Source organism: Lissotriton helveticus, chromosome 7 (genome assembly GCF_964261635.1).
Source record: "Lissotriton helveticus chromosome 7, aLisHel1.1, whole genome shotgun sequence".
In the NCBI taxonomy this organism is placed as follows: Eukaryota; Metazoa; Chordata; class Amphibia; order Caudata; family Salamandridae; genus Lissotriton; species Lissotriton helveticus.
Genome location: NC_136068.1, coordinates 1,138,724,530 through 1,138,796,618, shown reverse-complemented (window position 1 = coordinate 1,138,796,618; position 72,089 = coordinate 1,138,724,530).

Below are 72,089 nucleotides of genomic sequence, written 5' to 3'. Positions count from 1 at the left end.
GCAACACAAACAGAAATATGCCAGTCCACCGTAGACAACATGAACGCAGTCAGAGTGTCGAGGAGGGCAATGGAGGAGGCCAAGAGGTACGGGCATGATATGAAAAGCCAAACCAAGCAGAAACCCCCTGCCAAAAGGAAGGTAGCCACAGTGACTGGAGGTGGAAGATCTGCGCCACAGGAGGAGCTAGAGGAAATGGCGGCCATAGTCATCAGTGTGGAGATGGTGCAAGGAGTTGGGAGTCCGGACACAGCTGTGTATGACCTGACACATCAACAGGGTGAGTAAAAAATAGGGACTGGGGGACGGGGGGAGATGGGCACAATGGCACACATGCACAATGATGTGTAGCACATTGCACACCCACACTGACCTTGGATCATGTCCCTGATCCCCTTGGCACACTGCAGCACACATCCAAATACCAAAGTCGGCCCCTTCCACCATGTGCCCAAATGGTCCCACCACACACATCACCAATCTCACAACCAACACATGCACACGTGCGAAACACAGCAAAGAAACGTATTTGTGAGTAAGCATGGGCGTAAAATCCATTCCGCTCGCGGATTTTGCGGATTTTCTGTAAATTCGCAATCCGCGAACTCTCGCGAACTTACCGAAAATTCGTAAATCCGTGCGAAGCGGATTTTTTTGCTTGGTCGCACTTGCCAACTAGAATACTATACAATTTCGCTGGAGTAAACACTCGCGAAAACGTAGATGCGGCGGGCAGCGACAATCTCGCAATTGCGAGATTGCAAAATTTGCAATTTCGCACAAGAAATCAACCAGCAGGCAGCATAAACCTTGAAAATTATGATTTTTATTAGAATAACTCCTCAGGTTGACATTTGCCTGCACTTTTTATTTTGCAAGGAGTCCATTTTGGGGGGGGGGGTGGGAGGAAGGAAGTGCCCCACAGTCTCCAACTTCCTGTTCCTGTCCAGCAGGCTCCTCTCAGTGCTTTCTTCATGTGCTGGTCACTTTGATTTGGATCTTGACCTGGAAGCACTCAGCAGGTGCAAAAGTTCAAACTCATCATTAGTAACCATTCCCTGTAGTGCTTCCTGAGGGGCCCCTCCAGAGTTCAGTTGCTTACTTGCAACTATTCTAAGACCCTGCTCTGACCCTCACAGCAGGCTCAGAGAATAGCTACAAGTATACAACAAAGGTCCTGTTAAAAAAATTACACTGCAACAGAAAGCAATTACAGATAAGGAAGCAGGTGCCAGGGATCTTGACCTGGAAGGATTACTTTTTGTGGATGCAGCTGGATATTTGGATTTTTGCAAAACTGAAAGCACTCAGCAGGTGCAAAAGTTCAATCTTATCATTAGTAACCATTCCCTGTAGTGCTTCCTGAGGGGCCCCTCCAGAGTTCAGTTGCCTACTTGCAACTATTCTATGACCCTGCTCTGACCCTCACAGCAGGCTCAGAGAAAGCAATTACAGATAAGGAAGCAGGTTCCAGCCAGGAAGTTCAAATTCAGTAACACATTAATCAGCCCCTAATTCATTTATGTCAGTTGAGGCAGGGCAGGTGTGCTTTTCCACCCATAATCTACAGTGATGAACTAGAGGGTGGCATGGGTGAGCCAGAGGGTGGCATGGGTGAGCCAGAGGGTGGCAGTGGTGAAACAGAGGGTGGCAGTGGTGAAACAGAGGGTGCTGTGATGAACCAGATGTAGAAACAACATGTTCGCGACCGTTGCTACCCGAAAAGTAAGTTCGCGTTTGCGAACTGGTACAAAATCCTCGCGAACTGGCAGAAATCCTTGCGAACACAAAAAAAAAATTCGCGAGAGTTCGCGGATTTTGCGGATTGCGAATCCGTAAATACGCAATTTCGCGGATTGCCAATTCGCAAAATCCGCCCATGCTTATTTGTGAGCTACACCGACAATGCAAGTGACACTACATGACGATCAGCATGACTGCAGTACAATCATCATGACATTGTGCACGCCTCAACACTGATGTGGCTGAGTGCGGACTACATCCGTAAAGGAGCATGTCACACTCTGACACATCCACGTGCACAAACAACCTCTGACGTCAACAATATATCTGCAGACAAACAATGCACACGAGTAGAAAAAACGTTCAAGAGAACAAATGACCCAAGTCTGCAACATCACAGCACCGTAAAAGCACAAAAGTCAAAGGCACACCTCCTCAGAGGGATAAGGTGCTGCAAAATCAGTGCTGCAGGGGCAAATCCCCCACAAAGCAGCATACACACATAGCAATAACAGCACATCCACATTAACGACAATGTGGGGCAAAGGGCAACACTTACACTGCACAACAGAGGACACAACTGGTTCTGCTTGTGCATTAAAACTGCTCACTCACACCTGACTTAGCAGGAAACTGTGAGATGGAAATGTACATGTACAACCTCACATCCATGATGTAGTCCACATGTCCACTGTCCCGCACCAAATTGTCCGCTCCTCCAAAACAGTCACAATGTACATTATCATGTAGTCTGTATGTAAATGTGAACAATGCGACAATATACATGTCAACAGAATGTCAAAATGCATCTCCCCTTCCCATTGCAGAGGGACAAACAACGCCTCCAGCAGAGCAGAATATACAACCCATCACTGATACTGAAGAGGACCTCCACACCCTCAACACAGACGCCCTACAACAGTTCATGGACATCTTAGGCAAACCACCTCCAGGAGCAGGGCTGCCCAGCTCCATCAAGGAGACCCCACCCCCTGCAGAGACCACACAGCTGGGCTGGCTCCCAGCACCCCACTGAAGCACACATCACATTCCAAGGCCAAGTGTCAGACTGACAGAAGGAGGTGGCCGAACAGGTGCGGGTAAAGTCCGACCTCATGGAAGCTGAACTGGATCACATACATGGGTGTCTAAGTCCCATCAGGGACCACTTACACACCCCAACGGAGACCCACACTGCGACAGAGACACATGCATCAGCACATTTCCTGTACTGAATCACGCCCAGAGCCCTGGGATAATCATTCACACCCACGCGCTGGACTTCTGTACACCGCACCAGTCCACTCCTCTTACGTACTGAGTGGGAGACGACAGAGCTACATGTCCAAGTTCTTACCTGCTGCCTGCAGTGATATGTTTGCATCCGCTGTACACAGTACAATGTAATTTTGTAAGGCCCGGGGCCCTCATGCATACATTATGGCCACACGGACACACTCATATAGTTTGTGGTACTGGCTTCGGGCACGTGCGCCCGACACCTTTATTACCAGGGTCACATGTACAGTGACGCCTGTGCTGGATGTGTATGGGGTGAGTTTAAGCCAGCCCGCATGGAGTGGTAGGTGCTGCCAACAACTCGAACAGTGATCACAAATAAAGCGGAAACATAAAACACAACATAACAGAAACAACTGCGAAGCATCATGGTGGTAGCCGGGGCCAGTCCAGAGGTCACCCAATATGCAATCCGAAGGGTCAGTGAGTTGCAGTGCACTGAGTTAGTGGCACCTGAAGACCTGAGCTGGGTATCAAGCTGATGATGGCACCCCTGACAGGTTTGAGCAACTCTGATGGTCTGGCAGTAAGACTCTTCTGACTCTGGCACTTGTTTTTTTGAGGTGGACCTGGAAGTGGTGGCATGTGCATCGTGTGGTGATGTGACGTCCGTGCAGGTCAGGACTCGATTTGATGAGTGAGCCCAGGTGGACCGCAGTTGAGGCCGGAGGCAGTGGACAGCGCAAGGCCAAAGACACATGGTGTTGATGACCCCCAGTCCATCGACTCAGAGGCCATCCAATATTCTATCAGACAGGGTCCAAGACTTGAGCTGCGCAGAGTTAATGGCCCTGGATGCACAGCGGCCGGCACAGGAACACCGCCACGGGACAGTGACTTGGGGTGCACTGAGGTAGTGCCACGTGAGCTGAGCAGGTCTTCGTTGATGTTGAAGGTGAATGTAGCAGAGTGCTGCGGGGGACAGTGGAAGATGTCCTCCAGGGCATGATGCAGAGGGCAGAACCTGGCCGGAAGCGACAAATGGAGGCGTGGAATGCTATAGCCTTGTTTCTGCCACCAAGTCAGTAGCACCTACATGATGATGAAGACAACCCCCAGTCCATAGACTCAGACGCCACCTAAGTTCAGTGTCCATAAATGTCGGGGCACAGACTTAGTGGCACCTGAGCTGCAAGGGGATGCAGTCTGCGATGAGGCTTGTACAATGATATTAACTCTGTCATAAATAAATCAGGGCTCAGTTCCAAATGTATGGCCTACTCGACCACAGTGTGGGCCGAAGGCAGTAGTGAGCAATAGACCACAGACACGTGTGGTTGAAATGCTACACACAGACTTGGTGGCACCACATCGAAGGGAGTACAGTGATATCAAACGTCCCATGAACATATGAACTCGGCCATCAGGATATCAAGACTCAGTTCCAAATGTGTGACCTCCTTGACTGTAGCATAGGCCAGAGGCAGCGGTGGAATAGGTCAACGAGAAAAGAGTACTGCGGGCCTGTGTCGCGGAGTTCATGATAGTCTGAGGAGGCTGCCAAGATCATGGGCCTCGGGCTTGGAGCTTGCACCGGCAGGTGGTGGGCCCTTTTTGATACAAGTCAGTGTTGGCAGGTGAGCAGTGAGGCCTGGGTGTGCAGGTGCGGGCAAGACGGGTTTGGGGACCAGTGGCCCGGGGTGCAGCAGGCGCACAGGATTGCAAGCAACACCGCTCACGGCGACGGCGTCGGCCTCGTGGTGGGGTGAGAGGTGCCACCATGGCAGACATGTTGGGTATTCCGGAAGAGAACCATTCCCAGAGCTACGTGCTTTTCATTCACACCCCTACGCTAGCCTGGCGTAAGCCGGGCCAGCACACTCCGCTCACGCTTACAGGGGGGATTTAACAAGCTATATTTATGCGATATTCCCCACTGGCTGAGGTAACATGGTTGCGTCCACTGTCCACTACATTCCAAACAGCAGCAGTGTATGTCGACGTTGACATGTCTGTGGTCTGCATACTGCAGTCTGTCCACCACATCCATGCCACACTTGGCATTGTGTACATTTTCATTAATGAGTCACTTGCCTCCTTCGCGCATGCCTGCTTCACACCTCTCCCCACAATCAGCTTTTGTGTTGCTGAGGTGCCATGTCGTTGATGGCTCATGTACATGGCTATCCCAGGGTACCACAGTAAGTTATGCTGTTGTGTCTGGTAGGTGGGCATGTTGATTAACATGTTGTATGTGAGTTTGTAATGTGTGCATTCCAAAAGTTGTGCTTTGCATGATTGTGGAGTTCGGGTGCGTGGTGTGTTCCTTTGGTACTTACCAACGAGCAGAGCATTTCCGTAGGTGCCATCCCGGGGAGCGCCGGTTGATGCTGGACTGTTGGAAGATGTAGGAATCATGCAAACTGCCTCGTTAGTTGGTGAAGACATTGGTGTACAGTCCCCGGTGGTCCACTATTGCCTGCACATTGATGGAATGCGTGTGCTTTCTGTTGCGGTAATTGTATACAGTCTCAGCAGGTTGCACATGTAGGACATGTGTGCAGCAATTGCCCCTAACACGTGCGGGAAGCCAGCTATGACGAAGGAGCCTTACTTGGTCTCCAGCTGTTCCTGTGCAGTGTGGGGGAAGTGAAGTTGCTGGGGTATCAAGCTGATGATGGCATCCAAGACAGTTGTGGTGAACTTTCATGGGGCTGGCTGTGAGACTCCTCTGACTCTGGCAGTTGTTGTTTGGAAGGTACCTTAGGCCAACAGGTGCAGCACAGTCAGCAGCTTTGTCTGCGGAGGGGAGTTGGTTGTCTGCTGTGTGGGTACCGTCAGCCGTGGGGCAATGATGTTTAGGATGCGGGGATGGTTGTCGTTTTGAGCCTGTAGTGGGTAATAACATCCTCTTTTGTTGGGTCTGTGGGGCTGGTGCGCTTTCTGAAGGTCCTCTGTCCTGGTCTGTACTGCCTCTGTGGTAGTCTGGGGGGAGGGTTCGGGGGGATGTGGAGGACCTGGGTGTGGTGACGGTGGGTGTTGTGGCCCTCTTGGGGCTCCGAGCTGCATGATCAGTAGCTCCATGGCATCTGGCTGTTCTTCAGGTTTGGCTCCGGCCTCTGCTCCCATTTCTGGTGCAGGTTGTGGTCTGACTTTACACCAGGTCAGAGCAGGTGTTAATTTCCTGCTGCTAATGGCCTTATCGTCTGTTTTGGGATCTTATTGCCGATCTAGCTGGTTGTTGAGAATGTTGCGGAGTGGTGTTGTCGCTGCTTTTTGCATGGGAACGCCTACTCTGCATATCATTAGCGATAGTTGCCCGGGTCATCTGTGGCAATGTTTTTGGCGACTGCTATTGCCAGTAAACAGGTGATATGGGCTGTTAGCACCAGCTTGTGAATGGGGCGATAAAATTATCACCACTTTGGGTGCAATAAAGTGCAGATAACTCAGAGATAAATCCTTGAGAATATGCCCCTAAGAGTCATGCAGCTCTGGAGTGGAAATAAAGTAGTAAACAGATCTTCCCATGTCACAGTTTAGAGTTATGATATGCTGGTCGCTTAAATTGTACATTCAAACTCCATGATGCAGGATGGAAGACTGCTATTTGACCCGAAGAAACAAAAGCAAAAGGGCACACAATGGGCTACTCAAGTCTTTTTCAGAGTCTTTGTGATACAGCATACACCTCTGTCAGAACCTCTGCATATAAGGTCAGAGTGCCAGAGGTCGAACACCAATACAATGTGGAGAAGTGAAAGAGTATACTCCCTTGGAAGAGTTGCCCCTAAGCTAGTCATAACTTGTAGATGTTGGCTGTAGATAAAGGTCATAATACCTTACACACTTTTATTGAATTCTCCGCTTATGAGGCAAGACCTTCTGAGTGTACTGTACATGTGTGTGTATGAAAATTCATGAGGGCACATCTTACAAGTTGAATGCTCTTTCATGCTTGTTCTGGTGCTTCAAGTAAGAGCAAGTGTCAAATTGTCATTGTTAAAGTATTTAGGTAAAGTGCAGGTTCCTCTTAAAGCTGCATGGGAACTCCTAAAACATTAGGTAAGAAAATCCTCAGATGTAAGAGTAGTATTGCTCCCAAGGAACAATTAATACCAACCTGCTCAACTGTTCTGAACCAAAGGACCACGAAAATGCTGCTTTCCCGGAAAGTGACTATGGACCAGATGTACAAAGGTGTGATTTTGCGATTCTCAAATAACACATTTTTGCGATTCACTATTTGGGAATTGCAAACACCCAAGTAATAATGTGTCTTTGACACATTTTGTGATTCCCAGTGGGTCTCAAATAGACATACTTCATTCATTATTTTTTTAAATGCAGCCCATTTTTCTTAAAGGACTACAGGTTGCATTTAAAAAAAGAAAAGAAAAGTTTTCTATTAATTTTGTAAGAGTACGCAGTGGTCGTTAAGACCACTGCCTGCTCTTCTAAAGTTTTTACTACCATTCACAAAGAAGAAGGAGCCCACAAAGAGGAAGCGATCCCTTCGGGATGAACTCACGCCAGCAACTGCATTCTCCATGCTATACTGCCATGACCAAAAAGTACTTACCCTACGGCATTTTGAGATGGGCAGCTAATCAACACGCTCCATGCCATGCTGCCTCTACAAGTACTATATATACATTTTAAAAGGAGACTTACATTAGATGTGCACTTACTTGAACGCCTCTTACCAAAGTTTTGCTGAGAGATGAAGAACATGGCTTTAGTCTAATAGTTTAGCAAAAGCAGACTTTGGAGAAGGCCTTAACATGAGAATTGAGAGTGACTTTAGCAATGAGTAGGGCCCCCAGGTTATATTTTTATCTTTTTCCCTGGTACCAGATTTATAACAATAATGTTAGACGAAAAGGATGGACTACCTTTGATACTGAAAACTTTTAGCTCTGAATTGTCCAAACTGAGCTGCAGAATATTATACAATTTGACTCCTAGCAATGGTTGGTGTCATGAGAACATCTAATGTAGATCAGCATATCATTTGCATATGATTTAATGGCCACTATACAGTTCATTTGCTTAGAGTGTACTTTGATGTTTGAGTTGTGGCACACCTTTAACAAGGTGAACTGTGAGCAAATAGGGACCATGCACCCTATACCATCTGATGCTCTGCCCTGTGGCAACTGGACACTCGCTGCTGCTTTGAGGTCAACACATTGGTGATGGACCAAGAGGTTATTTGAAGCAGCCACCTCATCCTTCAAAGTGCAGGTGGGACCCAACCTAACCTTAAGGCATGGTAGAGGTCCCCATACAGGGAGGTGCTGTGAGTGACTTCACCTACCTGCAGGAAGATGTCTAATGGGGCCCTGGCATTTGACCGGGTCCCCCTTAGGGGCAAACGGACTGTGTGCCACCCCTTTGTGGCGCACAATCAGTACGCTTCCTGATGTCCTTGTTGCCTCTATACCCACTTCAATAGTATTAGGCAGGCACTGAGGCAAAGTGTTTTCCTAATTAGTATGGAGCCATGCCCCTATGCTAATTAGGGACTCTCCCTTAAGATAGTGACAGGCTCTAAAGGAGGCAAGATGTCTTAATTGATGAAGAGAGCTATTGTAAGACTGTGGCACAGCCACTCACATGAAGTTCAGGTTGTCTGCATGAGTGATGAACTATCCCCTCTCCTCCTAGAACACCTATCTGTACTACTGAACTCACTATAGGAGTCCCGACAGGTGTCCTAAAAGACAAGGGGAACGGGACTAGAAAAAGAGAAAGAACACTGCTACTCCACACAGCCTGGTCCAGCCCAGCACAATCAAGGGGATCTGTTTACAAAGTAGGGTCACCTTTTTGAGGACTTGCATTTCTCTATAAAATAAGAAATGCAACAGATGAGTCCAGAGACACTTTTGGGCCACCCAGGCGCACTCAACACAGAACATTCATAATGTGCGAGTTATGTTAATCACCTGGTTCTTAAGAGGAGGTGAGATACTCTCTTAGCCTTTGTCTGTAGGGTACAGGAGAACACAATCCAAATAATAGTTCTCTAAGAACAATGCTGCCAAAAAGGAGTCACTGGCTTTGATCATGTGTCATCTACAGCCGGGTAAACAAATGGAACCTAGACACGTCGTTTCGTTTGCACAAAACACCCATAAACAAATATTCAGGAAGAGGCCCAAAGGGCTACATAAGCCAGTGTCCATACAATATGATGATCAGCGAGGAAACAGGGTCCTTCCATTCACAAGGCGCGGGATCAAGTTCACAATATTTGTCTTAATATCAAAGTTTTATGCAAATAGAGTAGAAACAAAACTTTCAGAAGTTGGAAATGAGTGAAACATAAAATGACCCCAGGCGCCTAGCTGAATACAAATATGAAATGAGTTCAAACATGAAATGACTCCAAGCGCTAAGCATAATACAGATATGAAATTAGTTCAAACATAAAATGACTCCAAGCGCTAAGCGTAATGCAAATTTGAAATGATTTCAAACATAAAATAACCCCAAGCGCTAAGCGCAAAACAAATATGTAAATGCCATAGTCTTAAATCAAAAGTCACTTGTGCCATATACCAGATGACCAATTCACATGGCAAATATGCAAGGACGAGTCTTCCGATACCAATAGAAAATGTCAAAGTCACACAGCCTTTGACTTCACACGCAGCCTTAAAGCGCGCTGCACTTAGCTGTCCGATGCTTGCTGCAGTAGCGGACCACCGCATGCTTCTGTCCAATGGTGAAGAAGGAAATGATGAAGCGGTGATAGAAGCAGTCTCCAGCTGAAGCAGGAACCAGGAGATTGAGCCAAGCATTGACAGGTGTGAGGCTTGGGCTTTTATAGCCGATTCAGTTACCCACACATGGCTAGCGACGCCCATAAGCATTGCAGGTGCCTTAACCACCTGCATAAGCATGGCAGGTGCACATGTCCAATAATGTGACACTGTTGCCAGCACCCTAAAACAAGAATCATTGGCAAAGCAAGCAATGGCACCAACAAATACAGTAAAAAGAAACAAATATTGGCAGTGGCCAGAAAAGGAAAAAATCAAACAACTTAGTGGATAGAAACTTGAGCAAGCAGGGACTCCTGAGGGTGCCGACATACCAGACAGGACGTGAAGCTACTGACAGCTCCCACACTATAGGGGGTGGGGCTTTGTGGGATTGCGAAGGTGAAAGAGACACACAAGACGAGGAGCATGGACCTCAGAGGCGGATTCCCAAGAGTTGTCATCGGGACCATAGCACTTGCAGGCCAGCAAATAGTGCAACACTCCTCAGATGCGTTTGGAATCCAGAACTTTCGCCACCTTAAATTCCAACTGTCCATTCACTTGAATTGGGGGGGGTGGAGGAGCTGAGCTAGTGGTAGGGGAATAGGGACAAAGCAGGGATACATGAAATACAGGGTGCACCTTGTAATCCTCAGGTAACTCAAAATGGCCAAAGTGTTCACTACCTTACGGATGTAAAGTGACCAAGAGAGCGGAGAAGTCGTTTTTTTGATCCTGCCAAATGTACATTTTTGGAAGACAGCCAAGCACGATCCCCACTATGATAGTCAGGAGCAGGTCTTCTATGTTTATCTGCTTGTGCTTTACATGCCTCCTGATACTGAGCTATATGCTGTTGTACCTGTTAGTGGTTATCTAACAATTGTGTGTTGTGTTTCTGCACTTACAGGACTTTTCCTGCTTTGGTAGGGTCAAGAATAGGGAGCATTCGAGGATGATGACCAGCCAAACAATAAAATGGGGAAACCCCATTAGCTGTGTGTCTACTGTTATTGTAGACAAATTCAACCAGTGGCAAGACCTTATCCCACTCACAAGACCATGTGGAGACCACACACGAAGCATTTGTTCGAAGGATTGGTTTGTGCTCTCCATTTGACAATCCGTCTGTGGATGATACCTAGAGGACAAACGGACCTCTATCCCCAGAGAGGAACATAAACCCTGCCAGAAGCACGAGAGGGATTGGGGTCCATGGTCAGACACGATAGAAGAAAGTAACCCATGAAGACGCAATATGTGTTGTATAAACAAAGTCACTAGAGCACTAGCTGTGGGAAGGGTTTTCATGTGAATAAAATGTGTGATTTTTGTCAGGTAATATACCACAACCCAAATGAAGGGGGCCCATTGGAGGAGGGTAGGTCCGTGATAAAATACATAGTTATGGTTTACCGTGATGTAGACGGACCTGGGTGAGGTTGTAAAAGACCTGCTGGAGGTGTGTGTGTGTTTTTGCTTGAATACAAGTAGGACAGTCTTGAATGTATCTCTTAACATCCTGTATTAACGTAGGTCACCAAAACGAACATTGACATAGGTCAATTGTCTTCTTTTCCCCTAAGTGCCCTGGCAGAGCAGAGTCATGTCCCCAGGGTAACACTGTTTCCTGCAAGTCTAGGGTGGGAACAAACAGTTGATCGCCATGATACAAGAAGCCCTGGCGTTCAAGCACACCAGAGGGATAAGGAGTGATACCTTTTACCTGAGCAAATTTCTCATAAAATTCTTGAGAGGAACAGACTGCTATAATTCTATATGCTGGTATGATAGGTTGCATCTTGTTTTGATCAGAATCGGATGAGGAGAAATTGAAACGTGAAAGTGTGTCTGCTTTTTGTTGTGTATTGCCCGTTCTATATATAATAACAAAATCAAATTCTTTAAAGAAGAGCAACCAGCGAAGCTGTCGCGGAGTCAAGGCTTTAATGTTTTAGATGAATTTAAGGTTAGGGTGATCAGTATGGATGGTTATAGTTAGGCCTGGGCAGTAACTTCCATTCAGCGGAGAACGCGGAATTGCCCAAAATTCCGTGATCTGCGGCTTCGCAGAATTTTTTGCTTGTTCGCGCTTTAAAAATGCATGTTCGCAAGATATTTCCCCCCAAGCACGCAAACAGCGTTGGCGAACAGGGAAAAAAGCATCGTGAATGGGAGGAACAAGCAATTCCACGTGTTTGTAGAACTTTTGCTTGCTTGAGAAGATTTTTTACAGTTTCGCGGAGCTTTGCGTAGCGCGACTACACACATTCTGCCCACCCCTAGTTATGGTATGTCTTGCTCCCAAGAGATAATGATGCCATTCTAGGAAGGCGAGATTTATGGCAAGCAGCTCCCTTTCTGCCACTGTATTATTCCGCTCGGCTGGTAACAATATTTAAAAAAAAATAGGCAACAGGGTGAAAACATCCTGTTTCAGGGTCTTGTTGCGACAGGACACCTGCCACAGCAATTTGAGAGGCATCAGCCTCCACAAAAGAAGGTTGAGATGGATATGGATGTCGAAGTAAAGGAGCTTCAGTGAAGACCTTTTAAAGTTGCTGAAAGGCTTCATTAGCTGGTGAATCCCAGCAAAAATTAACCCCTTTTTTCAGTAATCGGATGATTGGTGACACCACCAAAGAAAACTGGGATATGAAGCGCTGGTAGAAATTTGCAACCCTAAAAATTGCTGTATCTCTTTCACAGATATTGGGGCCTTTCATCGTAAAAAGGCTTGCACCTTGGAGGTGTCCATGGCAATCCCATCTGGGGAGATGACATACCCCAAAAATTCAATGTTTGTGGCATAAAAAATGCATTTCTCTGCCTTGGCGAAAAGTTGGTGTTCTCTGAGTTTTTGAAGGACCGCCAGTACATACACCATGTGTTTTTCTGAAGATGACGTATTGATCAAACTATCGTCAATGTAAACTATGACCAATCGTCAAGGAATTTCTGCAGCACTTCATTGATAAAACATACAATACTGAAACCTTGTACTGATGATAACATGTCTTTGTTGCATATTGTGTAGTCTAGACAGGAGCAGGTTTGTCCATCAATTCTAAACAGGTTTGGTGGAATATCTTGATGCAACAAACCATTCAGTACTGTGAAGCCCATGCTGTTAATTTGAGATTAGGAAATCTCATAGTGTGCAATGTTGGCAGCCCCTCGGTCTAATTTGGTTGATAATGTTCAGAAAGGTTCCAAAGGAGATCTCATCTAGGTCCTCCTGATGATCTTGAAACAGGTTGGTGTTGAAGTGCCCGGTTATCATACAATCAGCTTGGGGATGATCCCTAATTAGATTGCACAAGGTCAGGAACAAACAGTTTAGTTTCGACCTCTTCTTTATACTCAGGCTGATGTAAATGTTGACCAACAGGAGAGAACAATGTGATCTCCAGTTGTTTATTTTGATTCCTTGCAGCCAGCTCTCTTGAATTGTTATTGGGTCGATGTTCCCTTGTAATTATACTGAAGCATATATGGACAGGACACTCTTTGCTCTCCCGAACCTGTACTCTCTCTGGACTGGTTTCCAGTGCTCAATGAATCCCATGATCAGATTGCTCTGCTTAGCCATGAATACTGCAGAACTATTATTTCATGACCTTTTAAGAAATCTGTTAGATCAAAAGACTGTAATTTCTGCAGGAGACTGTAACTATTCCATGACCAGAGTGTTACGGCAAGTGTCAAGGAGCATGTGGTTGCCTGCAGACCTATTCAATTGGAGATTTTATGTGCCAGGACTGAGGGCAACCGATTCCAATGGTCTCCTAAGGGGTGAAGTGTTGCTGCTCTAGATTCGCTACTTGTTGTGACTGTATGCCCTAGGGTGTTTTTCAAAAAGAGTGCGGTTTTTTTCTGAGGGCCTTAGATACCCGGGCTTTTGCCATAGCCATTTGTTTTAAAGGGGCTGATCTTAATGCCCCATGGATGTAATGCCTCAGATCTCAGGAGAATTAACTATATGGAGACTGGTGGGACGAAAGTCGCAACTGTAGTTTCTAGTGTTTGAGAACCCCTTGGGGAGTAAAATTCAATTGATGCAATGTTGCGTGGGTTCAGGCCACTTAATTAAAGGGCAGGCTTCAATACCTGTAATATTTTCCCTATGTTTAAGAAGTCATGGGGTCCCTGTGAGTGATTTTCTGGGGTAAACAACAATTTGGTATCTGAAAATTGCAAGATTGCTTGTTGTTGAGAACAAAATGTCCTGGGTAGGTATTTGGTTGACTGGACAAACTTGAGAGAGCTCCCTGTGTGACAGAGAGGACGGTCTCTCTAATGAGGGCTGGATGAGAGTAAGTATGAGAGGGTTGCAAAGGCCTTGTTATCACAACACGGATGAGTCCTTCTTGAACTGAGCAGGGTCACAACTGGCCAGGGCAGGGGACCTGGATTAGTCGGCAGATGGACCAAGATTTCTCAACAGTCTGTGAGTGCTCGGACCCATATGGGAAGACGTTGATGTTACTGCTTCTGAGCGTGCGCCAAGTCAGCTGGGAGACTGATCAGACCCATTACCAGGAGGACTAGTTAAGGCTACATGAGGGTTGGTGCGTTCTTGACCTCAGTGAGGGACAGAGTTGGTTGTGTAGTGACGTATGGGGGCACTTTCGGTATTGTTGGGCAAGACTGCCCCTTTTCTTGCGAGTGGTGATAGAGATGGAGCTTTGTCTTGTTTGGTATTTTGTGGAGTCTTTTCCTCTCCCTCTTACTGAGAGGACATGGCTGCTGGAGTCCATCAGAACCGATGTTTCCAGAGGCAGCCTGATTCTCTGGACTTGACCTTATTGATAGCAGATGTGTACTTATGGGCACACCTATACATGGACTAGTGTTAGCAATGTTAATAGTCGCAGATGAGCCTGTCACCGGCTGTGGGACTTCCAGTTCCAGACTGTAGCTGATGGACACAATGTGCTGTGTATGATTTGAGTTTTACAAGCTGCATGGGTTTACAAGGGACTTAAGTTCTTTAGGGCATTGTCAGGGGCTGTCAATTAACTCCATGATTTCCAGCAAGATGCTGCCTATGATAGGAGAGCAACCACAAACCATCTGCTTTTAGTTTGTAGTGGATTGTGGTCTGAAAATCAGTTTGCTTAAGTTGTTGAGTGTTGTCAATTCCTGCCAAGAAGACAGCCAGTGAATTCAAGAAGATCAAATTGAAGGTCCAATTTGTGGGAGTGGTAATTTAGTGTGGATACATTTGATTGAAATGTGTACAGTAGTTGAGTCCAGATTTCCATGGGGAGGGCAGTGTTAATTTCTGGGGCCATTTTGCTTTTCATAGATGGTCTATGAATTGGGTTTCTAAGATGAAGTAACACTTCCAGGAGGGATTGGTTGTTTAGATCCATGCCACTGGATCTAAAGTCAGTGCTTCCTGAGCCCTCCGGGATAATTGGTTTTGGTGGTGAAAGCGGAATTATATTCGTGGATGGTGCTGGGGTCCACTGTGCTGCTGGAGGCCTAAAGGGACAGCCTACTCCTTTGTACAAGGTTGAATCAGGTCAAGAATTGATTGGGGATCTAGCACCTCACAATTAGGGGAAGATATAAATGTTTTGTGTGACAACTCATGAAGGTGGACTACTCTGGGAGATTCCACGAGTTTGCCACATAATCCAACAACTACTGGGAGGCTGAAGGGTAATGCTGCCACCAGTGGAGATGGTTTGTGGTCTGTCCATTGATTGCAGGCCATTGGGTTTGAGTTTGTGTTGGGGTTCTTGGGTAATACAATTTCTGCTTTGGCATCATCGGCCACTGATCTAAGAATTACCTTGTCCTTGGTGGGTCCCCTTGGCTGGACATGGTGCACTATAGCCTGAAATTGTATTTGCATGGGCCAATCCATCATCTGTGCTGGACTACCTGAAGCAGCAGGTTCGCCCTTGCTTCTTGTTGGAGCTCCTAGGCTGTCAACAGCAGGGGGCTTTTTTAAGAAGTCCAATAAGGTTGTGACCAGGGGCCAGAGGCCCCAGCTGATCTTCTTGTGTCCAATAAGGCCTCCGGGGGGGGGGGAGGGTCAATGATTCGGGGTGCTTGCAGACCCTGGTGGCGAGACTTAGAACAGGGGCCTGAAAAGATTTTGGTGGTGTAATGCATTGTAGTCTTGGCTCTTGGGTTGAAGATTGTGGTAAACCTGTGGAGAACCTGCACTGCCTTTCTTGTTCTTCCTGTGCCTTGAGGGTACTGCTGGTTCCTTTTGCATGCCCACCCGAGCACCAACACACAGAGAGCATCTCAGGAGAGAGTCTCCACTATACTGCCTCACCTCCCCTTGATGTTGGTGCTGCGGGGTAGGGTCATGAGCACGCAGTGTTAGGAGGGCCTGGGGGTACTAGATATTCTTATCCAATAGAGGCAGGTTTAGCAATACATTATTAAAAAGTCTAAAAACATTTGAACTATTTAAAGGAAGGATGACATAGTTTAAAGCTGTCCAGGTGCTCACTTTCTTATCCTAGACATCTCAAATGACATCACTGATGACATCATCCAGTGAATGTGTGTTTCTCTGAAAAATAAATATTTTTTTATATATGTACATCTCAAGGTCGATGGAAGAATAAATGGGTATATAAGTGTCTGAACTGATTATTTTTTTGTGTAAAATTGATTGTATAACTGACTTATTAAGTGTATCTTAGTGAATACATGTAGTAATGAGTAATGTTTAAATATTTAAATATCTGTATCAGTGTTTTACTTTGTGTATAAGTGGCTGCATGGCTTGGTGAGTGTCTATATAGGTTATTAGTTGTTTTTTTGAGTATCAGTATGAGTGTCTGAGTGTCTGTATGGTTCGGTGGGGGATATTACTTAGCGCATAGATGCATGAATGACTCAGTGTTTGTATGTGTTTTGAAGACAGCATGTGTACAGGACTGAATAGGTGGATGAGTGTGTGTATGGGTGTGTTACTGAGTGAATAACTGTCTCAATAGTGTATTTATGAGTAAGTACATATGCTTTAATCTAGTATATGTGAGCGTTTCTTTCTTTTTTTTTGATGTATTGTAAGCGTTGATGTATGTAAGTGAGTATATGTGAGAGTGAGAGTTTGGAAGAGTTCCTGTATAAATAAGTATGTGTTTCTATAAGTGATTGTTTAAGAGAGTAAGTTTGTGTATGTTTCTGTAAAAATAAGTGTAGTGGTTTGTGTATAGCTGTATATGCAAGTAAATGGACGTTTGATAGTTTATTTGCATGTGTGAGTATGTGTGTGAGTAATTCCATGGATGAGTGTCGGTGTGTAACAGGATGTATAGGTGTATGACTACATATGATGAGTGATTACATGTATGAGTGACTATATAGAAGTGTTGGTGAATGAGTGGCTGTGTATGTAGATGGTGGAAATACTGTATAGGTTGTTGTAAGTGGTATTAGTATCTCCATTTTTTTGAAAATGTTAGTTTCTGTTTTAGAATGTGTGTATCAACGGTTATATTACGCTGAGAGCAGGTCTGCCACTCTGTCACAAGGATGATGTAATCAGTGATATCATTTGAGATGTCATCAGTGATGTCATGAGTGATGTCACTGACCATGTCATGAGTGATGTAATATGTGACATCATCAGCTGTGCATTGCAGGCGCGCAAATTATAGTTAGCTGAACTAACTATAACGGGGGAATTTCAAACGTTTTGTATGAGTGAAATGTCCAGCCAACTATAACATGTGTGAAACCTATGTTTTTCTCAGTGAATTTCTAAGGTTTTTTAAATGCTAATTCCTAACTATATCGTCTGTGAAACCTATGGTTTTTTCAGTGAATTTGCAAGGTTTTTTAAATGCTAATTCCTAACTATGACGTGTGTGAAACCTGTGGTTTTTTCAGTGAATTTCAAAGGTTTTGTAAATGATAATTCTTAAATGCATTAATTATTATATTTCTTTCTTTTTATACTAATTTCCTACATTTTTATTATAAATATTGATACTTATTTTATTTTTAAAATTATATTTCATATTCTTAATGTAAAATAATAACACAACTAAATTCAAAAATATTTCTTTTATTAATAACTTTTTTTTAAATACATAATAATTCAATTCTATCAAATTACTTTTTAATTCTTTTTTATTCAGTATTTGTACCGTACCCGTACAGTGATCACACCATCCATTGTACAATAAATCGTCCTCTGCACGTACGCGTGCACACGTTACAGATACGCTTTGACGTTACACTCTCCTTGCAGAATTGTAATCATTCAGCCACTACCCAAGTACTCATTGTGAAAGTGTGCCTTAGGGCATGAACTGCTTCAAACACCTATAGACTATGCATCCAGTGTTCTATGCACCGACAAACTTGTCTTTTATACCTTCAATTACCCAATCTGTATTCTTACACTTCAAGTAAACACTATCATACTTCTGTTTCAGTATTGTAGTGACCATACAGCACTATGTTTTTATCTATACACTGTTCTAAAAGAATCCATTTACTATATTAAAACACTAATCAGCAGATGTACAATAAGTGCTACATCCACAGGGATATGCCACTTTTTTGTATACTGTAACATTACCTCCTTGTAGCGCAGGTCTTTTTAATGTGATGTACCTTCCAGATGCGTCACATTGTAAATACCACATATCATGGCACATCTTTTACACCACCAGTGCGTCACAAAAGTGACGCAACAGCTGTCTAAAAGAGACACTAGAGGTTGTAAATCAACCCCAATCACATACAAATTCATCCAGGCAGTTTCACCAGCATTGCAAATTGAAGCATAGACTTGTAACATATTTATGTGCATATGTTACATTCAAGTGTTTCGGACGTACTACAGTATACTATAGGTAAACAGCTTATAGATTTATGCTGTAGCACTTCCTTATAGTTCTGCACTTTCACATTCACCATACTCTAGTAATGTATTCATTCATTCATTTATAAACTTCACATTCATTCTGAGAAACTTTTATACACAAACATAGAAATATAGTTCTTTCTTTGACCAGTGAAGGTAGTTCTAAAAAGAACAGTTTTTTTCTGTTTTTAGTTTTCAATTTTTTTTGTGTTTTCTCAACAAGTTTTTTTGGAAACCAAAAAAATTGAACTTTAACTCAAAAAGTATCCAACACGAACAAAAGAATAAAAAAAAAACTAATCTCGAGGACAGCGATGTTCCTGCATCCTGCGTTTCATCAGGTCAATTGACTCTTCCCCATAACACAAAAGTTTATCGCAATAAATGCATAAAATACTTTTGGAGAATTAACCTTTTTTTCCCCTTCTGGAAAAGTAAAAAACTTCCAAATTACAGCTTCTTTCCTCTTCTTTGGAGGTTCTTCAGGAATGAAATCTCCATCTGAAGAATGGCTGGAAGATAAGTCCATTGCTGATGTTATGGTGGTCTTCCTTTTATTTTACAGGGTTCTCAGAAGAAATGCTTCTTCTTAGAAAGTCAAACTAAATGATTAAAATGGGACGGAACTTTCAACATTTGCAATAGCAACTATTATGAACCAATCAAATCTCTTCTTTTAAAGTCACATGGCTTTCCGTACGCTTACGCTGAACTGCATGTGCTCTTAGGAAGCGAGTACGCATGACGTTCCACCGCGATTTCTATAATCGCTTTTAAAAGTAATGTACGATTATCCAAACTTAAAAAAAACTATTTTCATAACTACTCTAGATAATGTACTCTATTAGTATGTTAATTAAATATATAAATATATCTTTTTAAACAATTAAAAACATTTGCGCCTTTCGAGTACGGTCCGCCGTACATGACGTCACACGGAAACTTTGATGCGACGCGTAACGTCCAAGCGTATTCGTAGCGTATGCGAGGGTACGCTCTCAGAATGATTACCAGTACAAACTATGATGCGATCACTTTCTCACTGTCAAATCAGAGCACAGGGCACGCTACGAGAATGGTTACAAGTGGTCACTCTTTGGAGATCCGATACTGGCCCTGCATCTGCGCGCATGAAAACCCCGCCCATGTCTCTCTCTGTTGTTAATTATTGGTCCACACACTCACACTTGCACATGCGTGGTACACGGATTGGTGTCACTACAACGCATGCTTTTACCACGCATGCCTTTACAACGCGGTTTTTACCACGCAGTCCATTACAACGCATAATGCTTTTAAGCGCTGGATAGTGAATTATTTAATTTACTATTCCAACTCCAGTCCCCGTGGATAGCAGGGAAGGTGTTGGATAGTATATTAAATACATTCCCTATCCTAGAGCGCCCCCCAGCGCATTGCGTTGTAATGGTTTGCGTGGTAAAAGTTGCGATGTAATGGTAGTGCGTTGTAAAAAATTCGTTGTAACCGTGCTACACCGTGGTACACGCCTGCCCACACTTTCCTAGATATCACCACGTAGCTTTCTTGCTATTACTAAGCCTGGAAACCAATACATTAGCCAATAGGAGGTCCCCCAGGGCCGTCATTCTTCTAGACCACCAAAACACCACCAATGACGGCCCTGGACTTAGTTTGGTCCACCCCGCGGTTCCCATATAAAGCGGATACTAACATAGGCACGCTCTCTTTTGCTTGCACTGCCCTGACGGACAGACTCTCATCGTTGTCGATTGTACTACGAAATGTTTGCTCGAGAGCAGAAGGACTCTTGACACTCGACGTGGTGTCACTGCTGCAGCCGTCCAGCGAGGCCCCCATAGCCGCAGTGTCGGTGTCGCACGCGCCCAACCACCCAGGCCCAGCCAAATCCCCAGCCTTTGAAGACAAGACTAGAGAGAACAGAAGCAAAGGTAGGAGAAGCCGTTAGCATCACCCTCCGCTGTAAATTGTACCTGCATCATAGTATTTTTTTTTTTTTACTGTCAAGTGACCCTCCAAGCTCTGTTTTCCTTCTGCGTCACAGGGCCGTCCTAAGCCCTTTTTAACTAAATTGTGTTTCAGCAAATTTCTATGTCGTGTTTGAACTGTGCCCCGTGTTTTAGCCTGTATTGGTCCAATTTGTGCATTCATATTGGTATGTTTTTTACTACGTCACGTGCCCCTCCCAGCCGTTTTTGCTTTACTTTCCTGTGGCACATGCTCTCTGCTTCCTCGTATTTGCTCCCTCCTACTCATCGCGTGACTTTTTATGTTTATTCCTCCCTCACCTGCCCTTCCCAGGCTTCTATTCTTATTGATTATATATCATTTATCATAATTAACCTGTTTACTGCGACTGTTATTTTGGCGCAGTGTGGGCGTTCTGAAGAGTGGGCTAGGCCCCGTCGGACGTTGAACGTTTGCAGCACCAGCCAGGTACTTCTCCGAACATTCAACTGCCGACGGCACCATCAATGGTTAAATAAATTGTGCGTGCATGAATTTCTGTGACGTATTTTTGAATTGTGCCCCGAGTTTTAGCCTGTATTGGTCCAATGTGTGAATTCATATTGGTATTTATTTACGTCACGTGCCCCTCCCAGCAGTTTTGCTTCACTTTTCTGCGGCACATGCTCTGTGCTTCATCGTATTTGATCTCTCCTACTCCTCCCGTGACTTTTTGTTTATTGCTACCTCACGTGGCCTTCCCAGGCCTCTATTCTTATTGATCATATATGGTTTATCATAATTAAGGCGTTTATTGCGACCATTCTTTCAGCGCAGTATGCAGGTTCTGAACAGTGGGCTAGGCCCCGTCGGACGTTGAACGTTTGCAGCACCAACCAGGTACTGCTCCGAACGTTCAGCGGCCGACGGCACCACCAATGGTTAAATAAATTGTGAGTGCATGAATTTCTGTGTCGGATTTTTGAAGTGTGCCCAGAGTTTTAGCCTGTATTGGTCCAATTTGTGCATTCATATTGGTATTTTTTTACTACGTCACGTGCCCCTCCCAGTCGTTTTGCTTTACTTTTGTAAGGCACATGCTCTCTGCTTCATCGTATTTGTTCCCTCCTGTTGGAACCGGAGGTCTCTGGTTGGCACAGGTATGCACTTGTGACAAGCAGGGACCCTCACTTCCAGTCAGGGCAAGGGAACTACTCCTTCGAATAACCCCTGCTCACCCTCTAGGTAGTGTGACGCGAGCAGACAAGGCTAATCCTCAGGGCGATAGTAAGTTAAGCATTTATGATCACAAACAGCAAACCCACTGACCCACCACAAATGGACACCAGTCTTATAGTTGTATCAAAAATACGTATACTTTATATAAAAGATATATTCAAGCAGGATTATCACAAGACCAAATAACGTTTAGCGATTGGAGGCCACCAGATTACAATAGGCAAGGTTAGTCTTTGAATGTTCGTTGTTCAGCGAGGTACGATGACAGGGAAATAAGAACGTTGCGGACCCTGGATCCTATATAAACTCGAGACGGAGTTCCAATGTACCTTGCTTGTGGAAGTCCGAGGCGTTTCAGTCGAGGCTACTGGTGAGGGCGGACTCAGGACGAGGCCAACGGTTCTCCAGAGGATCTCTCCGGCTCGGTGCCCCCTCGAGGTGCGAGGCGGGGGAGCAGGACTGTGGAGGGTTGTGGCGATCCGGGGTCGATGCAGCTCACGAGGCGAGGCGCCGTTCAGGCCTGCCGGACGTACTACTTCTTAGCACGCCGGGTCGTACTCGTGGATCTGTGAGGGGCGTCACGTTCTATGGCAGACGGATGCAGCACCAGGCTTCCGGTACCACGGTATGGGGAGGCCTTTCTTGAGGTGCGGCACGGGTCTCCGTATGCAGGAGGGCAAAGCGAGACAGTCGGGTACGTTACGACGTACGGACCGTCCGACGCTATGGAATGCGCTCCATGCAGATTCCGGCGGGAGAAGATGAGAGGTGCCCAACGCGCTCCGTTAGCGGCGAGGTGACAGGAGAGCGGGGGCCCGGCACTGAAGATGAGAAAGACTCAGGGATGAGCGGGGCTCTCTACGGCGGGGCGACCAGGCTCTGAGCTGTCACGACCTGGGAGGGGGCGAAGGCACCCAAGTCACAACTCTGGCGAGGGAATAAGAACCAAGGCCCAACAGCAGACGGGCACAAGCAGATAGAACCCAATGGTCCCGGGGTTCCGTTCAGGGGGCAAGCTCTCGATCAAGCCCTTGGAGATCGTTTCAGGCACAAGTCTACAAAGTCCTCTCAGGTCTTTTCCTCTCCGTTCTCAGCAAGGCACCACTGCAGGCCAGTCTTACAGGATACAGACTGGTTTCCGTCCTTCAGCTTCTCTTGGTCCTTCTAGTCAGGCAGAGGTTCGTCGTGGTCAAAACTGGATCTGATTTGTAAGGAGCGGAGCTCCTATATTTATACTGCGTTTCTTTTGTCTTTGCAGGCCAGGGGGCCTGAGCCTGGTTTAACCCAGTTTTGGAGTACTCTGTTTACTGGAAGCTGCCGTATTCTTTCAGGGTGCAGGGCAGGGACATCCGCAGGAGGTGGAGCCAGTATTGTGGTGGTGGAGCACAACCCTATTCAGAGTCAAGGACTACTCCGCCCACCCATCCTGGAGTAAGCACCCTATTCACCACCTGGAGCCCCCGACTGTCCCCGGTAATCTCTCAGCCCTATCACTCATACAAACCAGACAACAGATACACATCCTGGCAGAGGCGGGCTAATTAGTTAGGCGACCAAAGGCTAACTTTCTAAAAGTAGCATTTGCAAACACAGGATATTAAAATAAACCTCACTAAAGGAAGTATTTTATTATTCTCAGCTCAGTCATACTAAACTCGATGTGCTACCGTGTTCCCTGAGCCTGCCGGGACTATAGTGTGTAATAGTTCCGACAGCTCATCTTGGCCTAAGAGAACCGGTAGCCTTCCATAGTGAAGAATGAAAAGGGCGGTAATTCACTACGAGGACATGCCACTCTCTAGGCTTGTCCTACCTTACGCTTCAATGCACACTGCCCATAGTCCTACCATGGGGGTGACTGATATGAGGGTTATGGAAGGTTCAGGGACTGGCAAGTGTGGGCACTTGTGTAGTCAGCATGACAGTACGGGACTGTACGCGGGGTTGCAATGGCGGACCCGAGTCATATCTTACGAAGCCGCTTCTGTGGGTGGCGCAACCAGCGTTGCAGGTCCACTCGCAGCATTTGTATCTACAAGCCCCGGCACTCCTCGTGCACTTTACTGGGGACTGATAGTAAACCAAATAAGCCAATCGGGGAAATCAATTATACATACACTTTACATTGGGAGCACTTGCACTGCGGCACGGGTTGGCCATGGCGCAGTGCCCTGAGCATCAAACACCTGCAAAAGATCTGAGGCACATCAGCAAAAAGTGGAAGGGAGACTCACGCCAAGGTGCCAGGTCTAACACCTCCAAATAGTCCTCTAACTTTTTATATTTACTGCTACCTCACATGGCCTTCCCAGGTCTCCATTCTTATTGTTCATATATGGTTAATCATAATATTTCCTTCCGCGTCACAGGGCCGTCCTACGCCTTTTTTAACTAAATTGTGTTTCAGCGAATTTCTATGTCGTGTTTGAACTGTGCCCCGTGTTTTAGCCAATATTGGTCCAATTCGTGCATTCATATTGCTATTTCTTTACTACGTCACGTGCCCCTCCCAGCCGTTTTTGCTTTACTTTCATGCGGCACATGCTCTCTGCTTCATCGTATTTGCTCCCTCCTACTCGTCGCGTGTTTTTTAATGTTTATTCCTCCCTCACGTGCCCTTCCCAGGCATCTATTCTTATTGATCATGTATCGTTTATCATAATTAACCCCTTTACTGCGACCGTTATTTCGGCACAGTGTGGGAGTTCTAAAGAGTGGGCTAGGCCCCATCGGACATTGAACGTTTGCAGCACCAGCCAGGGACTGCTCCGAACGTTCAGCGGCCGACGGCACCATCAATGGTTAAATAAATTGTGCGTGCATTAATTTCTGTGACGTATTTTTGAATTGTGCCCCGAGTTTTAGCCTGTATTGGTCCAATTTGTGCATTCATTTTGGTATTTTTTTACTACGTCACGTGCCCCTACCAGCCGTTTTGCTTTACTTTTGTAAGGCACATGCTCTGTGCTTCATCGTATTTGCTCCCTCCTACTCGTCGCGTGTCTTTTTATGTTTATTGCTACCTCACGTGGCCTTCCCAGGCCTCTATTCTTATTGATCATATATCGTTTATCATAATTAACACGTTTACTGTGATCATTCTTTCGGCGCAGTGTACGGGTTCTGAAGAGTGGCCTAGGTCCTGTCGGACGTTGAACGTTTGCAGCACCAGCCAGGTACTGCTCCGAACATTCAGCGGCCGACGGCACCATCAATGGTTAAATAAAATGTGCGCTGCTATTAGAGACAAAGGTCCTTAGCTTTCCAAAATCAGACAAACAAATAAAATATAGGCCATAATAGCGAACTATATTCGTCACTGCCCAGCCGGACAGGACATTTATTTTCAGCAATGTAAGTCTTGTAGTTCTAAAAATAATAGCAAGGCACAATCCTGTACCAAAACTGAGAAGAACACACAAGAGGTTCAGAAAGAAAATCAAAAGAGTTTAAAACAGGCAAAAGAATGAGCATAAATTGGCCACTTTTCAATCAGTGTCACATTAAAGTTATGCCAAACAAGTGCCAGACACAACAGGATTCAACATAATAGTTAGGTTGTGAAGGCACTCTACATAGTCGACGTTTCGATCCCTTGTGCTCAGTTATATGGGACCATCATCAGAACTGACATATTTACAGCATTTGCCTGTCAGATTAAAATATTACAATTGAATAACTGCCTGTAAAAGTAAGGGGAGGGAAAGGGAGAAAAAAGCAAATAGCTTAGAAAATAACCATAGAAAAAATAAAATAATGACAAGTAAAGAATGATCAGTAGTCCTGAAAGTCTTAGTGCGCTTATGGTGTCCTTGACATGTACTCGGATTCGACTTATTAGTGCTTTATACAATGTGTTACATTTGTGGGAAGAAGGGCAATAACCAGCCGATGTGTCTGTAACCAGTGAAAACTTTTTAGTGCATCGACCTTTCACACCTAATAAGAAAAGTCTCATACCGTACATTTAGGCTAGAAAATCAATTTAGAAAATGAATTACGTGGCGCTTGTTTAGATTAAAGTAAATTCGCGATCATGCACTTGCAACCGTGTTTTAGTCACTCACTGTGCACCGGTTATTACGGGGTGTCTTTGAGGGGCCTGACGGGCAGACTAAATAGGTTGTAGACTTACCCTGAATTACGGTTACAGGAGCCCTAATTGGTGAGGGCGGTCGGGTGTTAGGCGCCCGCCTGTTGTAACTGTCTCTAATCCTGGATCTGAAAAGACCTATACTCATACATAATATATTGCAAACTAAGTTTTCAATTGTTAGCATTGCTGTTACGATGTCCTAATGCACATCTTTTTTTACATTTACAGTCTGTTGAAAATAATTGTTGTCTGCAACCAAGGTACTTCAACACCTACGTCCAAAAGTTAATGGTAAATACCGTCAATGAGTGTAAATAGATAACATTATAATTATTAAAAGTCCTTAGAGTCTTTAGAACGCATTAACTCTCCAGTTCACATTTGCTAATACAGGGAATATGTAACTCTCACTCAAATAACTGAGGCATTTGCAAGGGTCTTTTTAGTGCAGGGATGTGGAGTTCCTATAGCCCGATGCTCAAGACATATTGTTTGGGGTCAAGCGCAACACGTTTTTATGTGTATTTTGTTCTTGGGACAAGTAGGTCCAACCCCCTGCAGAACACACCCTTTGGCTACCAGTTTACTGTACCACATTATGGATCAAGGAACGGCCCTGTCTGTAGTTAAGGTAACATTTTTGTTCATATGTTGATGATGTTCAAACTTGTATTCATAGTTTATTAATTGAAAGCTTTATTATTAGGTTGAACGCTTTAAGTAAATGCTGTGAGCTCTGACTGCACTACTGACAGTGGTTCCAGTATAAAAATGTGTATACAGGTTTTCAAAGTATAGCAATACGAGGCTATGGATAATGCTCCCAGAATGCTCTCTGATTTGATGAAAATATTTGCAGAACTTTGAAAGCAATATTAATTATTCTTTACCTTGAGCTGCAACAGCATCTTCAGCAAACAGTCCATACTCACATATTGATCTTTAATTTAGTGAACTTAAATTTCTATGCATTTATTGCGATCAACTTTTATGTTACGTGAAACAGTTTATCAACCTCATCAAAAAAAAGAAACGGAACCATCACTGTCCTCAACATTAGTCATTAGACATTTATCAAGCTTTTTTGTTGTAAGAAGTACCCCGTCCAAAGGCAGTAAGAAATTTGCACACTTGCTACCTATCTTGTGTCCTTTCTATCACACAGTATATGTACTTTGTCCACTTGCATTGGTTGCTTAGATGTGCTACCCATTTCTCAAGTTCCCACTGCAGAATCCGATGCACAGTCTGTGTAATGGACTGGAAATCCAAACATCCACTTCCCTCACAAGGCAGTGGGTACTTTGCGCATCTGTAGCTTTTCTTATTTTTCACCTTTTTTATCTTCCACTCAATCAACACTTAATCTACACGGACACACACCTACTTGCTGCCTTCCTTGGCTGGGGTTATCAATTCTTGAATTTCATATTCTAATTCAAAGTCATGGCCCTTTATCGAGCCTTTTTGTTCTAACTACTTCCCCGCTAAATGCAAGGGTTAATTTACACACTTGCAGCCTTACTTATTTTTTACATTATTCATCTTCCGCTCAATCAACACATCATCTACACATACCTACTTGCTGCCTTTCTTGACTACGGTTATCAACTGTTCTTCTATTTCATTTTTGTATTCAAAGTGCAGGCCCTTTATCAAGCTTTTTTGTTGTAAGAACTACCCTGTCCGAAGGCTCTGGGAAATTTGCACACTTGCTGCCTATCTTGGCTGGAGTTGTCAATTATTGTTCAATTTGATAATCTGATTCAAAGTCAAGGCCCTTTATCAAGCCTTTTTCATATAGATACTACCCCAGCATAAGCAAATGGAAAATTTGCACACTTGCAGCCTTTCTTGGCTGGGCTTATCAATTATTCGTGAATTTCATATTCTGATTAAAAACACAAAGCCCTTTATCAAGCCTTTTTGTTGCAACAACTACCCCGTCCAAAGGAAGTAACACATTTACACACTTGCTGCTTTTCTTGGCTTGGGTTATCAATTACTCTTGAATTTCATACTTTTATTAAAAATCAAGGACCTTTATCGAGCCTTTTCGTTGTAGCTAATACCCAGACCAAAGGAAGTAGCAAATTCTCACACTTGCTTCTTTTCTTGGCTGAAATTTTGTATTATTCTTCAAATAAGTCAAAGTTCAGACCCTTTATTAAACCTTCTTGGTAACTACTACCTGTGAATGCCAGTGGGTAATTTAAACACTTGCGTCCTTTCCACCGCACAGTATGTGCACTTTGTGCACTTGCTTAACTCCTTAGATGAAATACCCGTTTCTCAGGCTCCCACTGCGGATTCCGACTCACAGTCTGTAATGCACTAGAAAACCAAATACCCATTTCCTTTACAAGACAGTGGGTTCTTTCCGCATCTGCTACCTTTCTTCCTTTTCACCTTATTCTCCATCCACTACCTCAAACACACCTACCTGCTAACTTTCTTGCAGCATATGCCAAGTATTATTCTAATTCAAACTACAGTCCCTAAAATGGGCCTGGTGTTGTAATGTTTCAGCCCTACCACCCACAGTGGTTACTTAATGCACTCACATTGCTTCCTTCTATGTGGTAGCCATTTATTAGCATCCCACGGCAACATTTGATGCCCTATCTGTATAATGAGGTGGAAATCCAAAGATCCACTTCCCTGACAAGTCAGTGGATAGTTTGCACGTCTGCAGCCTTTTTAATTATTCACGTTTTTTAACTTCCACTCAATTAACACATCATCTACACATACCAAACACCAACTTGCTACCGTTTTTGTCTGGGGTTATCAATTATTCGTGAATTTCATATTCTGATACAAACTTGTGGCCCTTTTTTTAACCTTTTTCTTGTACCTATGACCCCAGCGGAAGGCAGTGGGAAATTTGCACACTAACTGCCTTTCTTGGCTGGGGTTACCAATTATTGTTCAATTTCATTTTCTGATTCAAAGTCAAGGCCCTTTATCAAGCCTTTTTGTTGTAGCTAATACCCTGGCCAAAGACAGTAGGATATTTTCACACTTGCTGCTTTTCTTTACTGTTCTTCACAATTATTTTAAAAGTAGCTACAAGCTTAGGAACAATATTTTCTTTTGGAAACAAATTTCAAAGTAATCATCTCTGAAAAACGTCTTTGCCATGTTCAGTCATTTTTTCCAATTTTTATTTCTTGTAGAATAGTTCCATATTCAACATCATTTCCTTGTTGCACATTTGTAATAAGTTCCTTATATTCAAAATATGACCAAATGTTAACATTTTCAATGCTACATTACATCGTTTACTTATACTACCTGTGGAACATGACAACAAATTTGAATACCACAAGCTATCTGGAGAACCTTGTTGTGAAGACACTTGAAGAAAATTAAACTTCTCATTATTAATGACCTAAGCATTGTATCAAACTTAATGCTCTACTTTATGCATTTAAGAATGCAACAAATTCTTGAAACAAAGTATGACATATTACTCTCGATTTATTTAAAGCAGAAACAATTGTACTATGTCCTCTGATTCTTTTAACGGCACAGAATAGCATTCATGGATGTTTGTGTCGAGCAGTACCTTCAATCTACATTGCAGACAGCAGGGTTCACAATTTCAAATCAGCTTTGGATGCAAATTTCTCTTCAGTATCTGTGCTGACAACGGCTTTCAATCATTTCTGCACTGAGTACAGTTAACAACTACATACCAAGACCACCAGCACTACAGAAAACATTCAATACAATCTTGATTTATTTCAAACAGAGACAATTGCACAATGTCCTCAAATTTTTCTTAAAGTTTGAACAGTCGGAAATTCAGCCTTCATTTCTTTAATCTAGAGATGTTTCTACTGTATGTCTTCACGTTTTCTTTAAATAACTGACAAAAAGCATTTGTCTCTCTCTGTGTCAACAACTGCCTTCAAGCTACATTGCGCAAGGTACGTACAAGCTCAGCGCCAAAGATACTACTTACTCACTCCACCATAAATACTCACCAAGAGTGAACACTTTTATGTTATAGTGAAACATACTATTCCTTTTAAATGAAATTGATGCAGATTTCAATCGACAAAAGACATTACTTCAATTACTGTTCCTCCCCCCCAATCATGTATCATCAGAGGGTACGTTCAACTTCAGCGCCAAAGGTATTACTAACTCAGTGCACCAGAAATCATCAACACACAACCGTATTGAATAACATGACTTATTTACAAAAAAAATATATCCTACTTTTTGGAGATATAGTTCAACTTACTTCTGTGAATGAACAACCAACATTGATTAAAAAAAACGTGATTTTAAAGACTTTGCTACCAATGCGTCCTGCTTGGACCACCACGCATAATGGCAGCCTCCACAGAACTTTGGTCCTTCAGGTGCCACTAACTCATTCCACCACTTATCATCACTGCATTCACACACACTGAATTACCAATATTGTGCAGCTATAATCAATGCCACATAGTCATGAATTCTTGGTATCCGCTAACTCCTACCATCACCATATGCCCGTATTCAGCCACAATTTAACTGATTCTTCATTCATTACGTATAAAGTACAGTACCAAATAAAGTTTTCTCCCTCAAACCTACACAAAATCGCCAATTGCCCTTACTAAGCCAGAATGCACAACACCAAAAAAATTACTATCAGTAGGTCCTGCCGGGACCACACATCTTCGCAAGCTCCACAAACCTTATTGTTTCACGTACCACTAACTCAATGGAAACTAAACTAAGTATAACACCTATTTCATATCCTGATTCAAACTCAAGACCATTTATCGATCCTTTTTGTTGTAGCTACTACCCCGATCGAAGGCAATGGGAAATTTAAACACTTCCTGCCTTTCTTCGCTGTGGTTATCAATTACTCTTGAATTTCATATTTCAATTCAAACTCATGTCCCTTGATGAAGCCTTTTTCATGTAGATACTGCACTGGCAGAAGGCAGTGGGAAATGTGCGCACTTGCTGCGTTTCTTCGCAGGGGTTATGAAATATTTTTCAATTTCATATTCCTATTCAAAATGCAGGCCCTTTATCAAGCCCTTTTTGTTCTATCATCTACCCTGGACAAAGGCAGTGGGAAATTTGTACACTTGCAGCCTTGATTAGCTGGGGTTATCAATTATTCTTCAAGTAATTCAACTTCAAAGTCCAAGCCCTTTTTTGAAACTTCTTGGTAACTACTACCCATTGAATGGTAGTGGATAATTTCCACACTTGCGTCCTTTCTTGCATCCTTTCTACCACACATTGTGTGTACTTTGTGCACTTCCTTAACTCCTTAGATGAGATACCCGTTTCTCAGGCTCCCACAGCGGAATCCGATGCCCTGTCTGTATAATGAACAGGAAAACCAAACACCCACTTCCCTTACAAGGCAGTTGGTACTTTGCACGTCTGCAACTTTTCTTATTTTTAACCTTTTTCATCTTCCACTCAATCAACACATCATCTAGACATATACACACACCTTCTTGCTGCTTTTTCTGCCTGGGGTTATCAATTATTCTTCAATTTCATAATCTGATTCAAAGTGAAGGCCCTTTATCGAGCCTTTTTGTTGTAGCTACTACCCCGGCCGAAGGCAGTAGAAAATTTGCACACTTGCTGCATTCCTTGGCTGAGGCTACCAATTCTGCGCTCAGTAGAGTTGACAACTAGATACCAACAGCGCCAACACTACAGAAAACATTCAATACAATCTTGATTTATTTAAAACAGGGACAATTTCACAATGTCGAAATTCAGCCTTCATTTATTTAGTTTAGAAATGTTTCTACTGTATGTCTTTAGACTTTGTTTAAATAAGTGAAAAAAAACATTTGTCTATGTCTGTTAACAACTGCCTTCAATCTACACTGCAAAGGGAACGTACAAGCTCAGCTCCAAAGATACTACTTACTCAGTGCACCATAAATCATCACAAAGAAGACTGAACAATTTTATGTCACAGTGAGACATACTGTCCCTTTTAAATGGAATTGATGCAGAATTCAATCGACAAAAGACATTACTTCAATTACTGTACCCCCGACTACACATCATCACTGGATACGTTCAAGCTCAGCGCCAAAGATTACTAACTCAGTGCACCAGAAATCATCACAACGTGACTGTATTGAATGACATGACTTATTTAGAAAAAAATATATCATACTTTTTGGAGATATACTTCAACTTACTTTTGTGAATGGACAACCAATATTTATTAGAAAACTTGATTATAAAGACTTTGCTACCAATGTGTCCTGCTTGGACCACTCATCATCGCAAACTCCACAGAACTTTGTTGCTTTAGATGCACACTTCCTGCCTTTCTTACCTGCGATTATCAATTATTCTTCAATTTCATATTCTGATTGAACATCAAGGCCCTTTATCGAACCTTTTTGTCATAGCTACTACCCCTGCCGAAGGTTAATACTCCAAAAGTAATCTGTAAAATTTGCCAAACAACTCTTTCAAAGGCTGATCCACACACAAAATACTTCTTTACACAGCCAACATAGTGCGACACATGAATTTGCACCCCAACAACTTTGCTTGAGTTACAACACAAAGATTGAAGGGCAACCCACTTGCTGCTGCTCCAAGCACATCAACTACTACAACAGCATCTTCAGCAAGCAGTCCAAACTCTCATATTAATCTTGATTTTGGTAAACTTAAATTTCTATGCATGTATTGCGATGAACTTTTGTGTTACGGGAAATAGTCTATCAACGTCATCAAAAATAAGAAACAGGAGCATCCATTTTGTAAAAGAATGTCACAAATAGCATTCATCTATACCTGTGCTCACTAGAGCCTTCAATCTACACTACGCACAGCTACATTCATAACTTGAATTCAGCTTTCCTTCTACATTAAGGACAGCATTGTATTCAGCCTTGCTTTCCTTAACGCAGAAACAATTATACTATGTCCTCAGATTCTGTTAACTGTAACAAAATAGCATTAATCGATCTATGTGTCAACAACTGCCCTAAATCTACACTGTGGACACCTCAGTTCACAACTTCAAATCAGCTGTCCTTCTACATTAAGGACAGCATTGTATTCAGCCTTGCTTTCCTTAAGGCAGAGACAATTATACTGTGTCCTCAGATCTGTGACTAAATAGCATTCTTCAATCTTTGTGTGAACAACTGCCTTCAATCTACACTATGGACAGGTGGGTTCACTACTTGAATTCAACTTTTCTTCTACATTACTGACAGCATTGAATCTAACCTTGCTTTATTTAAGGGAGATACAATTGTACTGTGTCCTCAGATTTTGTTTACTGTGACAAAATAGTATTCATCGATCTTTGTGTCAACAACGGCCTTCAATCTACACTGCGGACAAAAGAGTTCACAACTTCAATTCAGCTTTAGAACTAAAATGATCTTCAATATCTGTCCTGACAACAGCCTTCAATATATTCTGCGGTCAGTAAAAATTAAAACTTCATAGCAAGAGCTCCACTACTACAGAAACCATTGAATTCAGCCTTGCTTTATTTAAGGTAAAGACTAATGGATTGTATTTCTTCCGATTTTGTAAAAGAATGTCACAAATAGTATTCATCTATAACTGCTCACTAGAGCTTTCAATCTACACTACGGGCAGCTCACTTCACAACTTGAATTCAGCTTTCCTTCTACATTAACGACAGCATGGCATTTAGCCTTGCTTTCCTTAAGGCAGAGACAATAATACTGTATCCTCAGATTCTATTATCTATAACTAAATAGCATTCATCGATTTTTGTGTCAACAACTGCCTTCAATCTACACTACGGAGAGCTGAGTTCACAACTTCAATTCAGTTTTCCTTCTACAGGACAGTATTCTTTTCAGCCTTGCTTTCCTTATGGCAAAGACAATTAAACTGTGTCCTCACATTCTGTTAACTGTACAAAATAGCATTCATCGATGTTTGTGTCAATTAATACCTTCAATGCACATTACGGACAGCAGAGCTCACGACTTCAATTCAGTTTTGCATGTAAATTTCTCTTCACTATGCGTGCTTAGAAGAGCCTTCAATCAATCCTGCACTCAGTGGAGTTCACAACTAGATACCAAGACCGCCAGCACTACAGAAAACATTCAATACAATCTTGATTTACTTAAAACAGAGACAATTGCACAATGTCCTCAGATTTTCTTAAACTTTGAACACTAGAAAATTCAGCCTTCAATTATTTAATGCAGACACAATTCTCTTATGTGTTCACATTTTTTGTTAAAAACGCATATTATATGAAAAAGGAAATCTACTTGAGAAGGCTTTCAAATTATTTTTTTTTAAATTTGTTTTAGTAACCAATACAATTCGATCATTAGATAAACGAATCCCTTTAATGAACGTCAAAACTAAGTGGAAAAGACAAACTAACAGAAGTAATTTTTCACAAGTTATTTGGGGTGAATGGAACCATAGTTCAAGTTCTAAGCCTTTTTTTAATGATGAGTTATCTTCAGAGTAATGATTTGTTGCATGCAGATGACACTAGTAGTTGTGCCTATGAAGTTGGAAATGCTTGTACTATTGTGAAAGACAAAATTGTTCCTAGAAATGCAAAAGAAGTGTTAGCTGAGGAACTTTTAGGGAGATGTCCTAAAACTCCAGTGAACATTTGCAATTGCAGTAGTATTTATACTGTAAGTCAAGAATCTATTAATTTTTTTATGCAATTTCTTACATAACTATATTAAGAAAAGTGTTAAACAAAAGATTAACGTGTGGCAAGGACTAGACTCTTGCACAGTAAGAGAAAATACTGCTTTCCAACGTCATTCTCTGGCTTGTCTTTCTAAAAAAGTATAGCGTAGTGTTTTTCATCAATTCAGAATATTACCAGTTCATCATACTCAAATCAGGAAAATAGTCAGAACATTGTATTACGCAAAAATTCCAGCACTAATGTTAAAAAAAGCTGAACAGTACTCATTTCCGTGCATCTGTATCAGATGTAACAAATGTCTCTGTTGAAATTCAGCTTACTTACTTTGATCCTCAGGAAGACAGTGCAGAAACTGAGATATTAATAGATGAAAATGTAGAACAGAATATACAATGTTGTATTGTATAATAATCTTGAGTTCATAATTATTCCTTCTGAACTGATGGTTTTAAATACCTATGAGTCTATTCTTATTAAATATGTGCATCCATTTCAGGCTATTGTTCGTATAGAGCCTAAGACAGGATAATTGCCTCCTTCTGATTTACTAACACCATTAAAGGGAAGAGTTCTATAATTGGCAGTAGATTTTTTTAAACAACTGAAACAATTGGTGTAAAAAATGTAGAAGATGAGCCTCCAAAGAAGAATAAAAAAGCTCTACTTTGCAACTTATTTACTATCCCTGAAGGGCAAAAAAAGATTAATTTTACAGGTTAGTAACGACTAACCTGTAACATTTGCCAAACAACTCTTTAAAGGAGTCATCCATCCAAAAAATACTCCTTTGGCACACCAACTATGATGCGAAATATCAAGAACTTGCACCCCAATAACTTTGCTTGACCTCCAACACGGACGTTACAGAAAACCACACCTACTGCTGCACCAAGCACATCCATTGCTGCACCAGCATATTCAGTAAGCAAACCACACCCAGAAATTAACCTCATTTTGGTGAAATAAACATTGTATGCATTTATTGTGATGAACTTTCCTCTTACAGGGAACAGTCTATCGACCTAATAAAATGCAAGGAACAGGAGCATCACTATGCTCAACATTACTATTTTTGACATTATCTTGTAATTAGTAGCAACTACCTCAGCCAAAGGCAGTGCTTAATTTGCACACTTTCTGCCTTTCTTGAGTGGGTATATCAATTATACTTCAATTTCATATTCTGATTGCATTGTTTCCTTAGATGTGATACCCATTTCTCACCCTCCCACTGGGTAATCCGACATACAGTCTGTGTAATGAGCCCCAAATCCCAATATACACTTTCCAGACAAAGTAGTGGATAGTTTGCACGTCTACTGTCTTTCTTATTTTACACCTTTTTCATCTTCCACTCAATCAACACATCATCGACACATACACACACTTACTTGCTGCCTTTTTCACTGGGGTTATCAATTATTCTTCAAGAAATTCAAAGTCAAACTACAGGCCCTTTCTTGAGCCTTCTTGGTAAGTACTACGCATGAATAGAAGTGAGTAATTTGAACATTTGCGTACTTTCTTGCATCCTTTCCACCTCACAGTATGTGTACTTTGTGCACTTCCATTACTTGCTTAGATGTGGTACACATTTCTCCGCCTCCCACTGCAGAATCCGACTCACAGTCTGTGTAATCGACTGGCAATCCAAACATCCACCTCCCTCACAAGGCAGTGGGTATTGTGCGGGTCTGCTGCCTTTGTTATTTTTCCCCTTATTCATCTTCCACTCAAACAACATACCATCTACAAGTACACACACCTACTTACTTCCTTTCTTGGCTATGGTTATCAACTATTCTATATCATATTCGTACTCAAAGTTCAGGCCCTTTATCAAGCCTTTTTGATGAAACAACTACCCCAGCCTAAGGCAGTAAGAAATTTGCAGAATTGCTGCCTTTCTAGAACTGTGTTACTGTTTCCTGGAACTTTAAGGATACAGACTGGGCAATTACAGATATAAAAGACAAATTTGCCAGTGCATAGAAGAGTGCATACGCAGTCTATAAGGGTTTGAAGCAGTCCATGCACCAAGTCCCACTTTGCAACATGACTACTTCTGTTCTGTAATACCTAAATGATTACAATTCTGAAAGAAGAATGTTTCAAACCATTTCAATAAATGTATACTTATAACATCTCATAACTTAATAGAGCTTCTAAAATAATTTCATCATGTATTTCATATGCATCATTATCAATTTCAAAAGTCATATGATCATACTCGATGCCATCTAATGGTTACAGAAAATCAATACCCAAGCTTAACTCCGACAAATTACACCTAATATCTGCAGCATTTATATCTTCCTCTTCATTATCGCTACTTGTAAAAAGTATTTTCAGCTCTTCTTTGACAAAGTTACTAATTTCGAAAGTGTATTCTAAATTGTTTTGTTGATTTTCCATACTGAATTTCTTATGTTGCAGCTCCTTGTACATAAACACTTCATTTTATCTTTACTCTAATATCAGCATATGTGGTGATTCATATGAATTATATTAAATATTTATTTTTCAAATAAAACAATATTTTGTACAAGTGTATTCTATTTTAAATACATTGCAAACATTATATACAATAAATAGTGTCACTCTGCATTGTGTCAAGTGCTTTATTTATTTATCCTACCTACTGTGTCGCAAACTTAAAACAGTGACTACAGCACCGCCTTACTTTAACTCACCCCATTACGTTGTCAATTAGGGTGCAGGGAGGCAAAGAAAAGTAGTAAAATACATGTCTACAGATGTACTGCCATATTCACAACACTGGATGAAGCACTGAATAAACAAACTCAGATGCAAAAAAATATACACAATAGAAGGCTGCACAAAAGTTACACAAACGAAAGCAACAGAAATAGGACACCGAATCTAGAAAACAAACTGGTAAGTAGACAAGAGAATAAAAAAGCTAACAACACTGCAACTAACGCTACGCTGTGGAACTCATTCTTAAGAGAGTTAGAAACATACTGTAAATAAAACGGAATTCAAGTAAAAAAAATGAAAAACACATACATGGATGACAAAGACACTGGAGTAATACTCTGATCCCCAACACAAAAAAGGATTTTGGAAAAATTATATGTACGAATGTTTAAAGAGGCCCAAAAGAACCCATTCCCCGGGATTCAAAAAGATATCATTAGGGAATGTGTGGGGAACACCAATACCCCCACGGTGCCAGCCACCTCCCCGCGTCCTTCGAGAGCCGGCGTTGCTTTGTCAGAGAGAGCCGTTTATATGCTGCTCTCTAACGAAAAGCAATATACTATCCTACTTGAAAGACACAGCAGCTTAACTTGCTCTCTTTTTGAAATAGAAACAGGTTTGCTGTGCTAAAGAGGGAGCCGCGACGCTCCCAACCTACCATACCAAACAGCAGTGTCCCGGGTGGTGCTCATAATTGTGCGAATTTCCATACGCGTGCAGAACTCCCTCTCTAGATATCGCTATGATTTTACTTCTAATTTTCTCAAAAACTACTGAACGGAATTACACCATTTAACAAAACGCACAATCTGCGAACCAAACAATACCTCTCTAACAAATTTGGTGTAATTCCGTTAAGCCGTTCGGGCTGTAGCCCTGGCTAAATGTCCCTATGGAAAATTGCATGGGGAAAACATGTTTTGGGACCCCCTTTTTTCTCAGCCCCCACTTGACGAATCACCCTTAAACTTTCAGGGAAGGAGCGTAACAGGGCAGGCCATTTTCTTGAGGAAATTCGCAAAGATTCGTCCACCGACGCCAAAGTTATTCCAAAGAGAATGTTGTGGATTTCCTATGGGAACTAGGTCCTAACTGTAATTACCTACTGACGACCACCAGTAGGTAATATATATGTATATGTATATTTTTTATGGAGGGGGGGTGAACAAGAACTCGGTTGAGTTCGAAACGCGATGGTGTGTGTTTGCGTTTGGGAAAGATATGCAATAAAAACTTACAAGCTTAAAAGATATTCTTTGGAGTGCGACCCAATTCTTTCGTCAAAGGAGGAGTATTGGATATATTTGGCGGTGTTGCTCAAACCGCGGGGTAACGCACAGCTAGAAGCAGCGCCGGAGCCGTGAAATGGGCAATTGGATTAACGTTTTGTGATAACGGCTGGAGGCGATCACTGATGTAAAAAGACAAGACAGTGATTATACGTGACGGCAGAAGCAGCAACAGAACGCCGACTGTCTTAAGGGAGAGGACGCGCTCGACAACCGGAGGGTGGAAGGGCTCTGTCCTTGATCTGCGAGCCGGTATGCAATCTGTTTGCATGGGAGCCAAAAGCTGAAAAGAAAGCAAATGTTAAAACTGCTGCATGAATGGAAAAAAAATGTCGGTAAAGTCCGTGAAATTTGTCGTGTCTTGAAAGCTCGGAAAAAAACACTGAACAAGATTTTATATAAATCAGGGTTGAATTTGAGCAACATTTAAGATACGAATCACGCCAATAGAAATAAATGAACATTTGCATTACATGAAAAGTTAAAAGAGAATTCCCAAAGGAGAAACACTATGGAATCTCATGAAGCAAAAAGACTGACCTTATTAGAAACCCCGGAATGTTTTGAAACAGGGGTTGGAGAAGGAATTGATCCAAGGATAAATAAGAAATCAGAAGTAAAAACCAAATTAAAGACATGGGAGAAAATCTCCAAAAAAGAAATAAATAAGCGGTGGGAGGTGACTACTTTGAAGAAATATATAGAGGTGCAGAAGGTACCAAGAGGCCTCAGAATTCATTTGATGCCTAGTCATCAGGACTCAAGTAATGAATTGTTACAGGAATGGGGGAGTATCTTTTGAATTCATCTTTGGGATTAATGAATATCCTAATAAAGCATATAGAAATTGCACTACAAAAAATTAAAGTACAAGTTGCAGAAATTGAAAAGGAATTAGCAACATTAGATCTAACCCTGGAAATGAAAAAACTCAAGTCTGAATTAGAAAAACAAATAGAACTTCATGAAGAGCCAGTACAAAATCGTAAGCACATAAAATTCCAAAGAGACAAGATCGATTATAGTGAAGGAAGAATTTTCATATATGCAAGAAAATTTGACCTCTTGAAACAAAAAGACTATGGTGAAAATAATGCAAGCACCTCGTATAGTACATCTTCATTAGCATCTACGGACCAAAGCGATGGAGAGAATGTAACAAGAAAACAGTCTTTTTTAGGGGATATGCAGCTGGTCCTACAACAGCGCCAATGGGAACAGGCGCGGGGATTTCAGCCGCAAAATGAAAGAAGCCATGGAAGAGGCAGGGGAAAATCAAGAACAAACAGACAAGAAGAGGAAGACGCGGCAACCGGTGGGGAAAGAGTGGGGACAATGACGAGGATGAAGAAGACCTTTTAGAAGATACACAAGAGTTGACGGTCATAAATTTGTCTTGCAGACAAATCACAGAATCAGAAAATGTATTATTGAAAAAAGGCTTAAATTTCTGTCGAGTGCCCATCCGAGGATTGGTTATAGTATATCCGTAAAATCAAATTGGCAAAAGTATTCAAGGAAAAAGAAAAAGAAATAAAAAACAAAAACCCACCTATAACAACGACCTCATCAAGCTCATCCTTATTGGCAAAGGCTTCTGAAAGTTATCTGACATTGGTGAACCTAGATGAAGTACAAGAATCAGCTCACATGCAATTAGAGGAAGCATCTACCCAATTAGGGGCAGGACTGAGCCAAAAAACAAACTAAATCACGATTCTATCCACAGCTCCCATCGGGAAACAAGATAGACATATTCCATGAAGCAGTGATCCAAGATATTTACATGGTGAAGAAACAAGGTTATTTGGATAATTAAAACCGGAAGAACGTAAGGCCTTAACAACACTCAGTCAGGAAGACACCATTGAAATAAAGATGGCTGATAAAGGCGCAAATATCATAATTTGGTACAAATTGGAATATGTGAATGTGGCTCATGAACAATTAAAGGATGAAACATACCATAAGAATTTAACAACAGACTCCGCAATGGAAATGAAATTGGAATTAGATAAAAAACTGAAAGATTGGCTTCATTTAGGGTTAATTGACTATGATGAACACAAATATCTGACGGTTGAACATCCAGTAACCGCAACTATGTACTTCTTGCTAAAGGTGCACAAAAAACGCACTAGACCACCAGGATGCCCAATAGTCTCGGCAAAAGGATCCCTGTTTGAACCCATGGCTAATTACCTGGATTTCTTTTTACTACCCTATGTTTCAGAATTAAGCTCTTATATCAAAGACACAACAGACATGTTGAAAATCTCAATGGAATACCCTGGATGTCATCGTACAAGTTAATAACGATGGATGTGATATCGTTATATACGAATATAGACCACGAAATCGGCATCTCAGCCTGTAATTTCTTCCTGCAAGAAATAAAAATCCATTATTCCCGACACAACAACATGTTGGAAGAAATGATGAGAATGTGCCTAAATAAAAATGTTTTTTACTTTGGAGAATACATTTTTGTTCAAATCAAAGGAACTGCAATGGGTTTTTCTTTCAGTCCCAGTTTTGCCTGCCTCACCATGGGATGGTGGGAGCTGAAATGGGCTTGGCAAGCAGAAAATGACTTTTACCTGAACAAAACTATACTTTGGTTGCGATTCATCGACGACCTCCTAATAGTGTGGGATGGTACGGAAAATGAATTCAAGGAGTACTTCTTGAAAAAAACACCAGCAAACTTTAAATTCACATATGAATTGAGTGAAAAGAGAGTTGTCTTCCTGGATACAGAAATCTATATTGAAGGTAATCAGATACACACCACTCTTTACAGGAAAAATACAGCAACTAATGCAACATTGCATGCCAGTAATTTTCATCAACAATGTTTGTTTCAAAACATCCCTTATTGCGAGTTTTTAAGACTCCGAAGAATATGCTCTGAAGATACACAATGGGAAAAACAAAGTGCATCGGCAGTAAAAAGATTCGAGAGAAGAGGGTATTCGAAAAAACACATTGAAAAAGGATGGGATCAAGCAAATCTAAAAAATAGAGATGATCTTTTACAGCCAATGGAGGAGGATACCATCAGAAATGATAAAAATTAACCAATACGGTTCATACCAACACTCTCAAAAGAATCAGCAAAATCCGGAACATACTGAAGAAAAATTGGAAAATTTTAAAACTGGATACAACTATCGGAACGATAGTGGGAGATGCATCATAAGTAACCTATCGGCGAGCATCGAACTTGAAAGATCGACTAACACATAGTCATTTCCGTAAAGAAAAAAAGAAATCATGGTTGCAAAGCAAGGGTTTTAAAAAATGCTTTAATTGTAAAGTATGTCAAATCGCCAAAAATGTCCAAAACGTGATGCTGGCTAATGGAAAGATCTGGGACATACAGGAACTCATCACATGCAAGACACAATATGTATTTTACGTAATTGAGTGTCCGTGCCAACTCAAATACGTTGGCAGCACGAAATGTGAATTAAAGAAACGCATTCTAGAACACGTTAGGGCAACCGTACATCAGGACAGAAGAAATGCAGTTGCCAAGCACTTGGAATCGCATCATGAAAGAAACTGGAACTGTTTAAACTATCACATTGATACAGTGAAGAAGCAAATGAGAGGAGGAGACAGGGAAAAATCATTGAGAATAAAAGAGTCAAGATACATTCTCAGTCTACGATCAATGACTCCATATGGACTGAACAAGAGCGAAGAATTGTACATACATCTATAGACTGGATATAATGCAATTGAATAAGTCTTTGATAATTTGTATAAAGATACATACAGGGATGCTTCAGTTTTTAAATTCACGAGAGGTTTTTTGACACTAGTTTTTACATTGTTGTTTTTTTGCAATTTAGGAATTTATTGGGCATGTCACATTATTGCAGAAAGTAGGCGTCACTGATGTCAATATTCCTCAATGTGGGCTGAAAAAAGAAAAATGTTTAGGCATTGTAGGGACCAACTGTATGTTAATTGTTGAACATAAAAATCCACTCGAGGAAATAGAATAGGAATTAATATATAGTGATTGAAGAATGAATTTTGCCACTGGAGGCTGCCAATAATGAAAGTTAATTGATGCAACATAAATCTTATAACAAATTGTTGGCATGAGAATTATGATTTAATATTTTATAATTTATATTTCGTTTTGACTTCTAGTATTTGATCAATGAAAACTATTACGTAATATTATTTAAAAGTTGAGCAATAGAAAACCACAACATCCATAAGGCCCCGCTCCAGTAGTCACAGAAATGACAACACCCGAGCTGTTTGTTAAAGGCAATAGACTGGAGGTGGGGCGTTACCGTGAACAAGAACTCGGTTGAGTTCGAAACGCGTTGGTGTGTGTTTGCGTTTGGGAAAGATATGCAATAAATAACTTTAAAAGATATTCTTTGGAGTGCCACCCAATTCTTTCGTCAAAGGAGGAGTGTTGGATAGTATATATATATATATATATATATATATATATATATATATATATATCAATTCAGAAAGAGAGTTGTCCCCTCGAAGAAACCACACAGAGGAGGTAAATGTTCTTGCTTTAATAGGAAAGCTGCCGCATGGAATACTGGACGCTCACTCAGTCTTTTACGCCCTGACGCGTTTCGTGCTGTCTCGCACTTTCTCTGAGGGCAAAGGCTTTTGGTAATCACATCACGTTACACGGGGCACCAATTAAAGTTTTAGAGTTCCGCCTCAATGGGCGTTGCCAGGCACACTGCCTGATGGTTCTTGTAGTGCTCCCAAATCTTCCTCTAGTGAGTCGCGGTGCGTTACTCCATTTTACTGCCATAATTTCCCAAATGGGTTGTGAGGGTACCATGTAGACTCCAGACGGCACATAACACCTTTCCTCGTAGCCTTCTCTCCACAACAGCGAAGCGCCCCCAGGCGCCAGCATGGGACCGATGATCACGGCGGGGTTCCTATATATATATGAAAGCTCCAAAGTTCCCCACCGGAACAAAGACGCACTCAGACATCCCCTAGCACCAGGCTTTTAAAGGGTAAGAACGGAACCGGCATGCCGATGCAAATAACAGCTTTCGTGTTGAGTTATGCATACCTGACGCGTTTCTGTGCTGCCGCACTTCATCAGAGGCTTCGACAGTCTTTCGTGCTGTTCTGACCCATACACACACAAGGAAAAATTTTCACCCTTCGATGGGATGCTCTGTTGAGCGTATTGACTTGTGGGTGTTGTAGTCTGGATCAGCGAACTCTACCCTAATGGGTGCACGTAAATATTGCTGTTGCCAAAAAGTTCCAAGCCCACAGATGGGCCTCCGCATGTAGGTGCCGTTCAATATCCCAAGCAGATGTCCCACACAGTGGCTCTGTGAACTACAGAGCCCGTTGCCCCCATCCTTAGTTGGGTGGTGCGTCTTTCGCGGCCGAGCACGCCGCGTAAATAATGAAAGCTCCAAAGTTCCCCACCGGAACAAAGATGCACTCAGACATCCGCTAGCACCAGGCTTTTGAAGGGTAAGAACGGAACCGGCATTCCGATGCAAATAACAGATTTCGTGTCGAGTTATGCATGCCTGACGCGTTTCCTCTGCTGCCGCACTTCATCAGAGGCTTCGACAGTCTTTCGTGCTGTTCTGACCCATACACACACAAGGAAAGATTTTCACCCTTCGATGGGATTGTGATGGTTTTTCACTTTAACCAAGGCAAGATAGATAGAGAAGGGGCTTATGGCCTTTACATTGAGACACGGTTCTCTATAAATTAGTCAGTTATTGCTAGTTATTCCAGAACAGATAGTTGGAGTGCAGCAAATGTTCACAACGAAGAATAAACTACTTAATCCAGTAGTATCCTCTTTAAGTAACAGTCTTTCAGGATGAGACTACTTCCGTCGTCCACACTGCTTCCACTCTGCAACACAGGCCAGTACTTCCCAAGAGGCAAGGCAGACCGAGAAAAGAAAGGACACTACAGTCACTTATCTGTCCTAATTACTTATATGCTCTAAAGTGCTCCCCTTCACCAGCTTTCTAGGATCACCACAAGTGAGGTAAGGAAGGTAGTAAGCATGGGCGTATTTTGCGGATTCGCAATCCGCGAATTTGCGTATTTGCGTATTGCGAAAATCCGCAAATTCCGCGAATTCTCGCGGATTTGCGGATTTTGGGGGGGGTGTGTTCGCACGGGTTTCTGCAAGTTCGCGAGGGTTTTGTACAATTTCGCAAATTGCGAACTTACTTGTCGGGTCGCCAGTTTTGCGAACTTGTTGTTTCTACGTGCCCAGCCTGTTTGCAAGGCTTTCTTCATCACTGCCACCCTCTGTTACCACTGGCACTCTCTTTGGTCACCCATGCCACCCTCTGGCTCACCCATGTTACCCTCTGTGTCATCACAGCACCCTCTGGTTCACCAGTGTACATTATTGGGGCAAAACAAAGCACTGCCATCCTGTCAACACTGGCACTCTGGTTCACCCATGCCACCCTCTGGCTGGCACACCCATGCCACCCTCGGTGTCATCACAGCACCCTCTGATTGACCAGTGAGTGTACATTATTGAGGCAAAGCAAAATACACCTGCTAAGTGCTTTAAGTTTTGCAAACAACAACACCTGCCCTGCCCCAACTGACATTAATGAAGGCTGGCACCTGCTTGTCTGCTCCCTTTCCTTTTTGTTGCAATGTAAAAAAATTTTAACAGGATGCAATGGCATACTTGTAACTATTCTGTGACTGTCAGAGCAGGGTCACACAATAGTTGCAAGTAGGCAACCGGATTCTGGAGGGCCCCTTCAGGAAGCACTACAGGGAAATGGTTACAAATGATGAGCTCGAACTTTTGCACCTACTTGTTGGTTTTGCTTTTGCAAAACTCGTTTTTCGGTAATTTCGCCCTATTCGCGAGGCGCGGCGTCGTGTGAAATTGACCGTGGAAGCCGTGAAGTCGTGCGAGTTACCACAAGGTTGACTATGGGCGCCGCCATTTTGTTTGCGTGACGTATTTCCGTTTCCGCCCGCTATGTGTAATCTCGCGCGATGAGCGCCTTGCGAATACAAGTTCGCACGAGTTCGCGAGAGAAATCGCATGCAAACTTACTTACACGCACGTGTTCGGGCGGCCATCTTGTTTTTCATTCATTCCTATGTGTCTGGGCATGGTGTTTCTATCCTGTGTATATCTCTGCCATCCTTTGCTTGTTTTATTTTTTTTTTGATCTATTAAACTTTTTTTCTATCCCTCTTGTTTTCTAGGTCTATATTTTTGTGTTTTAGTCTACTTTTGTTTACTTTTCATCTACTTTTTTAAACTTTTATTTCCTTCTTTTCTACTCTTATTCTTTTTCATTTTATCTCCTTACCTGCCCAGAACATGGTGAAGACAGCAGTCAAGCTGCCCAAGACGTCCGCCGCAGCACGTGCCCGGCTCCCGTGTGGCCGCTTGAGGGCGGAAATGGTGGTGCCTCGGGAGATCTTCAGTCCTGAGGAGGTGGGCTCACTTGTTTATTATGTGCAGCGCCGTCTCCCCAGGACCATCGCGGCAGGCAGCAGGATCGCTGCCGGTTACACCAACAGCCAGGAGCGACGGAAGCGGTGGGGGCAGGTGTGCCGGGGCCTTTTTAACATCACGGGGGTCCAGCGCACCTATAATCAGGTGACCCACCGCTGGACCGACATCCTGGACCGTGAGCACGACCTGCTCGACCTGCTGGTGAGTAGTAGTAGCAATTTTTTCATCAGTCGTCACTACTCTGTTTTTTCTCCTGCTCTGTGTGTTATATAATATTGCAAATGTTTGCTTTAACTTTTTTACAAAGAGCAATAATGCTGCTGATTACATTGATAGGAGAGGTAAATTAATATTTCAAAATCTTCTGTGCATTTCAGGTGCACTCACTGCTCTCCTTCTCTGTGGCGGTGCCACTGCTTATTTGTTTTCTATTATGTGTTCATTTATTTGGGCTGAGTAATGTATGAGTGTACTTTACAGAACTGCGTAATGCTAGACACAAAGGGGCAGATTTACAAGCCCCTTGCGCCACGTTTACGCTGCCTTACCTGACGCACAGCGACGTAAACGTGGCGCATCCCTGCGAGTCATGTACGACGTGATGCATCTAGGGAGATGCGCCACGTTAAGACCTGGGCCTGCGCCACAATGGGAGCGTTCCCACGCAGGGGGAGGGGGGCGGGTGGCGGTCAGGCAGATGTGTGCCTCGCAAAAGTGCCTGCGTGAAATCTACAAGATTTAACGCAGGCACTTCCGCGACGCTGCTACGTCAATTCTTTATGTTATGTTATGTTATGTTACACTTTATTTGTATAGCGCACAGCGACTCAAAAAGAGTATCCTGGCGCTTTCACAGCGAGACCTACAGAAAGTAACACAACACGACAACAAAGCAGAAAGAGAATGTGATAAACAGAAAAAGAAACCTATAAAGTAAACAGCCAGGTCTTAAGACCTTTCCTGAAAGCCAGCAAGCTAGTGGCACCACGAAGTGTCAGCGGCAGGGCATTCCACAGCTGGGGGGCACGCAAACCAAAGGAGCGACCCCCAATGCGGGCTTTTTGAACGCGCGGCACAACCGCCAAAAACTGTGACTCTGATCTGAGTGCCCGAGCCGGTTGATAAAAGGACACTCTCCTTTGGAGGTACTTTGCACCTTCAGAGTGTAGGGCCTTATAGGTCAGAGTCAGCGTCTTAAAGATAATGCGCTTGCGAATAGGCAGCCAGTGCAGGGCCTGCAAGAGGCATGACGCCCTAGCTCGCCTATTAAGACCGTAAATGGCTCTCGCCGCCGCGTTTTGTGTCACCTGAAGGCGCTGTAGCAGATACTCCGGCAGGCCCAGGTATAGGACGTTGGCATAGTCCAACCTGGACCCAATCAGAGCCTGCACAGTCAGTTTCCGGTGTTCTTCCGACAACAGGGGTAGAAACTTTCTTAATACCTTCAGGAGACCAAAGCAGGTGCCCGTCACTCCCAGAATCTGGGCTCTCATTGACAGACCCTTGTCCATCTTGGCACCCAGATTCTTGGCAACTGCAGATGGAACGGACGGGGGAGACATGTCTATAGGCCACCAGTCATGCCAGTCAGGATCAGACGTACACCCAAAGAAGAGCACCTCAGATTTCTCGGGATTGCACTTGAGGCCACTCAGATTAAACCATCTGAAAACAGCCCCAAGGCAATCCCGGATGCTCTCCCCATTAAAATCTCCTCCCCTCTCACAGGAGAAGAGGAGCTGAGTGTCGTCTGCGTAGGACACGATCCGGGCCCCGCAAGACTCTGCCAGAGCCGCCAAAGGGGTCATGAAGATGTTAAAGAGGGTCGGGCTCAAAATAGAGCCCTGAGGGACCCCAACACCCAGTGGCGGCATCACAGCAGAATCCGGCGTGGTCCAGACCGTTTGTCGGCGGTCGGCTAGAAATGAAGAGAACCAGCTGAGCACCGCCCCCCTGAGGCCTATCTCGAAAAGTCTCGAGAGCAGGCGTTCATGGGGGACGGTGTCAAATGCCGCCGACAGGTCCAACATGACCAGCATGGCCCTGCCTCCGGAGTCCAAAACTCCTTTGATGACTTCTGACACCTCCAGAAGTGCGGTCTCAGTACTGAGATTAGGGCGGAAGCCTGATTGGGAGGGATGCAAAAGCTCATGCCCTTCCAAAAAATTGGAGAGCACCATTTGAATGTGCTTCTCCAGGATTTTCATCAAATCCTTGAAGCAGGCGTAAGGACTGATGCGGTATGTTGAGTATTGGGCAGCCCTGAGCATTGCTAGAGTTGCATCGCGCCTGCGATGCGACTGTAGAGATGCACCCCTCTTTCGTCATGAGATGCGTCACGCATCTGCCTACCCTTGTGCCAGGGTTTGCCGCATTGTAATTGCGGCGCATCTGCCGTGACGCAAGGTTAGTTTTGCGTTACGCATTGTTCTGGTGCACATCTGGAGGTGTCCAGCTCAGAACTCGTAAGTATGCCCCTAAGTGTCAGATTAGCAATTACCTGCGCATCCCTGCAAAGTGTGAGGCACGCCAGCACCACCCATGGTGCGCCGTATTTTCAATGCGGCACGCCATGGTGCCAAAACGTCACCGAAGCGTTACGCATCGGTGCCGTAAAGGCGGCTCATTGATGGAGTTGCGTTGCAACGATGGCGCAGCTCCAGCAATGCTGCGTCAAGCCGTAAGTCTGCTTCATGCAGGCGCAGGGTTTCAGTGACGGATCATTGTCCTAAATGACTGATTGAAATTTTATCTATTCCCCATAGCCACTTTTAGCATGCGTTCCTGCGCAGGAACGCCCTCCCTTGCGCTGGAACGCTCCCTTATGGCGCAGGGCTTTAGAATGGGATGCATCTCCCATATGCGTCACGTTGTTAATATACGCCACACCATGGCGCCTCTCTTGTTGTGGCGCTGCGTCACAAAAGTGACGCAAGAACGGAGCCAAAGAGCTGCAAGGGGCTTGTAAATCTGCCCCTAGAGTAGAGGCTCAGGTGCAGTCCTTCCTTTGTAGCCCTCTTTTTGGCTGAAATAGTTGGTTCTTGTTCTTTCTAAATGTTTGATTTGGTTGACAAGGACATCGACACGCAGCAATCATCAATTTTTTCTGTTCTTTCTTTCATGTTGTACGTCAGGTCCGCCCAGGGGCAAGCGGACAGAAACAGTGGATGCAGTGGTTCCAAAGGAGGAGGATGCAGGCCAGGGCGGCGAGTGCTCCTTTGCTGGCCCCAGTAAGTTTTCATTTAAATATAGAGGACCTATTGTTGTCCAAGCGTTCCTAATTTAATTTTTTCGAAACAGTGTTTAGATAGGAGCAAAATCAATAATACTACTGTTGCAGGGACAAATCTCCACAAACCAAACTATGGACACGAAAGACCAGAGTCATAATATTTCAGATTGGTGTGTTTGGGACACTGTATAAACCTGGTAGTGTCAGCGGCACGGACTCCTCCTTGCAAAAATTACAAAACCTTTCGCTCAGTCACTCTAGTCTGGAGGACCAAAAAAACCACAGAGTCTATTCAAGTTTAAAAGCTTCATTAAAAGTAAAAGTAAACACATATATTAAAATAAAGTTAGCTGGAAAAGGAAAAGTGCTTGCTGCTGAGTTGATGAGTAATGGAAGTTGGAACACATTTCTTGTGGTCGAGCCGAGCTTTCACCTGGTTTAGTTGATGTTGCTCTTGTCCGTAGAAGTCCAGCGTCTGTCTGTTCAGAGAAAAATGGTGTGTGTTAAAATTAAGCAAGCATTCATCAATTGTGACAAAGAAAAGCAGCAAGACAACAGCCTTCCCTGGAAGGAGGGACATTTTTACTTTAGACTAGAGTAGACAGTCAATTAATTTTTCTGTTGTTTTCAAATTTCTTCCTTCCTAAACCAAATACTAGTGAGTGGTGTAATCTAACAGTCTTAAATATATTTTTTAGGTGGAACATCTGGTGGCGGGGCCAGCTCGGACGTGATCGTGATCGACTCCGAGTCTGAGGACTACTCTGTGGAGGATGCGGCGCCAGAGGACAATCAGACTGTGAGGAAGCAGGCAGTGGTGGTGGCGAGTACAGGTAAGCTGGATCATGGTACTATCTGACTCTTAGATAGCATATGATGTGTATCCAGTGCTGGCCCAGTGACAAATTACAATATGGTAATTACAGCAGGCTGGGACCGACAGACAGATAGAGGCAGAGAGAGAAGAAGACAGAAGGAGAGAGAGAGAGAGGGAGGGAGCCAGAGGGAGGGTGAGGGAGGGAGACAGAGAGAGAGAGACAGCGAGGTAGAGGGATACACAGGGAGACAGAAAGAGGGAGACAGAGAGAGAGAGAGAGAGGGAGGGAAACAGACATATCGCCTGGGCCTGGTGCAGATGATACGGTTGCTGGTGTGGTTAACAGCTCAGAGGAAAAGTCACTCACTTCTGCCAGATCTCTTTCATATGAAAGAGCACCAAACCATAAGCGCCCCACCTTGCCCCTCCATGCAGACGCCCATGATACTGGCCTGAATAGATTTGTACTGCGCTGGCTAGTTGCTAGTTGTACTGTGACACAACTTCCTGCTGAATCATTTTGTGTTAATCATATTTTTAAAGAGCATTCGTTACAGATTATGTCTTTCTTTCTTCTATAGTTGGTAATACTAAAACTGCAAAACCGAGCAGGAGTATGCTGGCTGTACTGGCCCGGCAACGGAGGCTGGATGCCACTGTTGCGCAATATCGCCGGCTGGTGGAAATGGAGGGGGACGACACGCACTCAAGTGCATCAAATGTTACATCTACTGCATCCTCCTCCGTGACCCCATGTTCTGCCGGTAAGCGCAGTGCTCCAGCCAACCAGAGCCGTGCTGGAAGACGCCACCGCCGAGCAGCAAAGGCTGCACCTCCTCACAGTACTGTAAAGGCACGCTTGCGCCGTGCACTCCGCAGAGTGTCCAACCTGGAGGCGGAGGTCAAGAAATGGGAGGAGTACAAAAAGGTGATGGAGGGCCTCCGCTTAGATCACGCCATGCTCCGGGAGGAGTACGATGCCCTGGCCCTAAGGCATGATGCCCTGGAGGCCAAAGTGAACAACCTGCATCCGTAGAGAGTCCCTTGCCCCTTTTTTAGAGACTTTTGGGGGGTGGGAATTGGGAGTTGGGTTTTTTGGGGACTTTTGATGGACTATTTATTTGTTGGGGTTAGGGAGGGTCTTGCGGGAGATTATTTTGTTAGGGATATAAATATACTTTTTCAAACTTTATCTGAGCATACCTGTTTTTTACTACTTTTGAGCCTGGTGGGTGGTGGTTTTGCAGTAAGTTCGTTTTACTGAACACTGTCATCGTGTTGGTTCACGTGTAATAGGCCAAATGTTTTCCAAAGTAAATGCCTGTCACAGAGTTTGTTAATTCAAGAGCCCTAGGACTTTACTGCTAGTACCACTGTCACTCTCTCGCCTCTCCGAACACTCCATTATACTACCTCCCATCCAAACGCTTATCTTACCTGTAATTTGTGTTTGAGGGCTGTCTCCACCTGGAATTCACAGTGTCCTAAGGCGTTCTGCAGCAGGGCCCCAACTGGAGTTTCCCGGCGTGGATTCTCTGCAAAACAAAAGCAAACAACATTAGAAATGTGGCAGCGGTGCTCACACAACCCAAAAACCTAGAAGCCCCACAGACAGCACCCCTGAGACAGGCAAGCGAGCAATAATAACGCCTAAACGTTCACGTGTAATAGGCCAAATGTTTTCCAAAGTAAATGCCTGTCACAGAGTTTGTTAATTCAAGAGCCCTAGGACTTTACTGCTAGTACCACTGTCACTCTCTCGCCTCTCCGAACATTCCATTATACTACCTCCCATCCAAACGCTTATCTTACCTGTAATTTGTGTTTGAGGGCTGGCTCCACCTGGAATTCACAGTGTCCTAAGGCGTTCTGCAGCAGGGCCCCAACTGGAGTTTCCCGGCGTGGATTTTCTGCAAAACAAAAGCAATCAACATTAGAAATGTGGCAGCGGTGCTCACACAACCCAAAAACCTAGAAGCCCCACAGACAGCACCCCTGAGACAGGCAAGCGAGCAATAATAACGCCTAAACGTTCACATGTAATAGGCCAAATGTTTTCCAAAGTAAATGCCTGTCACAGAGTTTGTTAATTCAAGAGCCCTAGGACTTTACTGCTAGTACCACTGTCACTCTCTCGCCTCTCCGAACACTCCATTATACTACCTCCCATCCAAACGCTTATCTTACCTGTAATTTGTGTTTGGGGGCTGGCTCCACCTGGAATTCACAGTGTCCTAAGGCGTTAGGGGACTCGTCAACGTAAGTTTCTTCATTGTGCAGAATCCAGGCATCAGCATTATGGGTAATGGATAGGGTGAGTCTGGAGGAGGAGGACTCAGGATAGACGACCAGGACTGAGTTCTTGTCAACTAACTGTTGTGAACCTGAGGAATGCTGCGGCATCAAAATCAAGACAGTTCTGTTGATGGGCTTGTTGTTTTATTGGTTGATTACAGTTTTGTTGGGAATGTGATGAAGCACTTGCTAAAGAAAGACAGACACACAGGAATAAAAGTGAATAAGGAGGACTAAATTTAAAATTAATGAATGATTGACTCATTTTCAGAACTCGCTGTCAGGGAAGCAGAACTCGTCCTCATACTCTGCTAAATCATCAGTCGGGGTTACTTCTAGTAACTGAGGAGAACTTTCCTCAGGTAGGTCGGTGTCCTCTTCTTCCTGCGTGGATTCTCGTACTCTGTAATCTGGTGGTATGAAGTGCTGGTTCATCTTTATCAAGGTGAGCCGCTCCACATTTGCGGGCAAGAGGCGGGACCTTTTGGAAGTCACAATGCCACCAGCAGAACTAAAAACACGTTCTGAGGACACGCTTGCGAGGGGGCAAGACAAGTAATTGATAGCCAGGTTGGTGAGCTCTCGCCATATTTTTCTTTTCCCATGCCAATACGCCAATGGATCCTCAGTAATATTGACCTCTGTTGAGTCATCCAGATAGGCCTGCACCATTGAAAGAATGTCCTCCCGGATTCCTGTACTTTGCACTTCTGTGTCCTTTCTAGGACAAGGAAACCCTAGCTGAGTTAGCCAACCCGCTTCAGACATATCGCCTGGGCCTGGTGCAGATGATACGGTTGCTGGTGTGGTTAACGGCTCAGAGGAAAAGACACTCACTTCTGCCACAGGCACAGATGCAGAAGTGCTTTTTTGGGACGCCTGATGGCCTGCTGATTCACTAGTAGTACTGTCTTCTCCTACAGTTTCCTTCCGCTCTCTTTCAAAACGAATGGCTGACTGAGCTAGCCAACCTTTGTACTCTGTAACATCCGATGTTTCAAAAGGAATTATTACTTTGCCAAACAATGGCTTTTTGTAACGTGGATCCAGAATAGTAGCACAAATGTAGTGCTGTTGTTTCTTGATTTTTACAAGCCGTTCATTGCTAACTAGGCGTTGTAATAATCTCTGCGCCAACTCATGTGCTTCGTTCTTTCCAACGTCCTTTAATTGTGAAGACACCACCTTGACTTGGTGCTCGAGCTTCAGCAACAATGGGATAGCTTTGCTCAAAGAACAGTCCTCCCTGCTGACGTCACGCGTGAAGACCTCAAAAGGACGAAGCATGTCTGTCAGGCTTTTAACTAGCTGCCATTGCTCCACCGCTAGCATCATTTCTGTCGTATCACCACCCAGGTTGTAGAAATACTCATTGACTACTGGAAACAGCTCATGCAGACGCTCAAGCATGTAGAAGGTTGAGTTCCAACGTGTTGCCACCTCCTGGATAAGTGCTTTCACTGGCATTCTACGTTCATTTTGCTTGCGCCTCAGCTCCTTCCGGGCCTTAAAAGAATGGTTGAAATGTGTGCATATTCTTCTGCAGATGGTCAGTGTTTTGTCGACTGAACGTTCTTTTTTCAAAACATTTTGCACAACAAGGTTGATACAGTGCGCCAAACACGGCACTCTGAAATAGAAACCGTCCTCCATGGCCCTAACTACATTGCTGCCATTATCTGTAGAAACATAACCAACCTTGCAATGTCTTGGGGGCAGCCATTGCGAGACCTTTTTATTAAAGTCAGCCAAAATGTTGACTGCAGTATGACTTTTCTCCATGCCAAACATGGCTAATGTTGCATGTTTACGAGCACCCTTAAAAATCTCGACCAAGTCACCACCTGCATTTATCTGTTTTATGACTCCTGAAAAAGAGACCCAGTGTGCAGTGATGCACATGTAATCAAGGGCTTGGCAACTGGTCCACATGTCTGTTGTCAGGTGTATAGTGTGAACAGCACTCTTCTGCAAAGCTGCCCCCACCAACTCAAGCACCTCTTTATGTAGTGCTGGAACAGCAACCCTGGCAAAATAGAACCGGCTAGGAACCTTCCATTTAGGGGCCAGTGTTGCCACGAGTTCAAGGAAACCCACACCTTCGACAAACGAAAAAGGGAGAAGGTCCACCGCTAGCATTTTAGCCAGCTTAGTGTTATACAGGCATACAGTTGGGTGGTTGCGTTGAAATTGTACATCTGAGGAGAACATGGCTGAAATGGTGCGCTGGACAAATTTACGGGATGATGCTGATGCCTTCTTCGACCCACTTCTGATCAGTGTTGACATTTTCCGCATTGGTGTGTCTCCCAGACTCTCAGTGTGCCTCCTATGTGTTCCGGAGGGTGTGGTGCTGCCAGGGGTACTGGGTGACACCGGACACATGTCTGATGCTTCTTCTACCTCCCCGTCATCTTCAGATGAAACACCTAGTATGGGTATATTTTGGCCACTTGCCCTTTGGGATCGCTTTCCCTTGACGTTTGCTAGGTGCGGAAACCATTCGACAGCGTGCTTTCTTTCAAGATGACCTATCTGGCCTCCGGTTCCATAGTTGGTACCAGTCTTACCACGGCTAACGCTAGTCTTACAAATGCAACAAACGGCTATGTTATCATACTTTTCATGGACACTAAAAAAGTTCCAAACTGGGGACTGGAAACTTCTGGTTTTGCCGCACGAGGTGATACTGCTGCCAATGCCAGATGAAGCAGTGGTGGATGAGCCTTGCAGACATCTACTGGGTTGTGCAATTATTGCAGCAACCTTACTTGAGGGAGTCGAGCTGGATGGAGTCCCCCTCTGGGGAGAAAATATGGGAGCTGTAGGTTTTGTTGAACTTGTTGTACTACTTGACTGCGTTGGTGGTGCTACCAGTGCCACGTCGCCAGGGTCACGCTCAGCATGACGTCGGGATAGGGTATAAATGTCTGCTGCATGGCCGGTGTGGCTGGAATGACGTGTGTGATGACTAGGTCATTGCTGTCATCCTGTTCATCAACATCAGAATGAACCACTTCATCAAGTCCGACGTTCGGATCCATAAGTATGAGCTTTCCGGGGCCCTTCCTTTTAACATTTGATACCTTTCGCAGCTCATGGTGTGCCTCCCTCTCAGACGTCGGAGATGGTTGCCAATCTAGATCCAGATCATCATCTGATGGAGCGGGGCTTGAAGAGGAACTTCTACACACCCTCCTTGATCTTTTCCTTGCTGGGGAGCTGGGAGAAAATGAATCATCAGGAGGAGTGGCTTCGTCTTCCTGACATGATACCCCGGCTCCAAAGTCAATATCCTCCTGTGCCCCTACTTCTGGAAGAACAACCATTGTGGGCACTTGCACCGCTCCATGCGCCGCTACATGGGCATCTTCACTGACCTCTACTTGCAAGTCTCCATGGACCTCTCCTTCTCGGCCTTCTCCTTCTCGGCCTTCTCCTTCTCGGCCTTCTCCTTCTCGGCCTTCTACTTCTCCTTCTCGGCCTTCTCCTTCTCGGCCAGCTCCTTCTCGGCCAGCTCCTTCACAGCCAGCTCCTTCACAGCCAGCTCCTTCACAGCCAGCTCCTTCACAGCCAGCTCCTTCTCGGACAGCTCCTTCTCGGACAGCTCCTTCTCGGACAGCTCCTTCTCGGACAGCTCCTTCTCGGACAGCTCCTTGCGCATGTATTCTGCTTGTACTAGTAGCCCATGCAGGTTTTGTTGTGGCTTTGGTTGTTGAATAGTACTTGTGAGATGAGTTACAACCTGTGTTGATGGTGTGCTGCTACTTTCTTGCGATGAACCAACATCACTGGTCGTTGGTGATTCAACAACTAAACAGGCTACCTGTGCAACACTCATGGTGGGCCTTTGTTTTTTTTGTTGTTTTTCCCCAAAAAATGTATTGGCTGAGCCACCAGTCTCCTTGGTAAGTGGTGCCACTTGCTTCTTCTTCTCCTTAGTAGAGTCATCTTTCTTGCAAGAGGACCTACGGGCACCTCTTTTTGGAGCCATCTTCTTCAGATGTCGGAACAACAGGCCGCAGCAGGACTTCTTCCTGGCACTGATGCTCAACGATGATGCAGAGTTTTGTGCACCTAAAAGCAAACGAAGACAGAGGAACATCAGTAAATATATGTTGCTTATGTAGCGCTTCAATAAACAGTTTGCAAGTAGGCATTTATGAATACACACGTGCACAGTGCACACCACACAATATGGAAATTTCAAAATTAGGATTTGCTAAATTTTTGGGAAACAGGAATTTAACATTGATCCAAGAGAGCACACACAGAGAGGGTTGTACTTTCATGTACCCCTGACTCCGCCTGGGCACAATGGGTGAAAGCAAGGCACAATGGGTGCAGGCCTATGTCTCAAAGCTCACTGCCTGCCTTCAAAATGGCCGCTTGACCCCCATCCACATGGCCAGGACCATGCCTCAAAATGGCCACCACCAACATAGCCAGCCCCCAACCCCTACTCCAAAAAGTCAAAAAAACACAACACAAATCAAATCACCACAATCCAATGCCATCCATCAAGTTTCAGAAGGCTTATGCTGCCTGCTGGTGGTTTTCCGGTGCAAAATTGCAATTTTTACAATTTCGCGAGTGCGAGATTGTTGCTTCACGGCGCGAACGTGGCGAAAAACCAGCAAAATCCGCGAACAGACAGATTCTGGGCCCCCTGGGCATAATGGATGACATCAGAGCACACTGGGTGCAGGCCTATGGCACAAAGCACACAAACTGGCTTAAAAATGGCCACTAGACCCCCACCCACACGGGACCAGGCAATAAAATGGCCCCCACCCACATAGCAAGTCCCCAACACCACCTCAAAAAGTCGTAAAACACACAAAAATCACCACAATCCAATGCCATCCATGCCCTGGCCAGAATCATGTTAAAAAAAAAAATTCAACAAAACAGTTGTATCATGCATGCACCCATAACTAAGCCTGGTGGTTTTCAATTCATGTGCAGAATTGTAATTTTTACAATTTCGCGAGTGCGAGATTGTTGCTGCGCGGGACACGAGCAGTGCGAACACAATCCTCAGCTCGCGAACTTGCAGATTTTCCCCCCAAAAAAGTCGAAAAAAAAGCAACACACACAAAAATAACCACAAACAAACAACATCAACTTACTTCTTTGTCAAATCAAATTTCGAATCCAAAAGGCCTCAAATCCAAATATCCAGCAGCAACCACAAAAAGTAATCCTTCCCAGTCAAGATCGAAATCAAAGTGGCCAGGAAATGGAATAAGCAATGGGAGGAGCTTGCTGGACAGGAACAGGAAGTTGGAGACTGGGGCACTTCCTTCACCCACCCCTATGGGAGGAGCTTGCTGGACAGGAACAGGAAGTTGGAGACTGGGCCACTTCCTTTACCCCTCCCCTTGTAATTTTTGTACTTTCGCGAGTGCGAGATTGTTGCTGCCCGCGCCGCGAGCAGTGCGAACACAAGCAAAAAATCCGCTTCGAGCGGATTTGCATATTCTCGCCCCATCCGCGAGAGTTCGCGGATTGCGGATTCTCCGAAAATACGAAAAATCCGCGAGCGTAACTGATTTTACGCCCATGCTTAGAAGGTAGTGGGTTGAATGGGTAGAGGTAACAAGGGGTGGGGGTGAGAATCATTCCATGCACTTATTTGCGCCAAAACCCCCACCACACCTTTGCCTCCAACCTCTGTTTTAGCCCTTCTTTCCCGTTCACTCGCCTGGGGCTACGGTCCCTGGTGACCGTAGCAGTCGGTATCTCGGCGTCCTGTGCCTTCAGGGAACTACCGGATACTAGCGCGGTGTATTTTGGGGTTCTTTTTGCCTCCTCTCCTGTCTGGGGACCCTCCGACGCCTCCTCCGATGTCCTCCTCTCCTCGCTTGCTTCCTCCACCGCCTCTCGCACTCAATCAATCAATCAATCAGGAGTTTGTTAAAGCGCGACTACTCACCCGTAAGGGTCTCAAGGCGCTAGGGGTGGGGGGGGTTGGGGGGGTGCAGGTTCCATTCCATCAAGGAGGGGGTCTGTCGAAGAGCCATGTTTTGAGGTTTCTTGTGAAGATGGGGAGCAATGTTGTCTGTCTGAGGTGGAGTGGAAGGGCGTTCCATGCACTCCTCCTGATGATCCCGATCTCCTCCAGCTGCGATAACTGTCGTCCTCTCCTCCGTCTTCCTGAAACGCTAGACCGCTGAGTGTTGCGTTGTTGGGCGCCCAGCCGGGCGCCATCTTGGAGTGCACATAACAGCTTTTGTGTCGAGTTATGCATGCCTGACGCGTTTCTGTGCTGCCGCACTTCATCAGAGGCTTCGACAGTCTTTCTTGCTGTTCTGACCCATACACACACAAGGAAAAATGTTCTCCCTTCGATGGGATGCTCTGTTGAGCGTATTGACTTGTGGGTGTTGTAGTCTGGATCAGCGAACTCTACCCTAATGGTTGCACGTAAATATTGCTGTTGCCAAAAAGTTCCAAGCCCACAGATGGGCCTCCGCATGTAGGTGCCGTTCAATATCCCAAGCAGATGTCCCACATAGTGGCTCTGTGAACTACAGAGCCTGTGGCCCCCAACCTTAGTAGGGTGGTGCGTCTTTCGCGGCCGGGGACGCCGCGTAAAAAATGAATGTGTTACAAAAAAGGGGGTTAAACCCATATAGTCACGGGGACCTGGGCGCTATGTGGTACATATGTAGAAGGGTCCCCGTAAGGGTAGTGTATTGTCAGTAACATACACTAGAACATGGTTAGGAGAATGAAACAAAAAATTAAGAAAACAATTCTGGAATAGTAATGGTGATTTATTACCAAACACTGCGTGATTGTCAATAACAGTACATACATTTTATAATTAGCAAGCCCCGAAGGGGGAAGGGAAACAAGAGGGAAGGGGGAAGAGTGCTCAAAGGAGTGATGAGAACATAGAAAGTTAGCACAGTATAAAAAGGTAACAAATGTATTGCAAGTTTAGTGACAGTGTAAAGATAATTATAATGCAAAAGCCAAATTATCAGGCCAAAATCACAACATTGTCAAAAGATCACATTCAACAGGCACATCTGATTACTAGATTGATCGGGGGTGTGCCGGAGTATCAACAAAGAAAAGTCGACGTTTCGACCCCTAACAGCAGGCTGATTATAGTCCTTTCACGGGGTCTTCATCAGGACGTCACACACGGAGGGGGAGGGGGGCAAGTCTGTGAGAGAAAATATTTGGACTTTAGTACATGGTAAGGACGACAAATCATCCTATTTAATATCTATACCAAGGAGTGAATTAAAAGCTAAAGTAAAATTAAATTACCATGGGGTACGGCCAAAGTGGGCTCTGTACATGGAAGGGACGCCACGCTAAGAAGTCGTGGTCTATCGCTTGTGGTGGAAGCCTCCACTAAAGAGGAGACAAGTAATCAGTTAAATCTGCATTTTGGAAAAGTCAACCGGCTATTCTAGCAAATAAATATATAAGGGTACTAGGACCCTGTGATGGAAGATAAGGCATCAACCCGAGGGATGACAGAACCTTATTACCAAAACGTCCCACTCAAGGATTAGTCACAATAAATATAGAGTTGTACCTCTACGTTCTGAAAAAGGGGATCCGCCAAGGATCAACGAATACTCCCAGCACCATCCAGTGCCGGGAGCAGTTGTTTGCCACGTAGCTGAACCCCTCTTTGAATTTTGGTACGTCAACAAATATCACAGGCTCAATTTTAATTTGCAGCCCAACCGGAATTATGTTTTCTTGCAAATATCTCGTGAAAAGGTGCCCATGGAGCCGGGTTCTTATGAGTTTCTTCTCTAATCTTTCCAAACGAGCTATCTTATCATTTAGAGTGATGTCAATTGTCGGGACAGAAGTGGATAGGAAAGTAGTTGACAAATCTTTAGTAAGCTGGTTAATGTACTCCTCTGTATAGGAAAGTAATTCTGATTCCACCATGGTATGGATAAACTTAATTTAAGAAAAGGTAACCTCGCAGGTCAGCACCTGCTCAGAAAGTGTTACAAAAAAGGGGGTTAAGCCCATATAGTCACGGGGACCTGGGCGCTATGTGGTACATATGTAGAAGGGTCCCCGTAAGGGTAGTGTATTGTCAGTAACATACACTAGAACATGGTTAGGAGAATTAAACAAAAAATTAAGAAAACAATTCTGGAATGGTAATGGTGATTTATTACCAAACACTGCGTGATTGTCAATAACAGTACATACATTTTATAATTAGCAAGCCCCGAAGGGGGAAGGGAAACAAGAGGGAAGGGGGAAGAGTGCTCAAAGGAGTGATGAGAACATAGAAAGTTAGCACAGTATAAAAAGGTAACAAATGTATTGCAAGTTTAGTGACAGTGTAAAGATAATTATAATGCAAAAGCCAAATTATCAGGCCAAAATCACAACATTGTCAATAGATCACATTCAACAGGCACATCTGATTACTAGATTGATCGGGGGTGTGCCGGAGTATCAACAAATAAAAGTCGACGTTTCGACCCCTAACAGCAGGCTGATTATAGTCCTTTCACGGGGTCTTCATCAGGACGTCACACACGGAGGGGGAGGGGGGCAAGTCTGTGAGAGAAAATATTTGGACTTTAGTACATGGTAAGGACGACAAATCATCCTATTTAATATCTATACCAAGGAGTGAATTAAAAGCTAAAGTAAAATTAAATTACCATGGGGTACGGCCAAAGTGGAAAGAAAATGAAAGCTCCAAAGTTCCACACCGGAACAAAGACGCACTCAGACATCCGCTGGCACCAGGCTTTTAAAGGGTAAGAACGGATATATATTCGCTCCTCGTAACACCAGCACGATGCACGCACAGACGGGCGCTTTTAAATACAGGGGTGCTCCCGCATAACAAATACTCCAAGTTTGCCTCCACATACCACTGTCTCGTGCAAAGAAGAAAGCACTCCTTGGGGGTCGTTTCTGTAGTTTATTTTCACAGAAAAACTTGCACAATCAACAGACGTTTTTTGGTATCAACCTTTTTCGATGTTTACCAAAGCGTCAAGCCCCCATGTTATTTAAACATTACATTGCCTGCAACAACATAGAAAGTAGACTGTCCAAAGATGTGTGAATAGTTGATTCAGTAGATATATGAAGTTAAAACTACATGGTCTAACAGTTTGGGTGAGGGAATCTCTTTATGGGTGTGGTGATGAGCAAATATATTTCTCAAAGGTACAGGTCCAACAAACTAGAAAAATAAAAGGCAGTGTATGTGTCAGTTGTTGTATATAAATAAGTATACATAAGACACAATGATTGTGTGAGTGACTGTATGGATAACTGTATACTTGTAATAATGATTTTATAATTCACTAAGTATGACTTACTATCTAAATGAATAGAAGAAGTGGTGTTTGTATTAGTGTTTTGCTAAGTAATTATGTAAGTATGATCCATTGTTTGCATAAGTGAGTAGGTCGGATGACTTCATATGTGAATAGGATGCGTGCTGTTGTTTAATGTCTATATAGATGTATAAGTATTTTTGATAGTGTTCTATTGTTCATTGACAGCATGTATGAGTGAATCCATAGGTAAGTGATTAGATGTGTGTATACATCTATGAATCACTGAGTGGATGTTTAGATACTTGTATTGCTGTGACAATGGATTTAAATATGATACTCTGTATTTTACAAACAGTGATGAAAAATTGTAATAGTGTATGAAAAGGTGTATGTGATTGTCACGTGGATGATGTCATCAGTGATGTCATCAGTGATGTCATTTGAGATGTCATCAGTGATGTCACTGACCATGTCATGAATGATCTAATATGTGACATCATCAGCAGTGGATTGCGGGTGCGCGAAATATAGTTAGTACAACTAACTATATAGGAGCAATTTCATTGGTTTTGTATAAGTAAAATGTCCAGCTAACTATAACACCACTAAAACGTATAGTTTTTTGAGTGAATTTCAAAGGTTTTTTAAAAACTAATTCCTAACTATATAACTCCTGAAACCTATGATTTTTTCAGTGAATTTCAAAGGTTTTTTTAAATGTTAATTCCTAACTATATAAGGCCTGAAACCTATGGTTTTTTCAGTGAATTTCAAAGGTTTTTTAAATGCTGATTCCTAACTATATAAGGCCTGAAACCTATGTTTTTTTTCAGTGAATTTCAAAGGTTTTTTAAATTGTAATTCCTAACTATATAAGGCCTGAAACCTATGGTTTTTTCAGTGGATTTCAAAGGTTTTTTAAATGCTGATTCCTAACTATATAAGGCCTGAAACCTATGGTTTTTTCAGTGAATTTCAAAGGTTTTTTAAATGCTAATTCCTAACTATATAAGGCCTGAAACCTATGGTTTTTTCAGTGAATTTCAAAGGTTTTTTAAATGCTAATTCCTAACTATATAAGGCCTGAAACCTATGGTTTTTTCAGTGTTTTAAAAAAAAAAATTGATTGGTTAACTGGCTTATTAAGTGTATCTTAGTGAATACATATATTAGCGAGTAATGTTTAAATATTTAAATATATGCATGAGTGATATGTGACGTCATCAGCAGTGCATTGCAGACGTGCAAGTTATAGTGAGTCCAACTATCTATAACGTGGGAATTTCAATGGTTTTATGCGAGTAAAATGTCCAGCTAACTATAACTGGTGTGAAACCTATGGTTTTTTCAGTGAATTTCAAAGGTTTTTTAAATGCTAATTCCTAACTATAACTGGTGTGTAACCTATGGTTTTTTCAGTGAATATATATATATATATATATATAAAATTTCTATGGCAAAATGAACCCCCTCATTTTGTTCCTTTGCAAATTAAATGTTTTAAGTGTTAACACTTTATTCCAATGAAGATGACTTCAGGTGTGCCATACTTTTGTCATAAGTAAGATTGTTAGCGCTCTGGTTGTTCTTTAGAACACTCTGGGACATTCTGTAATTGGGCTATAGTTGGGCTACATCTGGCTTATATTTGGGCTATATTTGTTTTTTTTTGTCTCTGGTGGCCATCTTTGGGCTACATTGGGCTTCATTGGGCTACATTGGGCTACATTTGGGCTCTAACATATATATAGCCCAATGTAGCCCAATATATATTTTTTCAAAGTTAATTTTCGTAAAAACCACTGGAGCACATATCTTGAGACATAGCAAAGGCACATCGGGCTACCAGTCCCTACAATTTTGCCAAGTTTGGTGGAAAACCATTCAGCCGTTCGGGCTAAAAGTGAGTCCAACCGCCCTTTGGAAATTAACATGGGGAAAACACATTTTGGGACCCCCCTTTTATCTCGGCCCCCGCTTGACGAATCCCCCCCCAAACTTTCAGGGAAGGAGCGGAGCGCCACAAGGCAAAGTTAAGGAAAATTTCAGGAAGATTCCTCAACCGGCGCCAAAGTTATTCCCAATAGAATGTTGCGATTTCCCTATGGAAAACAATCCTAACTATATATACCTACTGGCTATCGCCAGTAGGTAATATATAGTTAGGATTTTTTCTCTATGGGATTTTTGAAAATTCTATGTCTAATAACTTTGGCGTTTGTGGACGGAATTGGCTGAAATTTTCAGGAAAATTGAACATTTTGTTTCTGAGCAGCCCCTGGAAATTTGGGGGGGGTTCATCAAGGGGAGGCCGAGAAAAAAGGGGGTCCCAAAACGTGTTTTTCCAATGTTAATTTCCATAGGGCAGTTGGCCTCACTTTTAGCCCGAACGGCTGAATGGATTTGCACGAAACTTGGCAAAATTGTGGGTACTGTTAGCCCGATGTGCCTTTGCTATGTCTCAATATATGTGCTCCAGTGGATTTTGAGAAATTAACGTTCAAAAAAAGATATATATCTGTAAGCGCGCTCTGGGCAGCGCTCCGGTTCGCGTACTTGACGCGTAACGGAACTTCGCGTAGCGAAGCTGATTGGCTCTCCGGTGTCTGTCAACATTCCAAACAGTCCGGAGCGGCCGCCATCTTGTCTCTCGGTAGGATCAAGAGACAAGAGGAGGCCAAAACAAAGGGGGAAATTACCATAAGGGGGCATAGTAGATCCTCCCTGACCCCCTAGGTTTGATGTGGAGGCTTTAAAAGGGCCCCGCGGGGCAAAAAAAAAAAATTTTTTGTTTTTTTGCGTGGGGAGCGCCCGGTCCGCGAACCGGGAAGCGTTCTGGGGAGCGTACTATAAGGAAGAAAGAATGATAGACTTTTTAAATACTGTATGTTAATTGATTGTTGGTTTTGTTGATTATTTTTTAATTTCTTTATTTTTTAAACAATTATTTATTATTGTGATTGTGTTTCAAAATTTAATAACATTTCTAACATTTCACTGTCTGAAATGTCGTTATTTTCATTGAACATAGCTTGTAATCTCTGAGTGTGTAAAATGTCCTCATTTTGAAGGAGGTCATCTACTGCTTGCACACATTGCAGTAGTTCTTGGTCCCAAGTTTCATCCATAAATTCTATATAATTTGGATCAATTATTTTTTGGCTGCTCTCTTGCAGGACAATTTGAAATGAAACTTTGTGTTCGCCTTCCATTTTGCCTGAAATTTGGATACAAAAAATATATATTAGTAGAGATAGGGCACTGTTGGGATTAATTTTAGATAGGCAGTTTTTATCAGTGAATTTATCTTTGGGCAGTGTATAGTATCAGAGTGGAAGTAGGAATATAAAAAAGTGTATGTGATTTAACGTAAGTAAATTGATAATCATACAAGAGAAGCCTAACTCCATCCATAACTATAACAGAGAAGTCTATCTAAATTTATAAGTACTACAGAGGGATAGTATATAACTAACAGAAAAAGTTTACCATATTAACTTAAAGTGCACAATATACTTCAGTTTTTAAAATAACAACTTACCTTTACAAAGAAGTTGAAGTGATTAGTGAAAATCCTATTGAAATGTACAACAAGAAGTAGTAGTCAAAATGGCTGTGTTTCCTTCTCTTCCTTTATATATATTCAGGTATATAACCAATCAAATGTCAGGTAAAAAAAGTAGAAAATGAAAGTAACATTTTCATTGGTTGTCAATTCCAACACTTCAGATGTGTTTTGTGAAGTAATTTACCTCACGGTATTTAGAGAGGTCTACAGGCTAAATGGAATTTCAATCAAATTTGTGAAAATGATAGGGATTGGTATGTAGTGTGAGCTAATCTATATTTGGTGAAAGTGTCTCCAGTCGTTTTTCTGTAAATTACTTTCCCACCTTTTTTTGATGGAGCGCTTCCCGGGGAGCGCCCCAGTACACGAACTGGCGAGCGCCCCGGTACGCGAACCTGAAGCGTTACGGGAGTCCACCATTTTGTGTTTCGGTCGAATTAAGATACAAGATGGAGGGCAAATAATGTTCAGAATGGGTAGAAGGGGGCACGGTAGACTTATCTTGACCCCCTAGGTTTTCTGAGGGTGGCTGAGGAGGCTTATATGTGCAAATTATTATTTTTTTTTTTTAATTTCGCGAGGTTAGCTTCTGGTTCGCGTACCGGGTAGCGCCCCAGGGAGCGTACTTTGTTGAAAATTAGTGAAAAAAGTTAGAGTAAAATAATAATTGTGAGTGATCAGATGTAGGGTAGCTCTGAGAAGAGCTTTTGGGTTTATGGTACATTTAGGTACTTATAAGTAGGTACCAATGCACAGTCTTAAATTCAGAATGAAAATTGTGTTGCCCTCATCTGAGAAGTGAACTCCATCTCCTCTGTAGATATCTTGCATGTAGTAACGCAAGTTATTGTTGTACATGGAGCCCATTCCATGGTCTCTCATGTAAGCTGAAACAGATTTGTTTACATGCTTCCTCGACTTCTCAATTTGTGGACAAAATTGGTTTGACCACCTCCATTTCTGTCTTTGGCATATATTTGAATATACCAAGGCAGTTTGAGGAAAAAGTGCCATCAATTGCTCAAAGGTGTCCTTTAAAAGCATTTCCAGACCTACCCCAGTCAAAGTGCCCAAATCATTACCTCCACAGTGCACAATTAACAGGTCAGGTTTTGGCAAATGCATAAAGGTTTTCACCAATGGTATCAATTGGTGACATTTTAATCCTCTGTGGCCAAACCACTTAATTTCCACATCTTGTAAATTGAGGTTAGGTAAATTTCTGTTATCAGCATACCTCTGAGCCCAATAGATGTAACTATGTCCAACAATCCAGACAGAAAACATGGTGAGAGAAGGTTCTGCTGCAGTCAGATGAAGTGTGGCAATGAAATGGCAGTTGAAAAAATAAGAGTTTAAAATGAAAAAAACTGTGGAGTTTCTGTGTTAATGAAGCAGTAACAGTGATTGGTGGATTTTGATTGCTGAAAACAGAAAGTTAGGGTGCATGGATGAGTTCTTTGAAAGATGTATTTTGAATGGTCAATAAAAAATCATTAAATGAAAGATTGCACTGGATATGCAGGTGCACTGAGAGTTCAGAGTTCAATTGAAACATTGTTGTGTGAACTTGCAAACACCAGAGGTCTTCCAAGAGGTGGTTGCTATGCAAAAAAGGCAGAGAGGGCAGAGGGGGGAAGGGGTTTGATTTGAAAAAAGTGAGGGAAGAGTTTTGATTGGGTGACATGAGAGATATGTGTGAAGAATTACAGCATTTCTGTGCTTTTGATAGCTGCAGACTCTGGAGTGCATACCCTTTGCTCTGCTGAAGACAAATTGGTGTGTTTCTGAGACTGTTTTGAAACTCATAAAGTATTTGCTAAGGTGAGAAAAGATTTATTTAATTTAGATAGAGAATAGTGTGCTTTAAGGAGAAAATTATGAAGAAAGTTGTGTTTTTAAAATGTTGCTTTGTCTCAAGTGTTTTACAAATAGATTTTGTTTCTTTGAGAAATTGTAATTGGAGAAAATGTGAAGTATTAGTACTGACAGGGTGTTTTTGTGCATAGGAGCTGTGGAGTGTTTTCAAATTATGACTTGAAAATCGTTTTTGAGGAAAAGGAATGGTTTTAAAATTTATGACAAGGACATAATGGTGTATGCTTCTTTATAAGGCATTTGAGTGTCTCTGATGTTATTTTTCCCATTTTAATGTAAGACCTTTCCCCGTGGTGCAAATTCCTTGTAAATATGCTCCCACCTGTGCATGGCAAATTTAGATTTTGATTGTTTGAGTTACATAGCCATGTTAAAAGTGACCCAAACATGCTGCAAAGGCAATCAAAAAACGCTTTCATGTGTCTTAAGGACATTTTAAGTCATTTCCCCATGTGCAGTGTTTTCAAATTATGACTTGAAAATCGTTTTTGAGGTAAAGGAATGGTTTTAAAATTTATGACAAGGACATAATGGTGTATGCTTCTTTATAAGGCATTTGAGTCTCTCTGATGTTATTTTTCCCATTTTAAATTAAAAGACCTTTCCCCGTGGTGCAAATTCCTTGTAAATATGCTCCCACCTGTGCTTGGCAAATTCAGATTTTGATTGTTTGAGTTACATAGCCATGTTAAAAGTAACCCAAACATGCTGCAAAGGCAATCAAAAAACGCTTTCATCACCTGTGTTTCCTAAGTTTACGAATGACATTGTGCAGATGAAGTTTAGGTCTGTCCATGGACACAACAGAGGTCTGGCCTTTGTTCAAGAGTGAAGTGGACATCACTTACTTCATTGGTAGGCCCTTGCATGTATTATCTCCTCTGTATTCTTCAACAAGCGTAACTTTGATCTGCAACCCTGAGTAGGCCTCACCTTAAACAAACCTCTGGATAGGCCACACCATATCGTCATCCTGAATTAATCATTTAAAATGCTAGGGACAGATTTATGATAGGTGTATGCCTCTTTTGCGCCACTGTGCGTCACTTTTGTGACGCAGTGGCGGTGCAAAAGATTTGCTATGTGGCGACAAAATTACAAATTGATGCATTTAGGCAGATGTGTCATGCTGTAAAAAAAACGTGCCACATGAAACCGATGCAGCAGTGATGCAAAAGATGCACCATGTTGCAAGACAGGCCTCACTTGGGGCCATATGTATCAAGCTAATTAGCATTCGCAAAGGCCGAAATTCTGCGAATTTCGGCCTTTGCGAATGCTAATTAGACAAATGGTATGTATCAAACAAGTTTGATGCAAAATATGGAATAGCAAAATTTGCTATTCCTTATTTTGCGATTGCACTTAAGGATTTGCAAATTTTGCGATTCCTTAAATGCAATGTATCAAACAAAAAATATGCAAAAAATGCCATTAAGGATTTGCAAATTACCACCAACTTCTAGTTGGTGGTAATTTGCGAATTCTTTTCAAAAAGCTTTTTTTCCAAAAAACCAAAGGTGCCATATGACGCCCATACATGCCCTTAGGGCATGTATGTGCGCCATATGCCCCCAAATTTCTTTTTCAGGGGTGCAGCAGGGTGTTCTTGAGACACCCCTGCACCCTTGGAAAAATTCCTAATTTGCGATTAGCTAATTGCTAATCGCAAATTGCACCTTCATTCCTATGGGCCTCCTGGCCCATGGAAATGAATGGGTAATTTGCAATTAGCAATTTGCTCATCGCAAATTAGGAATTGTAAAGAATCGCTATTTAATAGCGATTTTGTACATACATACCGTTTTGCATTTCCTAAAAAGCGATTCCTTAAAATTCGCTATTTAGGAAATGCAAAATAGTTTGATGATATATATGGCGGTTCATCTCCAACAAGATAAGAAGCTTAGGGATAGATTTATGATGACTGGCGCATCCCCAGGGATGTGCCAGTCATCATGCGCCGCTGTTCCGCCACCCATGGTGTGCTGCATTTACAATGCGCCGCACCATGGGGCAAAAACGGCACAGATGCGTGACGCATCTGTGCCGTAAAGGTGGCGCATTGCTGGAGCTGCATCGCAAGTGCGATGCAGCTCCAGCAAGGCTCAGGGGTGCCCCATCTCCACAATGCTGCGTCAAGACCTATGCCTGCTTCAAGCAGGCGCAGGGTTTTGACGCAGCATTGTCCTATCTGATTGTAAATGCGGCACACCATGGGTGGCAGAGCAGCGGTGCACGTTAACTGGTGCATCCCTGGGGATGTGCCAGTTAACATAACTCTGCCCCTTTACATTTAAGTATGTGCAGGGGACACAGAGTCGGTGAGGCTTATCCAAGGTTAAGAAGAGATGAGTCCTGTTCACTGAAAAATTGGACATAGGCTTCACCTCCTCAGCATCGCTGGACATGGCTAAATAATAGCTGCAAAATGTTACTCTTGTTAAACAATTTTACTATTATAATCTCTGAGATTTGTCTCTTACTCTGCAACATCTCATTGTTGTTATCTTTCTTTAAAGATAACGACAATATCAACATGAGCGACAATCAGCAATCAGTTGATTTTGACCTCATCATTGAACTCGTAATTGAAACATCAGTGGATGTTGATCCCTTGGATGATTTAAATCCTGAGGATGAAGAAGAACATGATGAGGATGCAGATTTGTCAGAATTGTATGACATAGGATGGGAAGCTGACGTGCTTGAGCCTATGGAACTATAAACATTCATTTAAAAATAAAGACACCTTCAAAAACAGGTTATGTGTAGTGTCTTCAATAAAATATTAAAATATGCTCATAAAATTAGATCAGATTCACATATAAAACAGCACAGGTAAAATGAATATGAATTCCATTTCTTTTCTGCTATTTCTGTATTCTAAATTTGCCAAGCACTAAAAAATATTCTATGTAAAAATGTCAAGTAGTGTGTTAAGTTTTTGATGACTGTTATTGATTTACTGTTTGGTAATAGTGGTTAATAACATTTTTTATTATATTTTACCACAGATTCAACTGCAGATCATTTCAAGATTTCAGCATGCCAACCAAAGAAAGACTGAGAAAGGCTGCAAAACGTCAAAGACAGCAGGACCATGAAAAAATGCAGCAGTCCTCTAACAAAAAGATTTGTCAAGTCACCAAGAAAGCACCGGGTAAGAGTACAAAAACATTCATAAGAAATATCTGTAGTAAAAAAAATATTACTACAGAAAATGTTTCAGTCCAGAAAAAGAGAAGCAATTTAAACGGAAAGGAAAGGCCAATGAAAAATGTTATTGCTAGAGCAAGAGATAACTCTCTGCATGATAGTAGAAGGAAACAACAGTTTAGGGACATTCGTAAACGAATGTTCCGCAACAGGATAATTGGCAATTTGTTAAAAAATATTAAGAAAGGTCAACAGAAAGTGGTTTTTTATAAGAGAAAAAAAATAGTTGAGAAAGTTATTGATCAGGCATTTGAAATTAAACGTAAGTTATTTATTTTGATAATCAATAGAATTAGGAAGCTAAACAAGGCAATTTATGATTTCAAAAGAAATAGTAGATGGAAGAGAATAGTTAATCGTAGTAATTTTTGTGAAGTTTTTTCTGGAGAATGGATGCATAGTTCAAGTTGTGAGGCATTTTTTAATGAGGAGAGTTATTTCCAGGATAATGATTTGGTGCATGCAGTTGACACCAGTGGTCGAGCTTATGAAGTGAAAGATGGTGGTCCAGTTGAAAAAGAAAAACTTGTGACAACAGAGACAGAAGAGGTGTTAGGTAATGAGGTTTTAGGAAGACGTCCTAAGGGTCCTGTGTACACCTGGAAGTGTAGTAGTATTTGCAGTGTGCGACAGGATTCCATCAATTTGCTTTGTGATTTTGTACGGACATTTAATAAGAAAAGTTTGAAGCAGAAAATGAAGTTGTTGCAAGAATTAGATCCTTGCAGAGTGAGAGAAGTGACAGGTTTGCATGGTCATTCACTGGCTTGTCTTTCCAGGAGAGTATGCCAGAGTGTTTTCCATCATTTCAGGATGCTAGCAGTGCATCATAATAAAGTGAGGAAATCAGTTAGAATGTTGTATTATGCTAAGAGTCCAGCAATTATGCTTAAACAATTATGGGCTGCTCTTTTGCATGGTTCTGAAATAGATGTGAAGAATATATGTGAAGAAATTGAGTTTTGTTACTTTGGAAGTAAAGAGGAGAATGTTGAAATTGACCAAGAAGAAGACGGTAATGTGGAAGATAGTGTACAGGTTTCCAGTACAGATAAGTTTCAGAGGGAAATTGCGACGTTTCAGGTGAAATCAAGTGAGAGGCCAAATTTCACTTGTGTGTGTTGTCGACGCACTTATTATAAGAATCAGACTAAGTTAGTGGATTTATATGCAAAAAGTGAAAGGGAAAATAATAGTGAATGGAAGGTTTTCACAACATACTTGATGGTAGAAAATTGTTTTGATTTGGGATTGGATCAACGTGTGTGTACTTATTGTTGTAACAAATTAAATCAAAACCAGATGCCTGCTAGAGCAGTTCATAATAATCTGGAATTGGTTGAGATTCCTTCTGAATTGAAGGATTTAAATACTTATGAATCTATTTTGATTCAAAGTATCCATCCCTTTCAGGCTATTGTAAGAATGGAGCCAAATACAGGGAAATTGCCTCCATCAGATTTACAGAGAGGATTAAAGGGAAGAGTTGTTTATTTGCCTCTAGATTTGAAGAAAAACATTAACACAATCGGAGTAGAAAAAGTGGAAGAGGAACCTCTGGTTATCTTAGTTAATGGGGTTCCGACAAAGAATAAGAAAATATGGCAAGATTTAGTGGATGTTAGGAAAGTCAAAAAGGCAACATTGTATTTAAAAAAAAAAAATAAATACTATAAGAATGTATATGTTGCAGAAG